General features: G+C 41.3%; 4 protein-coding genes across 4 annotated transcripts; 3 read left to right on the forward strand and 1 right to left on the reverse strand.

The window, feature by feature from the left end:
- The first annotated feature begins 318 nt into the window (after nt 1-318).
- On the forward strand, nt 319-19,664 carry RHAG (Rh associated glycoprotein). Its single transcript, XM_075144886.1, has 10 exons — nt 319-528; nt 7,066-7,249; nt 8,490-8,640; nt 8,837-8,984; nt 9,743-9,909; nt 10,779-10,916; nt 11,714-11,835; nt 12,509-12,594; nt 13,234-13,307; nt 15,057-19,664. The coding sequence occupies exons 1-10, from the start codon at nt 417-419 to the stop codon at nt 15,138-15,140; spliced, it is 1,266 nt and encodes a 421-aa protein (XP_075000987.1). The 5' UTR covers nt 319-416; the 3' UTR covers nt 15,141-19,664.
- Nucleotides 19,665-22,539: 2,875 nt separating this feature from the next.
- LOC142080057 (cytochrome P450 2K4-like) lies at nt 22,540-32,068 on the forward strand. The gene is made up of 9 exons (XM_075144885.1): nt 22,540-23,970; nt 25,271-25,433; nt 26,783-26,932; nt 27,998-28,158; nt 28,716-28,889; nt 29,943-30,084; nt 30,251-30,435; nt 30,664-30,805; nt 31,104-32,068. The coding sequence occupies exons 1-9, from the start codon at nt 23,785-23,787 to the stop codon at nt 31,289-31,291; spliced, it is 1,491 nt and encodes a 496-aa protein (XP_075000986.1). The 5' UTR covers nt 22,540-23,784; the 3' UTR covers nt 31,292-32,068.
- Nucleotides 32,069-33,721: 1,653 nt separating this feature from the next.
- Nucleotides 33,722-41,874, forward strand: LOC142080056 (cytochrome P450 2K1-like). The gene is made up of 10 exons (XM_075144884.1): nt 33,722-34,056; nt 34,167-34,373; nt 36,190-36,352; nt 37,481-37,630; nt 37,923-38,083; nt 38,954-39,127; nt 39,743-39,884; nt 40,593-40,777; nt 40,971-41,112; nt 41,632-41,874. The coding sequence occupies exons 2-10, from the start codon at nt 34,188-34,190 to the stop codon at nt 41,817-41,819; spliced, it is 1,491 nt and encodes a 496-aa protein (XP_075000985.1). The 5' UTR covers nt 33,722-34,056; nt 34,167-34,187; the 3' UTR covers nt 41,820-41,874.
- Nucleotides 41,875-49,722: 7,848 nt separating this feature from the next.
- On the reverse strand, nt 49,723-54,040 carry GLYATL3 (glycine-N-acyltransferase like 3). The gene is made up of 5 exons (XM_075144610.1): nt 53,865-54,040; nt 53,362-53,469; nt 51,989-52,115; nt 51,190-51,241; nt 49,723-50,286 (listed from the first exon to the last, which is right to left on the reverse strand). The coding sequence occupies exons 1-5, from the start codon at nt 53,964-53,966 to the stop codon at nt 49,800-49,802; spliced, it is 876 nt and encodes a 291-aa protein (XP_075000711.1). The 5' UTR covers nt 53,967-54,040; the 3' UTR covers nt 49,723-49,799.
- Nucleotides 54,041-58,455: the final 4,415 nt, after the last annotated feature.

Below are 58,455 nucleotides of genomic sequence, written 5' to 3' on the forward strand. Positions count from 1 at the left end.
ATTGACTACAGGAAACACTATTGAGTGTCGCTGTGTTCCTTACTATGTGCAGCAAACCAGGCTATGTGAGATTTTCTTTTAGGCTTTTTCCTTTTTAAAATATGTATAAAGCAGTGAGAAGCATATCTGTGGCTAAATGAACTGTTTTGCCTTACAAATTGAAAAAATATGTAAGCCAGCATTTCACGGACAGAAATAACCTGGGAAATAGAAATCGCTATATTGACCCATAGTGTTTCCCTCCCACAGTGGGCGTGGCAGTGTGTTCGCCTATCTCTCTGTTTCTTTTTTTTTATTTATTTTTGCTATATCACCTAGATGCACTGAATTAGGCAGCTCTGCTGAAGGCAAGCGTCCTTTATCAGGCTCTCACAGCCTCCTGCTCTCCTGCGAAGCCTTCAGCCCTTGACACCAACATGAGGTTCAAGTTCTCGATCCTGGCAATTCTTCTGCAAGTGATCATCATTATTTTGTTTGGAATATTTGTGGAATATGACAACAGTGATGGCTCCTACAGCTTATACCCATGTAAGTGTTGTTGTCTAAGATTTATAGAAGTTAGAATATCGTTAAACTAATCCTAAGCAAGATTTCTGAATTACTTATGAGACCTACTGATATAGCTAGAAAAGAAAGGCATGCTTTGGGGCAAACAAACTTTTTCTGAGGTGTGAAAGCAGCAGGCTTCAAAGACAAATTCAAGTTGAGCTCATATAAAATTCTGAAAGTAGCTAACCACTGAGAAGTTAACTGTTCAGGGAGGTAAGAGTCCTGAAAATAGTTCTAGCATTTGCATAGCAGGTTAAAACTCAGAGAAATATTAATTGCTTTGAACAATCCTAGCTTTTTCCAGAGATGGATGGTAATGCATTTTGCCGGACCTTCTTTCCTGATTACTGTATCAAATAATGAAAATGAACGGAACATTTCATTACTATCATCCAGGTATCAAAAGGTTTTTTTATAAAAACATGGAAATTGGGCAGCGTGTTCATCATTGATACGAAATAATTTTGCAGAAGCTGGACTCCACAAAGGGCAATAGCTTTTGTCACAAGGTGGATAACCCCCTCCTATCTTTCAAAACAGCGTCTCAGATGTAGACAGTAATGGTTCAGCCTGCAAACGTTGCTGTTGATTTGTTGTTCTGCAAATGCTTGATGAAATTCAGGGAGAAAGCTTTTGGCCTGTGAAACAGTTGCTGCCTTCTCCCACCTTCTTCCTCCTCATGCAAAGATCAGACCGTTGTAAATAAATGGAAAAATAAGTCTGCAGAGGAGCAGCCTGTGTCTTGCTGGCAGTATTGAAGGTTTGTTGTTCTTCTTCTTGGCTCTGATATCTTAACGACTTGTAGCCCTGATTGCAATCCTCTTAACGATGATCATAACGGTACAGAACTCCTTACCTGTATGTAGTACCCCTGTAATTTTGGATGTATCCCTCTTTTTGTCTCATTCCAACTGGCCTTTCAGTGACTGTTAGAGGGGAATGTCATCTCAGGGTCACTTCACTCCCTAATAGTCTTGCGTTGTATATTCTCACACAGAACATTGTCCAGTTGAGTGAACAGTGAATGCACAGCGTTATTCAGCTCCAGATGCAAGTCAGCTGATGAACATCAGGGGTTCTCCACTGAGATGCAGCAGTATCCCCAAGAGATAGTAACTTAGGCTATGCCAGAGCCCGTTCTCTCTCCAAGACACAGCTTGGCCATGTCCGTGATACTGAACTATCCCAGTTCCTAAATTAGGTGGCCTTACCCAGACAGCATATTGGGAATGACCCCTGGTCCACTGTCACCCAGGAGGTGATAGTTGGCTTAGGCAAAAACTATGCCAGAGACCACACTAATACTTTGAGAGCACAGACAATTGTACTGTGATACTGTTATTTTATTAACATAGCTATTGCCTACCACACCTGTCCACCTCCCTCTTCTCTGACTCTACCCCCCAAAAAACCCACAACAACAACAAATACAGCCACAGAACAATAGTGTTTGGGGCATCTTTGTATAATTTGGTAAGATGGCAGGATGTTTTCTAGGACATGGCTCCATCAGACTTAGATTAAGGTCTGTCTCTTTGCCCTACAAGAACACAGAATATTACTTTCTCCAGTCTAAGTATCATACCTGCTGGCTCTGGTACTAAATTGACCTGCATTTTCTCAGAGTCCCCCTTACCAAGGAAAATAAAGAAAGATGCATGGGATCCTCGTGCTTATGCCAGTAGTTTAATAGCCTTCAGTGGTCCCTTACAGTGCTGTGGTGCATTTCTTAGTAAACCTCAAGTCATCTTCCGGATGGAGACTGTCTGTGCCACATGCAGCACTGTGGGTACTGTGTTCCCTGGGGAGCTCCTGGAATAGGTTGTTCTCTCACTAAACAAAACCCTCTCCCAGCCCTTGTGTGGAGCCCTGGTTTTTAATTTAATATCTCCATTTTAAAAAGACGTCAGAGAGAGGGCAAGAACCTCATCAACACCGCAGCGAAAAGGATTCTTCTCACCAGATGCTAACGCTACAATATAGGCCTTTAAATGTAACCTATCCAGGTTAGGTTCACCTACAGCTATTTCCTCCCTAGTACAAGCATCTAAAATATGTGGAAGAAATTGCCTGCTGTCTCCCATGCCTTTCTGCACAGCCAGTGTATGACTGTGTTATACCTGCACACTGTCCCCCAGCTGTCCCCACTATTGAACTGCTAGCAAGCTTCTGGCATGGTTTTGGCTCATGCAAACCAGCACCTTGACCTCCTCCTAGGTATGGCTTTAGGCATGGCATAGATCAGAGACTACTTTCAATAAGTAGTACAGGTGGGAACAGTGTTTTGGGAGGGAAGAGCATGTAGCTGTACAGATGTGGGCCAAGCTATGCCATTTGCTTTTTGGCCAGGCTGTTCAGTTTACCAGTAGAGACATAAACTAAGCAAACACCGCGGATGTAATGTTGTACTTTTAGATGCTGACCTAAGAGTAGATGAATCTCATTCACAATAAACAAGTGGAAGAAAAGCAAGATTTCCCAATACCTGTGTTTTCACTTTTAGGCTCTCTTTCCCTCAAACATCCCTGTCAACAAAGTGCACGCAAGAGCAGAGTTTGCCCAAGGACCTGGCAGAACGTTAATGCCATGATTGTATAGATGTATTAGGATATATCCTGAGCCAGGACTTCCCCTGAGTTCACAAAATGAGGAGTTCAAACTGCTTCCCATGCTATCCCCATCTGTACCTCATAGATTTAGTTGTTTCATTCAGGGGTCAATTTATATTCTCAGAACTGAAGTGCAGGGCTTGTTTTTATATGTCTTAAATACCTCAGCACCATGAATCCAAGCTGCTTCAGTATGTTTGGACTGAAGAAAGATGAAAATAATAATTGAGGATCACCATAGTTTTGCACTCAGGTAAGGGGGCCTGAGATGAGATCATTCCCAAAACATAGCTTTGCATTAGATCTATTTCTGCTGGATGCAAGTATACAGGCATGGCGAATTGGATGGACAACTTCAGGTGTGCTGTGCCACTAGAACAGGAGGACAAGGGTGTGTGACGGTTTTGCAAGTACTTCTAGAGGATTTCTTTAGTGCTGGTATCTGTATGTAATGTCCTGTGATCAATCCATGATTCATGGCTTACAAAAACTTATGTGCCACTCTTGTTCAGGGTTCTACAGCTTACTTGTTTAGGCAGAGCAAAATCACAGTTTTAATATAAACCTAGATGCCAGAAGCATCTTTGCATTGAGACTGACCACCATGAGGAGAACTTGCTGTGGAATTAATATGCTGGTCTTGGGCAGCCTTGCAGAATCATGTGCAGAGGTTTTGTTCAGGTCTGCTGGAGTATTTTTCCCAATCTTTATTTTCCTGTCTCACAGAACAGAAGTACTATGTTTTGTTAAACACAACTAGTTACTGAAACAGTTTATTTCAAATTCTGCTGTTTTCTCCATCATTTCAAATAATTCCAGACCTACTCGTCTTTAAAAGTATGCATAAGAGGTAGTTAAAGTACAAGGTATAGGCTAGATTAGTTGAAGGTCTTCACTCTGTGAGATTTGTCCACAACATCCATGAAATAACCCAGTTATAACTAAGACTTTTCATCGTTTGTGTAAATAAGTCCAGACCGCTTTAAAACATTTATATGAATCCTGGCTAGCCCTCAGGAGGACCCATGGTTACGTGTCAACCAGCTGCTTGTTTCAAACAGAATTGCTTCTTATCTTCAAGGTTGGGGTAAGATTTCTAAAAGCACCTTTCAAAAGAGACCTGAGCGTGCAGAAGCGCTGTTGATGGGCACTGAGAATTAAACTCCTCAGTCATCAAGGTGCTTTTGAAACCTCTTCTTTTGCTTGCCTGTAGAATCAGGTTACTTAAGCGGTAAAGCATCTTTTACTAATCTAGACATGATTTACTGAGATGTTGTACACATGAATGGGATTGTTTTGATGAGAACAATTTACTTGCTTTGTCTGCAATGATTTAACCAGGAGATTGCAAACAAGAGCAAGTAATATGCTGAATGCTAACAAACTGTAAGAAAGACTGGGGAAGCTTTCTTACCTGGAGCTAACTACCCTGAATGGGCAAAACTAAAACTTTATTGGAAAGCCCATGGCATAGGCTGATTAAACAATAAAAAGAGCAGAAGTAGGTCATTTTCAAACGTACCCCTCATTTTGTTCATGAAGCTCAAGTGTGATAGAAACTGAAAACTGTTGAAGATGTATATCACTTTGACTTGTCATGCTAAGAGTTTATTTAATACATGTCCATTTTCTTCTGCTAAAGTCAAGCAAAAAGGCTACTTTTGTAGACGTTGCTGTGCATCTTTTATGGATTTGCCCTCTAGTTCTGTATTTTTTTGGAACATTAACAAGCCTTTAATGAAGTAGTTTTACAAGAGTCAGACAAATAACCCAGGCCACTTCTCAAATGCAAAGGTGCTGATCCCACAGGTTACTGGGTGAATGGTCACTCATGGAAAATTATTTCAAGAAAGGGAGAAAAAGGCTTGTTCAGCATTCAGTTTCCCGTTATCCTCAAAAAAGAGGGGGAGAGATCTAAGGTTACTCCTTCCTTTATTTGAGATCTTTCTCATGTGACCTGCCAACATATTTTTGTCCCACTTAAAAAAAAAATGTGGGTGACCATCTGTACTTGAGGTCATCAGGATGGTGTTTAGAGGAAGGCAGGGAAGGCTATCCACTCTCAGCCCCACCAGCACTAACCACTGCTGCATGTTTTCCAAGACATTTGAAGGAGAGTTGCTCCAGATGTGCAGTCCACTCCCACAGTCAAGTCAGGCATGAAGCCACAGCTCTGTGTTCCCGTGGCAGAACAGATGTACCTATCAAATGACCTTGTACTTTAATATCCTTTTCCTAACCTTTTCCTAACCACCCCCTGCTGACTCCCTCTGACACAGAAATATGGGCAAATTAAGCTGTGTTTGGGGTTCTGCATCACTAAGACACTAAAAACTTCGCTGCTGGTAGGATCAGGAAGGTTGTATTAGCATGGTTTGTATTGTCCCCACCCATATCTTTTTCGTCTCTTGCCAGGTCCTCTGAGGCACGGGAATATGTTGAGCTCTAAGCAAGACAGTTATTTTCACACATTTTTGCAATACAAAATATGCAAGTATATCAAAAGCAGAAGTCCAAATGGGGAAGTTGAAGTTGATTGTGTATCTTTTAAATAAGTAGTAAGCACAACACAGGAGTTTGGATAGTAGTTCTGGAAATTGAGTAACATGGAGGAAAATGGGAAGCTTCCAAAGGACTGCAGGGGCCTCAAAAATCCCATCACTGGCTGTTACTGAAGTCAGGAAATAAATATGAAAATGTCCAGCCCAAAGAGGAAGCAAAAGGGTTGGGGATGTCTGCGAACCACCTGCATTTCTATGCTGTTTCTTAGATGTGTGTGGCCCAATGTAAAGGATCTTACTACATGCATGTGTGTATTTCAGTGCTGGGTCAGGGCTGGAATATGACAGTGCAAATATAATAGTTTGAGTTTATTATGAATCTCCAGTAACTTATTATACTTCTGGGCCCTCTTTTGGCTAAACATGGGAATGCATATAGCAAAACTAGGAATGCTGAAAGTACGTAACTGGGAAATGTAACTTCAAGCCAAATATTATACTAACCAGGTCAACGTCTCAAGTTTTTTGTGCATATTTGCATCTAAAAGGCAATGAAATAGAAATGAAAATAAATAGGTTCTCTATATTGAGGTTCTTACTAACAATAAAATCAGAGAAAAATCTTTAATTACAGGACTCAAACCTGTTTGGTGTAGAGTGCATTAAATCACATAAAACTCTTCAGAGTAACAAAATATTTTAAAATATAAAATATCCATGTTGTGGTGATAAACTCAGTTTGTATTAAAAAGCCTAAAAAAAAGAAAGAAAAAAAAAAACTTAAAGTAGAAAAAGAACTAGCCATATTTTAACAAAATTCATATTTGAAAAAAAAAAAACATATTTGAAGGAGGGCTAAGTATATGCTGATTAGCAATATTAATTTTTTAGTCTAGACATTACCTTAAATGCTTTTTTCTTTTACCCAGGTAAAGAAATCAATCTCTTGTACAGTAATTTTTAGGGATCATAAGCATACCTTTGCACTGGGCCAACTAGCACTCTACCAAACAAACCCCATGTACAATTTTGGAGTTAGCCAGAACACACTGGATGTGACAACCTTTATTTGAGGAAGAAGAGAACTTTTCTCTAAGGACATGAAGCTGTGATGTTCCAGGCAGCTTCACATGCAAAGAATATTTCCAGACACATTAAATTTGCTAATATAGAGATCTAGTGTTCTTTCCATAATGATATAGGAATAAAATCCATAATTGGGTCTTGCATTTTCCAGACACTCAATCTTCAACTAGTAGACTGGTCATGAAGTGGGGAAGGATGGATCACACTGATGACATGAGTTTGGAACTCTTTTCTTTTCTATTAAATCCCCATTTGTCCCTAGCTTTCCTCCCTTCATAGTCACTCTTCATAGTCACTACACAGACATGTTTTCCTTTCAGTCTTTCAGGATGTCCATGTGATGATATTTGTTGGATTTGGTTTCCTGATGACCTTTCTGAAGAAATATGGATTCAGCAGCGTTGGTATCAACATGCTCATTGCTGCCCTTGGTCTCCAGTGGGGAACCCTGATGCAAGGATTTTGGCATAAGAAAGGAGAGAAAATTTATATTAAGATCAATAGGTACATGTGACTTTACCAAAATTGACATTTCTATCCCTTAAGGTATCAGGAGAAGTCATAGACTACAATATCTGTGGGATCACTTAGATCACAGATCTAAGTTCACTGAAATTTGATTGAGCCTTACTGTCCACCTCTCAACATTCATCTGCCCTTGACCTCTAAAGGGGCAACACCTGGTGCACTGAGCCAAGGGAACCAAAGCGAGGGATGAAATTTGAGGTGCTAGGTTACATGTGGGCCATAGGTTATGTAGAGAGACTGGTTTGAATCTCTGGAGCTGTGGAAGCTGGAAGATTTCCAGCAGTAACACAGCACCTTGTGCATCTAGCAGGCATGAAAGGATCTGTCCTTCCATGACACATGGAGTCACAGAAGAAAGGCTGAAACAATGTGTCTATCCACTCATGAGGTTTTCTCCTACTTCCCAGGGAATGATTTGCATGAGCACCACACTGCAGTATGTTTTGGACCCCAATCATAGAATAAGAGACCTCATGTGCGATGTCTCTAGATACTTTTAATCCCCCTCCCATTCATCTGTCCTGCTTCTACCAAGGTTTCAGAGTGTTTTCCACATCTGCAGTTCTGTTTCATGAGACAACTTGTAGACAATTTTGAAAGGAACAGCATCCAAACATTACTGAGGGACAAGCAGATGCCTACAGACAGGCATTTGTAGAGGGACCCATGAGTTAGCACCCCTCTGTGCTGCAAGTTTTTGACCAATTTGTGGTTTTATTTATCTTTGCCATTCCCCATAACCTCTTAACACTGGTCCCTCCTGACAGCTAGTGAAAAGATGATGCACAGTGATAGAAAAGCATGCAAGCCTTTTGAAATGAGATAAACCATCTGACTAAAGGTAAGAGCTCCCTGTCATCTTTGGAGTTCAAGTGACAGTCCCTGAATATTGGAAATGTCCCTGCATATCCACAATATACATCTCATCTGACTTTGCACTACAATTTGAACCAGCTAAGCAGGAGGTAACCTTCCCACACTTTTTCCTCAGCAGCTGGTAAGATCCCTACAAAACCTACCTGGAAAGGTTTGATTTAATTTTCATCCACAAAGACGATCTTGATAATTCTATATCTGAAGAGTTAAAGATCTATCATTTTAATGATATGACAGGTTTGATATTACAGCCTTATTTCAGGTGTCTTTAAACTGATTTTCTTTTTTCCTGTGTTTTTGTTTTGCTTTGTTTTGTTTTTATTCGTTTTCTTAACTTCAGCATGATAAATGCAGACTTCAGTACAGCAACTGCTTTGATTTCATTTGGAGCTGTTCTGGGGAAAACAAGTCCTGTTCAGATGTTGATCTTGACAATCCTGGAGATCACAATCTTTGCGTGCAACGAACATCTAGTTATAGAAATATTTCAGGTACAACTATTTAGCAATAATTTTTTTCTGATTATAACAAATGCTTTCACTTTGTAATACTTCCAGTTTACATATTCTAGATTCTAGTTTCTACCATAGAAAATAAACCATTAAAGTCATCCAGACTTCTCCTTCATCAAATCCTCATCTTTATGCTGTATAAAATGTGTGGCATTATTTTGGGTCCCTATTACAGGCCACAGATGTTGGAGCCTCAATGACTATCCATGCTTTTGGAGCTTATTTTGGTTTGGCCGTAACCCTAGTCTTGTATCGTCCTGGTTTGAAAAACAAACATGAAAATGAAGAATCTACCTATCATTCGGACATATTTGCCATGATTGGTAAGTTAAATAATAGTGAGTGCTGATCAGTTGTTCATCCCTCTTTCATCCCTATGTTTTGATGATTGCATGTTACCACGCTGCATCCATTTTCTTAAGTACGCTCCTAGAGGCATATTCTTTTTTGTCTGATGCATGCATAATGTTTTCAATGACACAAATATTTTCACAGTTTTTCCTTGGTTAAAAAAAAGGAAAGATCACATTAAAGATGCATTTTCACTGTGCGGTAGTGGTGACTCCCTTTTTGTTAAATCTTCTGTTATAAGCAACATTTCCATAGAAATCAGCCATAATTAAAAGTATTGAGCTGTGCCTGTCCCGCTAATGAATGTTAGAAACCATACATCTATCTGTCCATGAGATCTATTCATAGATCAATTTACCAGCTAAAACTATTAGTTATATCAGTAGATGATAAAGGATTTGCATGTGAACTGTCTTGCTGATGCCTCCTGTTCTGGTATGGTTTTCACAGTGGTGGTGAGCTCCGGCAGTGAGTGGGGCATGACAAGGGGTCACAACGTGTTAAAGTCTTCCAGTAAGATTTGACAGCGACCATGTGTCAAAATCCCAGCTGCCAATGTCAAAAGCTTCTGCATAATCTATTATTTCTTCCAGCATTTTGGCGATTTCATGTTTCTCACTGATCATCTTCCTCATTTTTTGTAGCTAGTTCTGTGGTGTTGGATCTTTCACATTGAAATATCCCTTGTGACTGAATAGTCTTTGTTTCTTTTTGACTTATATTCATCCAGGTACCCTGTTCCTTTGGCTTTTTTGGCCCAGTTTTAACGCTGCCATTGCATCTGAACCAGTTTACCAGATTAAAGCAATTGTCAACACTTACTATTCCTTGGCTGCGTGTACTGTCGTAACATTTGCCCTCTCCAGCCTGGTGGATCAGAGAGGCAAGTTCAATATGGTAAGATTCACATTGCAACCTCTGTTAAATCTAGTCACCCCTCTATAATAAGGATGATTAGGCAGATTCCCAGTGTCCGTGAGCTACCTGGAGCCTTTGCTCACACTTCTAAAAGCTATAATGTCAGATTGGGGCCTGAGGCAACCCACCCGGCTTTAGGTATGTAGTGATTCCTGGGTGGGATCACTGCATCTGGAGAATAGAAAGCTCTTAGACATTATAGTGATGGTCCTGCTCCCTTGTTCTCTCTTGACGACAGAACCTGCTGGACCATAGAGACATTAGTCCAACATTCAGGTGGACTTTTGGGTCTTATTCCAAAGAAGATCCTATGTGAGTTACCGTATTGCAATAGCCAGAATAGGGATCTCAAGACAACCTGTTCCCTGGCAATCTCACAGTGCAGCTGCACAACAGGCAAAGCCAAACTAGGTTGGGGCTGCCAGGCTGCCAACCTTTCATCTCCTTGCCCTAAAATCCAGCCACTTCCTTCCAGCAGTTGCAGTGTTTATCTAAGCCCAGCATAAACAGGCACAGTTCGATGAGCTTGCAGAATTTGCTGCTGTTGTAGGAGGCAGTTCTCACTAGCTCAGCCTGGCTTCTTGAGAGGTCAGATGAGTTTTAGTGACTTTGCAAAAGTTGGAATTCATTAAACTGGCCCGAGTTAAACTCCCTTAAAACAGCTTTGAACCAACACCTGAGCATGTAACAGGGGACTCTGTTTTAAATTCCTGTTCACTCTTCATTGGAAAAATTCCAATGGAAGAAGAAGAAAACTTTTATATGCAAGCAAGCCTTACAAGACATTCAGCCCTAAAACAAGCCTGTGTTCCACATATATCATCTCCACCCCTGTCTACCCTTTGCAGGTTCTCATTCAAAATGCCACCCTGGCAGGAGGGGTAGCAGTGGGTACCTGTGCTGACCTGTCAATCCACCCGTTTGCTGCCATGTGCATTGGGAGCATTGCTGGAATCATCTCTGTCCTTGGATTCCACTTCCTGACTGTAAGTATTGAGGACCTGCCTCTGCTCTCGTTTACTTATTGCTTCATTGGCTTTACTGGAGCTCCCTTGGTTTACTAGAAAGGGAGATTAGAAACTGGCTGGTACACTATAGAGAGTAAGCTCTAGATAGCTATTATCTTTAAATCAGTGTGATTTAAATATATGCTTATGAGCTAACTTCAGCCCATCACCTAGCTAAAAAAAGAGAAGGATCACATAAATATTAGAGTTCATTAAAGTTGGGATTTCTGTTCAAGGAGCTGCCAGAATTTTGCTCCAAGCTCATGTTTCAGTGAAATAGGACTAACTGCGTTTCAGACTTTTAAAATTTCTAAATAGATCTCTAATCAAAAAATACTTTTGAAGTATAAAATGGAAGTGGTTCAGGTGCAAAATGTAGAAAGAAAACATTCTGACTAAAACTGTTTAAACTGCCATTTCCTGATGGAGAAATATTCTGGAAGAAAATACCCGACTAGCAGACTCAGAACAGGCTTGTATGTGTTACTTAGCCTTTGCTGCAGTGACTGAAAAGATTAGGAACATCAGTGGACTGTCATGCGTTTCGTACCATTATATTTATGATGGTACCTTGGACATTATGCATAAGTCCTTGGTTTACTCTGCATATAAATAATTTCACAGTGAAGGAAAAGATAACAGGTTGTATAGCTAAATTTTGTGTACATGAAATAAGTTTTTTCTTGTATCTCTGTGCTACTTTCATTTGCATATCATTCTATAGATAATGGAAGACTATAAACTTACTATAAACTTCATATTTCCCCTCATTTCAGCCTTTGTTGGCATCCAAGCTGAACATTCAAGACACTTGTGGAGTTCATAATTTACATGGTTTACCTGGAATACTGGGAGGTATTGCTGGCATCATAGTAACTGCGATAAAAGAGGAAGATAGGTGAGTTATGAAGAGAATAAAGAAATGAGTTTACTGATTTTTGAAAGTCTATCCTAATTTTCCACCTTCCTTGGATCTAATTATGGTTTTTTTTCCAGAAAATGCAACTTTAATTTGATGTCAGGTATCGTGTTCTGGTTTAAATAGGACTCTTTTTTATATCCTGCCTTTAACACACTGTTTATATGCCAAGCTTGTTCCAAATTAAAAGCTCAAGTAAAAATAAATAAACTAAAAAACATTATAAAAACCATCATACAGAACCATTCAAATGTAGAAGAATCTTTATTATGATTCTACAATTACAATTACAATTACAATTCTGGTAATTGTAACATTTCCAAGAAAATTGGCAAAATGGGCTATTTCCACTATTTTAAAAGACTCCAAGACAACTAAATGCTGGTTTTTTTGACAAAGGGGAGCATTCTCTAGAGGCTTACAAGACAACTAATTACCTTTTCAAAGAACTTGTTTTCACCTGTAGTCTAAAGCAAACCCAAGTTAAAATCAATCCCACATGATTTCTGTCCTGTACACAGCAATGGCAGGATTTTTTCCTGTGATCCATCTTGTCCCGCAGACAGCAAGTACAATGTTGTAAGACCAATTATCAGTCTCAAAGTGTAACAATGTTTTGATTGTCAATGGTTTGTTTTTCTGCCCTTTTCAGGGCAGGTGTCCACTTGACTCCTGGCATGCAGGCTGCTGCCCTGGGCAGTACAATTGGAATTGCACTGGTGGGCGGAGCATTGACAGGTCAGTCTGATGCATATAGCAACTGAAATATATATGAATTTAGAGAACACGTGAATGGAGAACTTCAATGTATCAACAATTTCATGTGAATAATACAAAATAGAAAAATAAAAATAATGCATGATGGCACACTGGCGGAAACTTAAATATGAAAAAACGATTTTCCAATAATTTTGTCTTCAAATGAAGCCTAGGTATCTTACTGAATACATGCTTCGAAGATACTCGGTTGTATATATAGGAATAGTAAGATGTTTTTCTGAATGGAATTCCTCTCTAGATTCAGATGCTTAAAATTCTGAACAGAAACTAATTTGACATTAAGACATATTCATTTAGGTTCACGTGTTTCCATGTGATTGTGGATACATTCCAAACAAAAATTCAGACTGAAATAGAAAATTCAGTCTGAAATCTGGGAAAGGTTTGAGCAATTAAAAACAGGCTCTTATTCATGTCAACATGAAGAAACCTGCATCACCTCTCATAATGAGTGACCTGATGTCCCAAGATGGTTGGGCATTTCTGTAGACTAGGAAATGAGTCAGAAAACTTAGATGACTCTCCAGGGCACAAATGAGGAACATTTATTTGGGCATTTTGTCCATTTTTTAACCTCTGATGTTGTTTTTCCTGCAGGTGGTATTCTAAAGTTGCCCTTCTTGGGACAAGCATCTGACCAGAACTGCTTTGATGACTCTGTTTATTGGGAGGTAAGATACAACATCCTTTTATTGTCATTATGTTGGAAGATGTACAACACACTGCAGTCCTGCTCTCCTGGGGTTTGTGGTTTGCACACGAGTCAGCTTTCAAAAATGTTGCTCTGCCTCAGGTTGTGAATTTATCAAGGCCACCTTCAAGATCTTTTTTGGACTTGCTAGCTAGTCATGCCATTTACAGTGGACTAACCTTGAACAAAAAGCAGAAATAGAGCCAACAAATTGAGACCTCAGTGGAGCTCTTTCTTTATCTCTCTTTTAAGTGCTTGCTGTGTCAGGTGTCCTCTTCTTTCTTGTAGTTTAGACACATGATTTTGCATTTTTGGCTAAATGATGCTGCTTTTCTAGTGTCATCTAGAATTTCATACTGCATGAAATTTAGAGCACTTCTTCAGTATTTGTAGAGTGAGTCTCCCTTAGGCTAAGCAGAAGTTTTTCTGCTTCTTGGTTGAACGATCTGACCACTGAGGTTATCAGAAGACGGGCTTCCTGGCACGATTGTTTTACACATGAAGACACGAACAACGGGACTGAGAAACAAGTACATCTGCAATAGCCCTGCTAGGCTCCCTTTATGCTCAATGAAGAGATGGCTCTAGATTGCAGTTCATTTGAATCCTTCCAGATCTATATTAGGTTACATGAATTAAAGCCTTGAAAATCTCTATAATCCCCATTGATAATGAAAGACCTTTCATTGCCTACCTCAAACGTAGAGGTCTATGCTGTAGACACCTAGATTTGATCAGCTGAGTCCCACATACATCTCTGAATTGGATGCCTACAATCAAGTGCAGAGCAGAAACTCAGACATACCTTTCCTCTTGGCTAACCTAAGAAGCTCCCTGTACACTTTGTAGGCTTTCTGCATCTCCCTTTATTAGAGACTGATGACAGATTCTTAATTTAGGCAGTCTGAATTTTATCCTTTATGCCAGGACAAACTCAAAAAGGCAACACAAGAGCAATACATGATATACATTCCTTGTAAATAAAATGTTGTGAACCCAAAAGGAAATTTTATTAGTTTTTTAATGAATTAAACTCCAGTATGAACCACACAATTTGGCTTTTAGTGAGAGAAAGTTTGCAGTCTAAGGGGAAGTTTTGAGCCAAAAGGTCAGCTGTAGCAATGACAATCAGAAAAAACAACTTTTAATGACAGCTCTGCAAGTCATTTGCTGTTTGACCTCGTGAAAGTCAAAGCACTGGTTTTCCGCAAGACCTGAAATAAGCTGTCATATGTCAATGATAAAAAATGTCATGAAAAAGAAAGTTTAACGTGTGGCTGAAGAATTCACAGCCTGTGTTGACCAGTGATAATAATATAACCCTGCTCAACTGAAGGTCCTGTAGTATCAGTAGAACTGCTTAGAAATATTCTATTCTAAACAAGCTTTATCAGGTAATGGGAAGGGACATTGATATTTGGCATACAACATTTTTTATATTTCATTAGAGATGGTCACCTTGTTTCTTTAGAGCTCTTTGAAAATCCCAGGTATTGATTTTGCACTCTCTGATGTAGCTAACATCAGTGTTAAGGAGTTCTTTTATTAAGATAACCCTGAATTCATCCCTCAGAATTCGGAACTGGTGGTTCACATCAGGCTGGGTCAATGTTAATAGACACATAATATTTACAAACAGAACTACATTCTCAGTGCACTTTAGTCTCCTTTTATGGCAAAAGGAAGTCTCTACCTCATTAACTGAACTCTTCTCCGATTTTCATGGCAGGTTCCAGAAGAGAAGCAACCACATGAAATTCACTCCAACAGTGAGCACTATGATGAGCACAGCAGATTTGAAGCCACCATGTAGAAAAATAATTTGTCTGTAGTATTTGTCCTAATTATGCTCTTTTCAGTTTCTAGTGCTAAAAACCAACATCTGAGTATTATCCTAACCACAACAGGTTTTCAAGAAAGGGCCTTAGATAGCTATATCTTTGTAATATAAAACAAGCTTGATTAGACTACATAATCATTATGCCAAGCTCAGGTGAACTAATTAGATCCTTCCAATATATTTGTTCATCAGAAAATCCACCACAAACTGCTCCACAAATTTATCTGTATTTTACCTTTTGTTGTCACTGAATCAATATAGCAATTGAAATAACCTTTGTGATCCAAGCCTATTACAGGATACTATATTTAACTGCAGGATTTCTTTAGTTACAGTCACATCCTTCAACTGCGTAGGGATAATCAAGAAGAAATGGATTGATATTGTTTATTTGGATTCTAACAAGCTTTTCTCCAGAGCATCCCAGATATTATCTTTTTAAGAAAGTGTCCTATTTGTGGATGGGGGAGAAAATGTGTTGTATTTTGAAGATTGGTTGTGACAGGAAACAAAATGTTCATGGCAAAGCACAGAATATAGTGATTGATGAGTGGCAATATGAGTATTAAGATTCTTTGTTAATATGTTTATTGAAAGGGAGAAGAAAGTGAAATGGTGAAAAATTTCATTATTGGCATAGATTTATTTAGACTGTTTCAAGGACACAATAAGGGAATTGAGTAGGAGCTAAGAAAAACAGGTAATTACTTAGTATGTCTTATTACATCCAACAGTAATAAGTGGATAGTAGCACTGTTAATGTCAACAAATATAAACTGAACTAAATGTTAGCTCCAAGAAAAACCATGAGTTGTTAGGAACTGATCGGAAAACAACTATGTTCAACCTACAGAAGACTCAGTGGAGAACTTCTGTGTGGTGAGTCGCTGCCTTGAAGTCACTGCCTCCTAAAACAAGAGAAAGCAGAAAGAAGAAAACTGAAGCTAAATTAAGGTAAATTAACTCCACACAAGAAGTTATGATAACGGCTGCTCAATTAAGAGAGACAAAAATTGAGGTATCTGAAGGAACTCTATGAGATGACAATAGCTGACAGCAGAGTCACACATCTCTGCCTACCTACATGGGGTAATCCATTGAGAGGCAATGGATGGGAGATGAAAATCTAACAGAAGGATCACAGTGCCTCTAGGCATTACTCAGACACAGAAAGCTACCACTGATGTCTCAGGACAAGCTACAGCGGATGAACTTTTAAGACTTTTTTATATTAGCATCTTATTTCAAGTCTTACTTACCAGATTTAAAGGGAAAACTCCTCTCATATAAAATAGCACAGATATTTTCAGTTCTGCTGATGTATTTTTCCTTGAAAAACTTGATAAAGATACTAGGCAGGGCTACCCATATGTTATATCAGCTGTATACTGCTATATATGTCAGATTTCTATCTATGAATGAAAATACATTTGTTGTAACACACTTCAGATATGCTCTTTTGCAGATGTGCAACGACTGACTCTTTTCTACCTTGTTGGCTAGAAGACTCTTTTATCCTTTTAAAGCTTTCACACAGTAATTTTTGTAAAAACTGAGAAGGCATTTAACAATGTAAATATTCCATATGTAAAGATTTTAGAAGTATTTTGTGCATAATTTACAAACACAGAGTATTGAAGTACTTGAAAAAGACTCCATACGTAGACAGACTGTAAAAATCTTATCGTCAATACATGAAGCTCACCCCTCAAAATCCTACTTGGGGATTCAGAGGGTCCTTCTTTCACCTACAGCTATGAGGTTATATCACTGATTGTGAGTGTTGACCACAAAGGAATACCTGAGTGAGAAAGTACTACTCACTGTGAGTAAATCTTTCAGAATGATGTCTTCAATAGTTATCTTTAGTTCTTTAAAACAAAAGGAGGAAAAATAAACTATGCAGTTTTTTTCTCTAGTTCTCCTTATAACCTTTCCATAGTAACCAGATCCTCATCCACCAGGTATTCATTATTGTCCTCTGCCTTTTTTCAGAAGATTACTGCCCCAGAGAAATCACTCCTTCCGGTTCTCTCAAAAAACAGAGTAGGGAGAGGGGTCCCATTACATGGAGATTTATTCCACCTAACCTAGTTATCATTTTCAGGAAATTCTTTGTTTCCTTTTTGACAAAGAAGGACCCTAGAAGTAGGGCCTGTAGCGATAGGAGAAGGGGCCTGTAGTGATAGGACAAGGAGTAATGGTTTTAAACTGAAAGAGGGTAGATTCAGACTAGATATAAGGAAGAAATTTTTTACAATGAGCATGGTGAAACACTGGCACAGGTTGCCCAGAGAGGTGGTAGATGCCCCATCCCTGGAAACATTCAAGGTCAGGTTGGACGGGGCTCTGAGCAACCTGATCTAGTTGAAGATGTCCCTGCCCATGGCAGGGGGGGGTGGACTAGACGACCTTTAAAGGTCCCTTCCAAGCCAAACCATTCTATGGTTCTAAGTCTAGCTTAGCTTGGGAAACTATATTTTATGTGGCTGAGACCATGTGAGGAGTATATGACTTTAAGAACTGGAAGAGAGACTACAAATGCATCTGTGAAAAACACTTTGATAGGCCCATTCTGATGTTCACAATACTTAAAAACTAGCAAATAATACAGAAAAAGCATTAGGACAATTAAAAATTTAAAAAGCATGTGTTGTAAAAACATCACACAAGAAGTAGGACTAGAAGTGACCTCTTGAACAACGTGGTGCAGCCAGACAACTAAACCCTCATAAGTTAAGCTAAATGACCAGGATGTGAGAAACTACAGACCATTGTATGAGAAACATTGCTGGATGTGACAGGAAACAATATAACACTCTGATAAGAATTACAGATAACACCATGAAAAATGAAAAGTGAGTTATAGGAGAAACGGCCTAATAGCACAGATAATTTTAGGGGAGAATTAGGGAAGTTTTGGGGACCATAACCTTGAAAGGCCAGCTATGTAAGCATAACTGAAATACCAACCTCAGATACAGATGTAGCAAATCTGAGACCAAACAAAATCTAATTAGTAGTGGGCAAAGATGGGGAAGGCAAAGAAATAGGAAAAGGGACAATGAGGCATGCAAAAAAACCTGCAATGAGGGCTGTCTGGGGTATCTGTCAGGCAGTCTTGAGATAGATCGCTGCAGCCCAGGGCAAGACAATAAATCAAATCTCTTGTTTTGATCATCCATGTGTATTTGATTTCCTCCTGTGGTCTCCACCCTGCTATGGTGAAGAGCTGCTGATCATGCATAATGTAAAATTCATTCATTCCTTATGGTCAGAAGCCTTAGACAAGTGCCTCAGCTCAAGACCGAAGAATCCACCACCCTATATGCAAAGATTGGGCACAGAATTTTCCCAGCATGTTTTTTTCAGACTTTTTCCAGCATGTTTCACATGGCTCTTCACCTCAAATAGACCCTCTCTATGCAACAGATGGTGCACAAAGATGTCTATGATGGTATCATCAGGAAATGAAATACAGCAGTTGTTGGCTTTCTACACAACCTTTGTTTAAACAGAGCTTTAAACATTACTTTCTTTTCAATGTGACTGTGCCCTTGAAGTGTATGATTTGTTTCTCCTAAGGTTCTTTACCCCAGTCGCTCACCTCCACACTTCAGATGTCAGTGGCATTTGGTTCTCTGTCTCAGGGTATTTTCTTTGGTTGGTTATTTCCAAATTAATCAAAGCTTTGAATAGCCTGAGTCAGTAGATCTTCTTTTGTACATAGTTACAACTTCTGTGTAATGTGTTACTGGAAACTATGGAGAGGTGTCCAGCCTTACAGAAGCTTAAAATGTTTTGCTAAGAACCCTTTTGCTCATCAACCAGGGAGCTATACAGTGGCAGGAAAGGAAAGCAAGGAGTTAAATGAGATACAGGGTGGAGGATGAGCTTTGAGGATGGGACTGAAAAGTAAACCAAAGTTAAAGTACAACTACTCTAAATCTGAGGTTCACGATGACTAGCATTTTTTTTCTTTCTCATAAAAGACTGCCAATGATTTATCCTCTTCAATAACCACTGAATGCTCTTCCTGTCTTGCTTTTGTTCTCACCTCGATTTGTTTTTACATAAAAAAGCTTAAATAAGATTATTTTTTTAAAAAGTGAGTAAAAACTCATTCAGTATCAACATTTATTAAGCTGTGCATAAAAAAATCTGAAAAATATGAGTTAAATGGCAGCAACTGTGTGTAATTTTCAACTTGAAATTGATTCCACCATCAGGATGGTGAAAGCTCTTTCTTAGATTTCTGTCATTCTCAGAAAAAAACTTAAGAGACTGTTCATATTTTTCAAATTAATAGCATTTTGGAGGTTAGATCAGCCATCCTTTAAAAGATATTTTCCATATCCAGTCCTAATCAGAAAACAGATCTCTTTCTCTGTAAGGGTCAAACTGACAGAAGCCACTGGGATTGGTGGTTTTCTAAGTGAAAGCTTCAAATTTAATGTTTCTAATGCAGTGTATCTCTTTTTTTTTTTTTTTTTTAAAGAGATTAAATATGGATAGAATAAATTTTAATGAAATGAAACAAAGGAGTTGGACTTAAAGAAATAAAAAGTCTTATCTTATTATTATTTCTTCTTATTAGCAGTTATTTCTTATTTAAACTAACCAAAGGTCAAGCTTATTGACACTCAGTCCTTTTCCAAAACACCAGTGGATGATCATAACTTTGAAGACTGTCTTACAGATATTCAGTACTACCTCTTTCAGAGCAATATCTTTGTATTTCATTACTGAAAGGCAAATTTATTTTAAAGCCATTTACTGAACATTTGCCTCAAACATTTCTTTTAACATTTGTATTCAGATCTGTTGCTGATTAAATGCATGAATTAAATGATCAGATGATCAATTGTATTTGATATTTCTTGGGGATATACAGTCTTCTTTCCCTCTCACTGGGATCAACCTGTTAACAAAGTATGGATGGTGAGGCTCTTGCCAAAAGAGAGCTCTTCCTCTTCTTCACAACTCTCCTGCAGAAGTTCACCTTTCACCCTCCCATAGGAGTTTCCATCTCAGACCTGGACTTCTTCCCTTCCATTGGGTTTTTCACCCACCCAAAGTCTTATAAGGTCTATAGTGTGTCACCTTCCTATGGCTTTTCTCAGATGTATTTCTGATTCAGAAACAAAAAATGCATACATTCAGACAAAATATAATAACAGTCCACTGCCACATGTGTGTCCCTACACCTATGCATCTTCTCATCAAACAGGCCAGGGATCAGGCTCTGGTACTGCACAGATCACATACCCACACAATGACACTTTCTCCTCCCTGACCTCCAAGGCTGACCTTGGTTCTTTACACATTCCTCCAAATCCAGACACGCACACACAGATGCACACAAATAGTAGTACAACCTACTGCAAGAAAATGATAAATGTTGTCCTGATTCAGAATTACTGTGCAAACGTGTTGAAGAGTACCAGAGGAAATCCTATACTTGGAACTAAGAACTCTTTTACTTCAGAATAGTATGCATATTAAGGAGATCCAACCGAACTCTTAAAAAAAAAACCACCCAACTTTCCCACTTCAGAATTAAACTGTCTCCAGCATTGTCTTCAAAGATGCAAAGATGCTTACTTTATTATGAGTGACATAGCTAATGTGACCAGATCCCCCAATTTTCCAGCAAGTTTGGCCAATGACCCCTATGTTTGCGTCCGTTTTGGGTATTTTTTTCTTGAGTTCTTGTTAGGTGAGGAGAATTGCGACAGCGAAAAGAATGACTCTTGCTCTACCGAGTCTGGCTCACTGAGATGACTAAATACCACAAGAATTTTCTCCTGTTCCTAAAAGAACCTGGCCGAGTTCTCCTCATGCATCATGTAAAACACCATAGAGCAGCAAAGTATTTGAATGTCATAAACTTAACATACACTTTAGAAACAACTCATCTGGTTCAAGACGTATGTCTAGAGACATTGCCTGTCAGACCTTGGAGGAGTCACAAATATTGGCCCAAAGCAGGATCTTGAATCTCCACTTCAAAATAAGGCCAAGGGGAAATGTTCCCAAGGAGGGAAGAAACACTCACAGCCTGTCACTCATGTCCATGACAATCTCACCCTGCTCAGCTCACTCACTACCTGCCAGCACTGCAGGAACCAGAGACCTGCTGGAAGAAATCAGCAGGACTGAGCAGGCAAGGGCAATGGGGTGAGAGGCATTGCCTCCTTCTCCAACTGCATTTCAAGAGACACCTCTAGTTTCCACAGTGTCCTTCCAATAACCCGGAGAGTCTTGTACAGGCAGGTTAATGCTGTGCTTGTTCTGAAGCTCTGCACAGACCTAACCCTGGGCCCATCTCTTGGAAAACTGTCCTGGTTTCAGCTGCGATAGAGTTAAATTTCGTCCTAGTGCTGTGGTTTGGATTTAGTACGAGGAGAATGTTGATAACACACTGATGTTTTTAGTTGTTGCTAAGTGCCCTCCTAGTCAAGGACTCCTCAGAAACTGGGAGGGAGCATAGCCGGGACAGTTAACCCAACTGGCCAACGGAGTATTCCATACCATATGACATCATGCTCAATATATGAATGGTAGGCGTGTTCCAGGAAGTAGCGATCGCTACTTGGTTATCGGTCAGCGCGGATGGTGAGCAATTGCATTGTGCATCACTCATTTTGTATATTCTATCATTATCATTGTTGTTTTGTTGTTATTATTATCATCCCTTCCTTTTTCTGTTCTGTTAAACTGTCTTTATCTCAACCCAGGAGTTCTTCTCACTCTTACACTTCCGATTCTCTCCCTGTCCCACTGCGGGGGGGAGGGGGGGAAGTGAGTGAGCGGCTGCGTGGTGTTTGGCTGCCTGCTGGGTTAAACCACGACAGGAACAACTCAGAATTGCTGCTTCCTTTCATACCTCAAGAGTCAGTATCTGACTCATTCTTTGTTAATAGTTAAATCCCAGATATATGTGGAAAGAATAACATTCTCAGTGCCTTTTTACCTCCTTTGGGGAGGTGGAGCAGAAACAGGCCAAGTGGCACACAGCTGGACATAGGCCCTGGACTTTTTTCCAGGACACCTTCCAGGTAGGTAAAATGCCCTGGTCTTTCCTCCAGAGACCTCAGGGGCAGCAGCACACTTGGGGCAAGCCGGTACAAGAGCAGGCTTGCTCTAGCTCCTCCTCCAGGCTCCCGGCCAGGTGCCTGTGCTCTTTTCCTCCAGGTCTCTGTACCCCCATCCCCTCGGGGGCTGATTCCTCTCTTATGCCTTTGGTCACGTCTCTGCAGGGATCCTGACACTTTAAAGAGTCAAGGACAAGAGGCTCAGCCTGGGCACCTCACCTCACACAGCCCTCCATGTTCTTGAGGCATGTTCTTGCCTCAAGGTCATGTACAATTTAGTTCTCTACAATTCTACTAGAAAGCTTTTCCAAACACTGTTGTGAAGGCTGCAGCTCATCTCCTCTGGTCAGTCTCAATGAAAGCCCTGGATGGTTTCTCCTCCATGGCTTCTTTTAACACCTTCTTCTCTGCTGCTCACTCTCTTAGACTCTAAGACACACAAGTCAGACTGTACCTCAGCCCTCTTTCCTCAACCAACAGAGGCCATTTTTTCTCTATTTTGCTCTCAGCCTTTGGCTCCCCATTCAGAGGTAATCATACAAGCTCTTCTCTCCACCTCTCTTCCTGAAATGGTTACAACTGGATGTCAAAGGCAATTGCCACAGCTGAAGATACAGGCCCTACTGGTCAACTGGCTCTATGTTGCCCTGCTTGAGCAGCAGTGTTGAACCAGATGACCTCTGGAGTTCCCTTCCAGCCTCAACCATTATGTGAAAATCAGGAGCCCGTAAGGCATGGCTTATCTGACCAGCTTCAGCCTCTGGTTTTGGAAGAGAAGGGCTCCTTGCCCTCTACTCACTTTAAAGGAAGCTGAGGCCATCAGATTAATACAGACCTCACCATTTGGCCGGATCAGTCTGACCCTACATTTTACTCTGCTTGAAATCCTGCTAGAACAAAGATGTGTGTGCCACGACACATTATTCAGCTAGCTCAGAGGAGCTTGGCTCTGGGTTCTTCCTCTCTTGAGCACTTCTGATCAATGCAGCTTTCCACTACAGGACCCACAGCACATCAAGACCATAAATCCACATTCAGGTTACTCAAGAGAAATCTTCACAACTGTCTCAGATCCCTAGTCCGCTGAGCTTCTGCTCTTGTCAAGACCTGGCATCCCTGACATAAAGAGAGAAGGGAAAGCCTGAGCAACCAATGGAACCTCTTCCTTCTTCTCCCACCTCCTCCCAGTCTCCCAGTTCAAGGCAGTGTTTGAGTTGCTGTTTCTAAACTGGACTTACGCCCACACACGTCTCTGCCAACGCACAGGACTAGTTTAAACATCACCCATTAAACAGTAACCAGTATAGGGTAAAGTGAGCGCACACGGTGGTGACAGTGCCTAGTAGGGATTCTCCAAGGGTAAAACCCCAGACGGGCATTTCTACCATTTCTTAGAAGTGAAACTTATATCTCTCTATGTGTATAAGTGCCATTAATGCTTGAAACTCTTAACTTCTGACAGGAGATTGCACTCTTTGCCTGAATTTTCCTCTTCTCAGCTAAGTCTTTGCTGAAAGACAATGGATTGGGTCAATGTTGTTCCTGTAGGGTTACTCTTTATACTCATTCTCCTGCTGATTCTGAAAAGACAACATATCTGGAAGAGGCATGCAAGAGAAAACTTCCCGCCAGGACCCAGACCTTTACCCATTATTGGAAACCTGCACATCATGGATCTGAAGAGACCTTACCTGACAATGCTAGAGGTAACTTCTCTTGTTCCTTTTCTTAGAGCTCTCTGTCTAAGGCAGTCAGTGATCCCCCAAAAGGGGTACAAATTTTTCTCTGGACAGGCAGATACAAATGCAGCAGAATTAATTATCTGCAGTAACTGCTCTTCCTATCACATGATCTTGTCTCAGTGCAGGGGAACTGACTTCCAGCCACATCAAGAGAATTGACCTATTTCTGTGGAACACAGGAAATGCTGGGGTTCTCCAGACAAGGGTATCTAGAAGAGATGGGCCCTACAGTTCCTACAGCAACTTCCACCAGGGGCTGATGAAACATTTAGGGAAGAGACCACAACTTTCTGGAGGGTGTTTTGTGGATTCAGCCATCAGGGAACTGGCAGAAAACAGCTTCTTGATCCTCTCCTTTCATCCTCACCATGAAGGAAGAACTTTTCTGGTTTCCCAAAGCAAAGTAGGAAACAAATAAACACTGCTTATTCTTTCATATCTGGTGGCAGTAAACTCTAGGACTTCAGGAAAGATGGCGTGTGACAGTCAGATAGTGTATGATTTGTGGGGTCCTCTCACTGCACCACTCCTTAAAGCCATGAACAGCAAACCTAAGAGTTTCAGACAGTTCCTGTGCCCTGATGTACCACCACCTTGAAAACTGGTCTCCTCCTGGCTTGGGGAACATTTCCAACTTATCCTTTATGAGTTCTTAGTTTCTCAATCAAAAGTTACCTACAGAGACCATGTAGTGGACACAGTTATCGCATAACTCAAAATGAAGCCATTCTTAACTTGCTTTCCTGGATTTCATTCCCATGTGAGCCATGCAGTCTATTCCTGCCTGATTGTGGCTGCAGCTCTTGCACCTTGTCACCAAAGGCAGTAACTCCAGATGCATCTAAAGGTATAATTCCAAACTATTTAAGAGCTGTTACTCATGATTCCAGCTGATTTGTACCTCCTCAGATTTGTATACCAGGAACTGCACAGGGTTTGCCACGATTACTGAGAAATTCACTTTGCGTTTGTCTCTTCAAAGGAACACAGGGCCAAGCCTGTCTGCTCTTCAGCCTTTCCTTTAGCCCCTCTAAAAGTCTGTTACTCAAATACCTAACAGAGGATTCCAGACCCCATTGTGATCCTTTTTCTTTAAAAGAGCTCTGATATTTGTATGACAAATTCTCCACATTTTGGACAGTGAATGAAAAACCAATGCCATGCAGGAAAGAGAACATTAAACCTGCTGAAAAACAAGTATTTTGAGCTTGCTGAAAATCACCTGAAAATCATCTTCTTTTATTGTCCCCTTTCGTCCCACTAGCTATCCAAAAGATATGGCCCAGTCTTCAGCATTCAGATGGGACTAAGGAAAATGGTGGTGCTCTCAGGATACGACACAGTGAAGGAAGCTCTGGTGAACCAGGCGGATGCATTTGCGGGGAGGCCTAAAATACCAGTTGTTGAAGAAACAGGAAAAGGAAAAGGTGAGTGTGCTGTTGTGTTCCCCATACACCTGCCTTCTGCAAAGAAGAATGAGACTTTCTCCATGGAGAGGAGAATGCAGAACGTCTCACTTTGTTTTGCTAAGCATGTGAAGCAACAGAAAGGAGGGGGAAATTGAACAATGTGTGGTGACATTCATCGGGGATAAGGAGAGGTGATACTCTTAATTTACACATAAACATGTAATTTAGAGGTCTGAATCTGCAGCTGAGTTTTCCCTTAGAGGTGACATGTTGAGGAGCTGACATGGGGGCATCTCCTGATCTCTTCTGACAAAGACCACCCCTGCAGCCACCCAGCTACCAAAACCTTGTCACATAAACCCAGTACAAGCTGGCAGAGAAGTGTCTGCTACATCAGCAGCACTATCTCCAAATACTCCTTGTGAGATTGATATTATTGAATGCTTATTTTAAATTTTGCAGTTCAATTTACATTTGAGAATAAATCTCTCTTAAAGAGAGAATAAACAATAACCCAAGCTTTTAGTTTGCTTCTAAGGAAGCTCACTTTTGCTCTGAGTTCTTCTGGTGGAGATTTCACCCTCCACAGGTGCTAGACCCTGAATTTGATCTTTTGATTCCCATGAATATTGATGGGATACATGGAAGTAGGGACACGAGAGATTGTTGTCTTCTGACAGGAAAGCAAGGGTGAGCACATTTATACCTTGTGCCCAGCTCTGAGTAATGTATTGTTAAATGCCAACCTATCTGCAAATGTTTTCTTTCCTCTTTAGGGACAGTTTCTTGAACAAGACTTTAAGCAAGAATAAGAGAACATGATAGGTGCAAGGAGAGTAAATAGCAGCACCAGCTTGACCGAAACTTCTCTGCAGATGCCACTGAGAATTCTCTGCAGCTTTTCTAGCATGTAGGGGGTTGGGATTATCCCCACCAAGTGGGGCAATTTTCCAAACAGATGCCTGTATTTGAGGTTTCATTTACTCTCTACAGTCTGCATAAGAACACAAGCACTCTTGAGAGAGGATACATCTCACCTAAGGGAGACATCTAAGGTTAATGAGCACACTCAGATGATGTTCCAGAGGCACAAATCCAACTCCCTGTTCTAAACAAAGCTGAACAAAAGCCCTCATGTCTCAGGGCACATCAGACACCTCACGAACTCAGAATGGTGGCTGCTTCCCTCAGAGCTTTCTCCTGACATATCTTGCCTGTCTTATTTCATTCTACGTGGGGACACAACATGTCTTGAGGGCTTGACAGGTTTCCTGCCAGCACTCATCTTTATCAGGATTGAGGGTAGATGAGGAATCTCTGCTCTCATGATGAAATTTCTATTTCTGTGTTTTCATTTTCCATTTCAGGAGTTATATTTTCTGATGGAGAAAACTGGAAAGTGATGCGAAGATTTACTCTTACAACCTTACGAGACTTTGGAATGGGCAAGAAGGCCATAGAGGATCGTGTTGTAGAAGAGTATGGATGCCTGGCAGACACCATTGAGGCACAGAAAGGTGGGGGGAATCTTACCTTCATAACACACTGATTTTCCTCAAGCTTCCTACAGAAATGTTAAGGGTCGAGGAAGAAGAGTCTCTGAACACTTTCAGAGATCTACCTTTCTCCAGCATCCATGCTCTGAGGAGTTTATACAAGCCGTCTGTCTCTCTATCTGGCAATTGCCTGACATGCAAATGGAAAGCATTCATTGAGGCACTGGAAGTCAAACATGGAGTCAGACATCAAACAGCACATCTGAGAAGAGTAATTTGTTCCTCCATGTGCAGCCCCTTTGATTGATTTAGTGGCACTGGGAGAGCAGAAGGCCATTGCAAGGACTTGCATACCTATACTAAAATATTGATTGCCCCTAAAGTCACATGTCTGGGAAACCCCTTCCAGAAGGAGGCAGAACATCCAGTTACACATTTCACCAGCGTCATCTAAGATTATTTCTCACTAGGCTCAGTTACCAACTTAGCTCTTCCGACCAAGCAGACTTGGGATAAAAACAGATTTCTACCTCATCATTCTAGTTCAGGCTTCAAGTCCTCACCTTGAGCCCCTGAAAGCGGGAGCTGTATCCAGCCGCAAAGGGGCTGCACCAGAGGGATCTAGAAGCTGTAGAAGTGCAAGCCCCAGCAGGAAAGATTGAGTGACCATGAGCTGCTGAGTTAGGAGATTGGACCTAAAGGGCCTAAAAGGACACAGTCCAACTCTCAAAAAATAGTGGTGATAAGGTACAGCCCGGGACAGCACCAGTGGGGGAAATGGCAATTCCCTTATACCAGGAAACTTTAAGATCATGTATGCCCAAACAAAGCAGCCTGGGGAAGGGCCACAAAGACCCAGGGCCACAATAGTCTTGGACAAAATGGAGGGGAGCACAAAAGACTTGCATTCAGTCTCTGGTCTGTCAAAATGCTGTTAGGGTCATGCGAATCCTGAGATGGGGGAGCCTTTCCTCCTGCCAGCTCTGTGCCTATCATGTCCCAGACTTCACTGAGCCTCTGCATGCTACTTTAATTAATTGGAATAACTATTGACTTTGTTGTTCGCACCACCTTTTCCCATGCTAGGGAAGCCCCTTGAGATGACTCTGATGATGAACGCTGCTGTTGCTAATGTCATTGTATCCATATTGCTTGGAAAGCGATATGACTATGAAGACCCCACATTCAAAAGGCTCCTGTCAATGGTGAACGAAAATATCAGGGTTTTTGGAACTCCATCAGTTTCGGTAATTCATACTGTTTCAATATTGCTCTTCAAAAGCGTGATTATACAGTGGTACACAGAGGTACACCTCTCCAACGCTGATCATTGCAAGAATTTTATCTGTACGTGCCTGAAATGGCAGAAAGTGGACCTCTCATGCTATTTATGGATTTCTCTCTATTCCCCATCTCCCATTACAAACAACAAGGTCAAAGTCAGTGTGGGAATGCCTGTAACTGTCTCTTCAGCTTGAGACTCCCAATTTCAACCAGTTTGGAGAGGGAGGGATGAATTCTCTAGGAGTAGAGAGGTAGGAAATAGTGTCAAAGACATATGCAAAAACATGGGATTTCAAGGCTATCATTAACTAGTGTGATTAATACTTAGTGTAAGAGGGAATAAATTTTAACCATTTTACACAGTTGGCCAGGGAAAAAGGAGGACAAAGGAACGTATTGCATCTTGAGTATAAGACTATACACTATTTTGTGTAAGGGCTTTTCTTAATATATGCTGTTGAACTGTGGTACATCTGCTTAGCATCTGTTTTTGTTTCCTCGCTATCTCTGCATCCTCCAGATGTACAACACGTTCCCAGTCCTTGGATTCCTCCTGAAGAACCACAAAATTTATATTCACAATGTAAAGGAAATCAATGCTTTTATCAAGGTGACTTTCATAGAACATCTCAAAGCCCTGGATAGAAACGACCAGAGGAGCTTCATTGACACTTTCCTTGTGAGACAACAAGAGGTAATTGAATCCTAGCAGCTTCTTCAAATCTCCTTACTCTCCTTTCAAGGCTTGGTAGATAAACAAATGTTCTTCAACAGAGATAGAGCACGTGCAAAAGTCCTACCAAAAACTGTGGTCAGATTAAAAGACTGTGCAGTCATTTCAGCTAGGAGACAAATTGATCACAGGCAAGCATCTTTTTAGGAAAATTTATCAAGAAAATACAAAACACGATTTCAGCAAGCAAAGTATGAGATGTTAGTTTAAAATCTCTTTCTGCACCCCAGCATTTCTGACTCTTAAATTCCCATCCCCCTTCATAGAGACATACCCAGGGAAAGCTCTAGGCCCAGGACTCTTTGGTACATATTTCTCGGTTTCAGTTGCCAGCTCACACAAGATTTCATTTACCTGCTTCAACAAAACTCTAGTTTTACAGTTCTGTAAAAATATGGCAGTGTTTGTACCCAGCCCTCACCTCTACGTGGTATGGACTCATGAGTTTTCAGCCCAAGTCTGCTATGGCAAAAGCATGGGTTGGCTGCTGGATTACAGGGGAACATGAACCACCCTTCTAGGCTCTCTTTTGATGCTAGTGGCAGGTAAAAGCAATATCATCATGGGCCGAGTCCCCAGTATTCCTGAGTTCATGCCAAAACCCAGCTCTGACAGCAAATTTATTCTTCTTCCCAACAAATCTCATCTTGCAAGATGCTCTGCTCTGTGACGCATGGGCAGAAAAAATCTGAAGGAAATGATTGAATCCCATGGGTGGCCCCAGCGACTGCTTGCTCTTTTCCAAAACATTCTTGTCATCACTGACATTATCCAGGCTGAAGACCCTTGTTGACTTGAGTGTGTGTTGTTGTGGGCAGCACAGGCAGTCCAAACACTCTATCTCAAGACTCAGCTTAGAACAGGTTTCTCAAGGCATCCCCTCAAAACCTTCTTATCCTTTACACTTAACTCCTCCCTGAGGGCCGCATATGAATTTTTTTCCCTGTTCTCCAATTAAAAAATGCCTTCTTGAATCTTTAATCAGCTGATATCACTACTGTTTCATATCTCCAGGAGAATGGAAAGGACAATGGATATTTCCATAATGAAAACTTAACTGAGGTTGTGAGAAATCTGTTTGTAGCTGGCATGGAGACCACATCCACCACTTTGCGCTGGGGTCTTCTGCTCATGATGAAATATCCTGAAATTCAGAGTAAGTGGAAACTAGTGGAAATTGCTTCCTTCTCATCAGGTCACCTCAAATGTGACTTCACATAGAGCATTGAACAAAAAGTGACTTCACCACATCCCCCTATTCCTAGCAGGAGTAAGAGACGTTCAAGTGATCTATGTATGTACGATCCCTATTCCTTTCGCAGAAAAAGTCCAAGAAGAGATAGAGCAAGTGATAGGGTCAAACCCTCCACGAATTGAGCATCGAACCCAAATGCCATATACGGATGCTGTTGTCCATGAAATTCAAAGGTTTGCTAGTATCCTGCCATTGAACTTGCCTCATGAGACCACTGCAGACGTGACCCTCAAAGGCTATTTCATTCCCAAGGTGAGACAACTTCTGCGCTACTTTTCTTCCCTCCCACCGCAGTGTAACACATCTCCCTTTCAAGTCCTGCTTGCATCCAAAGATGCTTGCTCACACTGGGGTTCTCACAGCTACTTTGACAGGAGCTCCCCTATTAAAGTGGGTGTTTTGAGCTCCCACACTCGCTATCGCTCTGATAGCGACAGCAACACCATCCTCGGTGCAATAACTGCTCTGCCTTGCTTGCAGGGAACCTACATTGTCCCCTTACTGGCCTCTGTCCTGCGAGACAAATCCCAGTGGGAGAAACCAGACATCTTCTACCCTGAGCATTTCCTCGACTCTGAAGGGAAGTTTGTAAAGAAAGACGCTTTCATGCCTTTTTCAGCAGGTATCTTTCAGTTTGTTTTTAGGGCTCTGAGGGGAATGGGACATCTAAGACTCCTTTCCCGTTGGAGCTGGTCTCTCAAACTCTTCCCAGAGGTCTCCTCTCCTCTCCTCTTCTCTCCTCTCCTCTCCTCTCCTCTCCTCTCCTCTCCTCTCCTCTCCTCTCCTCTCCTCTCCTCTCCTCTCCTCTCCTCTCCTCTCCTCTCCTCTCCTCTCCTCTCCTCTCCTCTCCTCTCCTCTGACAACAGCTCAAGAAGCAGTTCCCACTGACTTTCTTATGGCCATTCTGCATTTTGTACCAGGGCGGAGGACCTGTGCTGGAGAGACTCTTGCCAAAATGGAGCTCTTCCTCTTCTTCACCAGCCTCCTGCAGAGGTTCACCTTCCACCCTCCGCCTGGAGTTTCCATCTCAGACCTGGACCTCTCTCCCTCCGTCGGGATCACTGTCCCCCCAGTGACTCATGAGGTCTGCGCAGTGCCACGTTCCTAGGGCTTTTCTTAGTCATCTCCTTTTCCTGAAACACCCAGATGAAATATCTGTGTCTCTAGTCCAACATGGGAAGTTTGGTACTTCTGAATCCAGTAGGGGATTCAGGAGCCAAGCGCACCTTGGCTCATAGCCGGAGGTGTCTCTCCCACCATTACGGCAGGCGGCAGTCCTGACTTCCAGACACTCCTTGAAAAGGAAGGTGATTGCGAGGATGAATCCCACAAGGCAGATGGCAAAGTCCCTTTCATTCTGTCCTTCCCTACACCTCTGCATGTTCCCCTCCATGAAAGAGGCCGGGGCCAATCTCTGACCCAGACCTCAAGAGGTACTGCACTGATCTACACGCACACACACACAAACCCAAGGGCTTTCACCTTCCACACCTCCAGCACAGCTACATCCCAACTGCCTAGGGAAAACTGTCCATGACACAATTTATCCCCGCACCAATGCCCTAAATGCACACACATGCATACACGCACACACAGAGAAATGAACAGCTCAACCTGAGGCAAGGAAACCTAAGATGTTCACCCGATGCAGAACTGCAATGCGGATGCACAGAGGGCTCTCAGGTGATGCCATGTGGTTGTACACTGTCTGGAAGTTAAAATTAATTTAGTTTACTACAGAATAATGTGCACATTAATGATAAAGATAAAAGCATGGAAAAATAAAAAGTCCTCCATTCCAAATCAAACTGTTGCCAATGTTGTCTTCAAAGCTGGAAAGACCTTCTTTCACACCTGAGATGGCTTCTGGGGATGTACCCTTGCCTGGAACAGACAACCAGTGCTGATAGTGAGGTGGGTTGAACACTTGCTGAAAAGCCAGGCCCAGAGGCTAGTGATCAGTGGTGTAAAGTCCAGTTGGAGGCCAGTAACGAGCAGGGTACCCCAGGGATCAGTACTGGGTCCAGTCCTGTTTAATGTCTTTATGAATGATCTAGATGACAGGGCACAGTGTACCCTCAGCAAGTTTGCTAGTGACACCAAAATGGGAGGGGTGGCTGACACCAGAAGGTTGTGCCACCATCCAGAGGCACCTCAAAAGGCTGGAGAAATGGACTGACAGGAACCTCATGAAGTTCAACAAGAAGAAGTGCAAAGTCCTGCACCTGGGGAGGCACAATCTCAGGCACCAGTACATGGTGGGGACCACCCACCTGGAAAGCAGCTTGACAGAAAAAGACCTGGGGGTCCTGGTAGACACCAAGTTGAACATAAGGCAATAATGTGCCATTGCTGCAAAGAAGGCTATTGGTATCCTGGACTGCATTAGGAGAAGGGTTGTCAGCAGGTCAAGGGAGGTGATCCTTCCCCTCAACTCGGCACTGGTGAGGCCACACCTGGAGTTCTGTGTCCAATTCTGGGATACCCAGTGCAAAAGAGATATAGACATACTGGAGAGAGTCCAGCAAAGGGCCACAAAGATGCTGAAGGGACTGGAGCATCTCTTATATGAGGAAACACTGAAAGAGCTGGGACTCTTTAGCCTAGAGAAGAGAAGGCTCAGGGGGATCTTATCAGTCTGTATAAGCAGCTGGAGGAAGGGTACAAAGAAGACAGAGCCGGGCTCTTTTCGGTGGTGCCCAGTGACAGGGTAAGAGGCAATGGGCACAAATGGAAACACAGGAGGTTCCCTCTGAACATCAGGAAACACTTTTTTACTGTGAGAGTGACCAAGCACTGGCACAGGTTGCCCAGGGAGGTTGGGGAGTCTCCCTCCTTGGAGATACTCAAAAGCTGTCTGGACGTAGTCTAGGGCAACTTGGTGGCCCTGCTTGAGCAGGGGGGTTGGGCCAGATGACTTCCAGATGTCCTTTCCAACCTCAACCATTCTGCAATTCTGTGATTTGAGATTCCCAATGAATTAAATGGAAGCAAAGTTATGGTTCCTAAGCACTTTAAAAAAAAAAAAAATTCTGTGCACTAATCACTTGGGCGTTGGCATTCTGATTTCAGTTCTGTCCTGGTTTTGGCTAGGATAGAGTTAAATTTCTTCCTAGTGCTGTGTTTTGGATTTAGAATGAGAATATTGATAACACACTGATATTTCTAGTTGTTGCTAAGTGCCCTACTTAGCAATGTCAAGGACATTCAGCTTCCCTGCTCTGCCAAGTTCACAAGAGGCTGGGAGGAGGGACCATAGCCTGGGACAGATGGCCCGGCTAGCCAACGGGGTATTCCATACCATGTGACGTCATGCTCAGTATATGAATGGTAGGCGTTCCAGGAAGTAACAATCGCTACTTAGTTATTGGTCAGCACAGGTGGTGAGCAATTGCATTGTGCATACTCATTGTGTATATTATTATTATTTTTGTTATTATAATTATTATTATTATCCCTTCCTTTTCTGTTCTATTAAACTGTCTTTATCTCAACCCACGAGTTTTTCTCACCCTTACCCTTCCGATTCTCTCCCCGTCCCACTGCGGGCGGGGAGTGAGCGAGCGGAAGTGAGCCAGTGTGGTGTTTGGCTGCCTGCCAGGTTAAACCACAACAAGTTCTCAGGGTATCAAGTCTGTGCCTGTACTAACGACGAAAATATAATTAATCAGTAACCTGAAGAGCATGCAGAATTTATGACTTTTATACCAAACACCAGGTTGATGACCTGGTTCTTGGACTTTCCTGCTTGGACAGTGAGCTACCCGCTCACCCCGTCACACACGCTTGGCTAACAAATATTTACCAGCCTCTGTACCATACTGAGGATTCATTAGCAAGCACGGTGGAAGAGAACAACACCAGTCACCAATCGTAAGAAAAACATACCCTTTACTGGGAAAGTGGTTTATGTACTAGTACCAGTATTTCTCACGGGAAATTTTTGCAGGAGGACAGAGATCCACATTTTCTCTTTTCTATAGCAAATACTTGGCTGAACAGAGATGGACTGGAGCAGCTGCACCTCCGTTGGTTTAGTGTTCATCCTGACTTTTCTAGCCATTTTGAAATTGGGAGGTTTCTGGAATAACCACCGGAGAAAGGATTTTCCCCCAGGACCAAGAGCATTACCTATCATTGGAAATCTGCATTTGTTTGATTTGAAGAGACCCTACAGGACTTATCTACAGGTAATTAACTTTTCTATCGGTCCCATAATTGCACATATCACCAAGCCCCATAGTCCAATATGTCAGGGAGTTTCTCCTATCACACCCGACGTATTGCATCCACAGATGACCCTTAGCAAGACACAGGAGACTGTTATTTGGACAGAAAACTTGGAATGTAGCGAGATTTGTTCTTTATTGTAATACTTTCTCTGTGCAACTTCATGCATCTAGGTTTCAGCCTTAAACAACTCTCAAATTAATAACAAGTGCTCACCTTATTTTTGTGGTAATTTTGATAAAAAGGTAACTGAATAAGGAGTGATTTTGATATGTGTTCTAATTCCCTCCACCTTCCACTGATCGATGTGTCTGGGCTTGTGACTGCAGCTTCCTGCCTTCACTGATTTGGCAACCCTTCTCATCTCCCTTTCCTCCTTTCTTCCCCAAAAGCTGAAGATAACTATATACTCTTAATATTCAGGGCCAATAGTTGTCAGAATATACAGCAAAGATCTAAGCAAATCAAAATAATAAATCTTTCTGTTTTCTTCTAGTGCTTTCTCTACCTAGTTTATTGTAGGACTTTCCTGATTTTGAATTAGAAGATTTCTATGAACCTACTCCTTTCTTAGAGTTTTTTCTACTTAAACATTAAATTACTTGCCCTCCTTGTGGATGATTTTAAAAGGGATATTTGCATACATACATATCTGTATGTAAGTTACATCTACAAATCAAAAGACTGCTCAGATGCAATATCTGGAAAATCACTGTAGCTGTCCAATGCAGCCTAACTGTGTTGGCAAAGGCAAGCTCCATCTCTTTCAGGCCAACAGAACCAACAGGTCTCTGCTGTAATTCAGTGAATCCATTCCAATGGAGGAGGTTGGTTCTCTGACTTGAGCTTAGCTCAGGGTTTAATATTCACATATACTTGGTGTGTAAATGCAACTGGAGACCATATGCTGATCCTGAGCATCACCATTGCAAGCATTGGAAAGTCCTTACTGGAGAACTGGAGAACCCTTTGAAAAGACCATATTCTGCCACAGCTACAGCAATCTGGGATAACAGTATCACCATCGAAGAAGCTACTCTTAATTCAGACGCGTGCTGCTATGTTATTTCATATAGTTGGCTGGACTTGCTTGCCAGTTGCTGAACATTTTGCATATTGATGCTAAATAGTTGCCTTCTGTTTCTCTGTGCAAACACGCTAGAAAATAAGCGCAGTCAGGAAACCCCTTCCTATTGTCAGGAGAATCAGGAACATTGAGTTATATGAAAATAAATCTGCCGATACAAGCTAAAAAGGTACCAGCTTAGGCCAAACATTGTCTCTGAGACATTCATGGTGGATGTAGTCATATATAAAAAGTGAGAATTTACCTAATGCTAAATCCTGGCCCAGAAACACACTGGGGTTTTTATACAATAATGGTAGCAAAAGTTTGAACAGATTTAGCCTGTAGACAATAGCCTGTAGACGCAATAACATAGAGATCAGTGTGAAAACATGAGTCAAAAATTCAATTTATAGGGGTTCCTGAGGGAAGACAGAGCTGTCAGCACAATCCTTGACTGACTTAGGGTTTCAGCTGGTAACACTTCTGCTCGGTTTAGCACAATGGGACTCCACTCCATTTAGTCATTAGCCATCATAATGTCTGGCACATTCACAATATTTAAATCAATTCTCTTTCTCTGTACTTCGGAAAACATGTAACATTTTAGTAACTTAGAGGCAGGACAGGAAAATAAGCAGCACTGAAAGAGTGGTGAATTTCTTTGTCAGCTGTAAAATCTGTAAATCACTGTTATCTTCTTCTGACAGCTGTCAAAAGTATATGGTCCAGTCTTCAGTGTTCAGATGGGGCAAAGGAAAATAGTAGTGATTTCTGGCTATGAGACAGTGAAGGAAGCTCTCGTAAACCATGCAGATGCATTTGCAGAGAGACCTAAAATCCCAGTCTTTGAAGATTTGACCAGGGGAAATGGTAAGTTGCTTTTATTTTTCCTTATCAGCTTGACTTATTCAAAAAGCGTTTTCCTACAGACGAAGCAGAAGCTGGGTCATCACTTTGGATCAGAGACCCTATAAGGCATTGGAAATAGGGAGCAATTTCACTGACTTCAGTGCATTTATTCAAATTTGAAACTACTGATAGTGACAACAAAACAACTGTAACTGTGACAATAACCACAGCAACAGATAACGGATAGTGTCACACTTTCAGGATCTAGAACAGGGGCATGCATGCTAGGGAAGGCATTTCTAGCTCTCATGTTATGGTCCTGGACTTCTGTTGTTTTGGGCTTATCATAGAAGCCTCCTTTCCTGAAAGGAGTATTATACTGCTGCTTCTCATTTCAAGTGGTGAGTAGTGCTTTTAAAATCTGAATGTGACAATAGAATGGTACACAATAAATTGGGGATTTATTTTAGTAAGGGAAATACTGTATATGGAGCTGGGTTTCCAAATAAGAATTTCATACCCAAACTTCATTCTAATTTTGCATGAGAGTTTCATATTTACATCTCCAAAGACTCTTGGACAAATTCAGGAATAATTCTGTGAACATTTTAACAGATGCATCTTTTGATCACATTATTGCATGTAAGCTTTCTTTACACCTTATGTTTTTCCTTGATAAAAATATAACTAAATTAATAAATTACATGGTGTGACAATTTCAGCGAAAAGACTGATTGAGGAGGTTTAAGACGCTACCTAAATTTTAAAGACATTTGTGCCTAGTCAGGTTTCTCCTGCAATCACCAGAGACGTGAGATCTCAGTTCAATTCCACTTCCAAAGTATGATAATCAGCAGTTCAAACTTGAATTTCCAATGCCCTCTTTCTTTCAGCCACAAGTGTCTCTGAGAGATAGACATTCTTCTTAAGATTTGATTAAATATCTCTTAAATAGTTTATCCTCCTTTTTTTTTGTGCAATAAGCCTACTGTTGAGGCCTGAAAATACTTATGGGAAAGTTGTTTTTTTCTTCAGCTAGATGTAATTTATCTTGTTTTAAAAGTGACTGCTACTAAATATCTACATTATTTATCTACAAATTAGTTATTTAAAATCTTCTGCCACCTTGAAATGTTCTCTTTGTGCCAGGGATTGTTTTTGCTCATGGTGACAACTGGAAGGTGATGCGAAGATTTACTCTCACAACCTTACGAGACTTTGGAATGGGAAAAAAGGCCATTGAGGACCGCATCATGGAGGAGTACGGGTATCTGGCAGACACCATTGGGTCACAAGAAGGTGGGTAGATGATTCATTCTTCAAACCTCTAAGGTTTTGTTCAAGTACCCAGAGGCTTGCCAGTAACCTTCTCAAATTCAGACCTTTTTAAGAAATGTACTTCAGGCTGAAATGATTTGATGAATTTGGCTCCTCTGGCATTTTTGTGTCTTGGCATGGTATTACAACATTGAATAATAAACAGTAATAGCAATCAATAATAACAAATAAATAGCAATAATTAATATTAAAATTACATCTACAAATTACATCTCTTGCCACAATGTAATATATTCTTTTGTTCATTGTATAGGAAAGCCCTTTGATGCTAGTAAAATAATCAATGCAGCAGTTGCTAACATAATTGTGTCAATATTACTTGGAAAACGATTTGACTACAAGGACTCCAGATTTGTGAGACTTCTACACTTGACCAATGAAAGCATGAGGCTTGCTGGGAAACCTTTGGTTACGGTAATGATAAATATTTTTATGTTTCTGTTCCACTGGATGCCATAGGAACATAGTAATACTGATAGTGAATTGTTTCTATTAAACAGAAAAATCTGAGACTCGGAGAGATAATAGGTTTACAAGCACTTTCTGGGGCAAAACAAAGCTTGAGATACAGTCTGGCAATCTTGAAGCCAACAATCAAACTCCTACTCTCTCAAAAACATACTTAAGCTATAGTTTGAAGAGTGCTAAATCTGGACTGAAATCTTGACTGTTCATAGTGCATGAACAGCAAGCTCAGCATTCCCCAAAAATATGGTTCACATGTGTAAAGTGACCAGGCAAAACAGTACACTCTCAGAAAAGGGGGCAGAGAGAAGCTATAGAGTATGTGGTCTACCTGTACAGGGAGCCCTGATACAAAATCTATTTTTCCACGCTTCTAGTGCACCGAAATGTCTCAATGAGTAATAAATACTCTCTGATACTCACATGTAATGCTGCCGCACACCAGATTCACTTCTGATCCTTTAGGCTTTGAAACAGGAAAAAGAATTTAGTGGAAGAGCTGGCTAAAACAATAAAAAAAGTTGCTGGCCAACATTTCCATCTCCCTGGTGGCAAGTTGCAGGTGTTTGAATCTGACATCTACACTACTCCTGCAAAATAGTAATTTGGGGCTGAGAGTTTTCAATGTATTCAGTGGTCCTTGATGGATTTTCTACTATGAATTCATGCAGTCACTTTTTCACCTTCTACAGAACAAAATATGAATGTTAAGTCTTTGTCTTTGTAGCTGTAAAACAGGGACAATATGATTAATTTGTTTCTGTAGTGTTTTCAGACCTCTGGCCAGTAAATTATCTCTAACATCTTTCACTCTTGTAGATGTACAACATCTTCCCACACCTTGGATTCCTCCTAAGGGCTAACAAGACTCTTCTCCGAAACAGAGATGAATTCCACGCTTATGTACAAGTTACTTTTGTAGAACATCTCAAAACCCTGGACAGAAATGATCAAAGAAGTTTTATTGATGCTTTCCTGGTTAAGCAGCAGGAGGTAACTGAATCTTTTCTCATTTATTCCAATTTTTATGGTTATATGAAGACATTTACAATTTCCTTTCAGTCCTTATAATTATAGCTATATTTCTTTAAGGAATCTATCTTTGACAAAACACATATAATGAACCGGTAGAGTTGAACAGATATTTCACTCTCTTGCAGTTCCAACCCCCTTTAATCAGAACACATTCATCCTTATTTATGCTTTTCTTCAGACGGTATCAATATATTTACAGAAGCTGCACCTTTTTATCTGCTCTCTCTGTTATCCTAGCCCTTCTGGCTCTTTCAAAAACATAATGCATTACAGAACAAAAGTGCTACCTGGGCTTTACTGGATCCTTATTTGGGGTCTCTGATATATCTGGGTTACCTTCTTCATAGAGAAACCAGCTCTCTTTACAGCTGGCCCCAGTAAACACAGAGATCACGCAAATCATAAAACCTATGTCAACACTCTTCTCCAGGTACAAGTCCAAAGCTCTTCTTTATCTCACACACTTTTTTAAACTATAAGGTTTATTTCTTAGTAAATGTTTAGCTACGTAAATTGCATTTTCACATGGAAAGCTTTAAGTTTTCATCCTTTTATCTCAACCACTTCTTTCAGGAGAAATCCACTACCAATGGGTATTTCCATAATGGCAACTTGCTAAGCTTGGTGAGCAATTTGTTTACTGCTGGTGTTGAGACAATTACCACCACACTGAACTGGAGCTTTCTGCTGATGCTAAAGTACCCAGAAATTCAGAGTAAGTGGTTTTATGACAGATACTGCTACACTCAGTGCATTAGGATCTGAACGGGAACCTGGAGGGTCAACATATCTGTTAATACACTAAGTTACAAAAAGCCAAGATTTCCAGTTAATTATTGTCTAGGTATTGCTGTGCCCTGTGGTTCAGACCCAGTGAGGGGCACACTAGTCAGCCTACCAGTGGATTTTAAACAGAGTTCATATGGGCCAGGTCCTTTGCTCAGGAAAATCTCATTAATTAAAAAGAAGAGAGCTGTCCTGTGCTGGCCAATGAAATTGTTCCAGGTTTCCCTCAGAAACAGGCTGTTGATGAACCAAAGGCCTGTGCAGATGTTAAATGGACTGTACCAAGGCTTTAAATACCTGAGAAGATTCAGGGAATTGTTCTTTATCTGACATCTCCATTCCAGTTGATGGTACAGGATTGTTAGGAGTCAAGTGGGGCTTTTGAGACACCTCAGAGCAAGAAACTGTAGGCAGAATAGAGGGCAGAAAAATACAAGTCTTTAGATTTCTTATTGGTAAAGAAATAATGAAACACTGTAGTTCTGTCCACCTCCCATTATTTCTGAAAGGAAAAAAAGATTTTAGGAGAATTTACCGTTTTCACTCAAGGTCTTTTATACTTTACATCAATAAAGCACAGTATGTCTCAGGGATGAATGAGTCCTTGTCTCTTTCTTATAGTTGATTCTTCCCTCAGGAAAGGTCCAAGAAGAGATAGAGCAAGTGATAGGGTCAAACCCCCCACGGATCGAGCATCGAACCCAGATGCCGTATACGGATGCTGTCATCCATGAAATTCAGAGGTTCGCGAATATCCTGCCATTGGATTTGCCTCATGAGACTGCTGCAGATGTCACTCTCAGAGGCTATTTCATTCCCAAGGTGAGATGCCTACAGGATTGTTTCTTTTAGCATTTCTTCTTTCTCAAACCTGGTTAATGTGATAAACATGAACTCTCTGATGAAGTCACATAACAGCAGTCAGAATAATCTCTTTCTCCAGGCTGACAATCTTGAAGTCCTATTGCCATCACAATATTTGTCCATGGATTAATTCCACTGTCTTATTTTGCAGGGAACCTACATCATCCCCTTACTGACCTCTGTCCTGCAAGACAAATCGCAGTGGGAGAAACCAGACATGTTCTATCCTGAGCACTTTCTTGACGCCAACGGAAAATTTGTGAAGAAAGATGCTTTCATGCCTTTTTCAGCAGGTGCCTTCTCTTTTCCATTTACCGCTGTTGCAAGTACAGACCTTAGACAAGAACTACTTGTACCACTGGTTTTTTTGCTACTGAAGCCTGGCCTCCACACTGTCTTTTTCATGAGGCCATTTCACAACCCATATTTCACAGATTTTTCAGGACACACATCTGATAAGAGAGAACACTCACGAACGTCTGCTAATTCCTCCAGTCTCTGGATGTTATTGGCTTCTCAGTTAGTATTCAATGATTATAAATGAGAATTTGTAGTGCATTCTTAAATATGAGGGAGGTTTTCAGCAAATTCCATGAGGGTTTAGATAACAGATTTCTGCATTATAATCTGTAGCCCTCAACTGCTTTATGGCCTGGGTTTCATTGTCTCTGACTCTTACCATACCCAGCCGCATTGTCTATGACCACACACAGAGCAGACAGGAAAGGTGGCTTCTGTGTCTTTCCTGGGGAACCATGCTCAAGAAGCAGCTCCCACTGACTTTCTTATGGCCATTCTGCATTTTATTCCAGGGCGGAGGATCTGCGCCGGTGAGACTCTTGCCAAAATGGAGCTCTTCCTCTTCTTCACCAGCCTCCTGCAGAGGTTCACCTTCCACCCTCCCCCTGGAGTTTCTATCTCAGACCTGGATCTCAGCCCTGCTATTTCATTTAACGTCATCCCCAAACCCTATAAAATGTGTGCTGTACCGCGTTCCTAGAGCTCTAATCAGCATCAATTTGTTTCAAAAATGTTTAAATTACATTTTTGTGATATCTGCCTTCTTAATTCTTTGGCCAAAATAATTCACAACATTACATTTTAATGAAGGTTTACAGTACTTCTAAAACAAAGTGGTGTTCTTTTGTTTTTTATTTACTGGGGAACCAGTCGACCAGAAGTGTGGACAAATTGATGACTCATTGTCGTGGTTTAACCCCAGCCAGCAACTCAGGCCCACACAGCCATTCACTCACTGCCCCCCACTGGGATGGGGGAGACAATCAGAAGGGTAAAAGTGAGAAAACTCGTGGGTTGAGATAAAGACAGTTTAATAGGGAAAGCAAAAGCCGCACACGCAAGCAACGCAAAACAAGGAATTCATTCACTACTTCCCACCAGCAGGCAGGTGTTCAGCCATCTCCAGGAAAGCAGGGCTCCATCACGCGTAACCGTTACTTGGGAAGACAAACGCCATCACGCCGAACGTCCCCCCCTTCCTTCTTCTTCCCCCACCTTTATATGCTGAGCATGATGTCATATGGAATACCCCTTTGGTCAGTTTGGGTCAGCTGTCCTGGCTATGCTCCCTCCCAGCTTCTTGTGCACCCGGCAGAGCATGGGAAGCTGAAAAGTCCTTGACTCTGTGTAAACACTACTTAACAACATTATTCTCATACTAAATCCAAAACATAGCACTATACCAATAACTAGGAAGAAAATTAACTCTATCACAGCCGAAACCAGGACACTCATGGATCAACTTATTAGATCACCTAATCTGGGCTAAATAATACAGACCCTCAGCTTTCACACTCTTTTCACTTGGCAATGTGTGTTTGTTGACAGTATATACCCCAGAAACGCTCCCAAGTCCAGGTTCCTCCAAAGAGACATATGGACCATGAAGCTCTGCCTCACTTGTACTATCCTGCTTAAAGATATTTTTCTCATGAAAGTACTCAAAACAAATCAGATGTTTGTATTTCTTGCTCCTATTAATCTTTAAAAAAACCACATTTATCTCGGTAATATAAGAAATCTGATGTAACAAAAAGTCTTGCATTTATCTTATAAATAAAGATTCTGAAGCCATAGGAAGAATGTGATAACTGAAAGCATGATCGCAGTGCATGAAGAGGTGGGAGGTGATACGATTGCACTGTGTTTTCCTGAGAGAGTGCTTCTGTATGTACAAATCAGCTAATCTTATCTAACCCCCTTTGTACACATTGATTCACATGACCTCCATTAAACTACTATCTGAGGCTTTTCCATGGATTTATCTTCAAAGACAGAACCAGATCAAAGTGGATTTTTTAGTCTTTTTCCAGCTCTAACATGTCAGAAAAAAACCACGCAGTTTAAACCCTGTTTTTTTCACTTGGGGGGTTGGAGACAAAATGATGAAAATAAATTATTTTTTCATGGGCAAAACAGGCCCCTATTCTTTACACTACTTCTTGCCAGGAGTTGCCATCAGCTCTGGAGAGGCTAAACGTCCATTTCTAGGTCTTTACTAATTCAGAAGAAGGTGGACGTCGTCTAAAAGAATGCAATGCCAGATTGTTCATGAGTTACGGCACAGTTGCTTGATATTTGCAAGGTCACCAGGATGAACACCATCATGGAGGCCGCAACTCCTCCAGGTGAGACCCACACTCTTCAGAAGAAGGCAGTTTGTTGTACTGGAAACAGGACAATCATTCACATCTAATGTTCACCAAAAAGGCCCACAGTTATAATTGCAAGAGTACTTAGTCTGCTGGTCTGCCCAAGTGCCTTGGACAGTTTGGGCACACCACTGCCAGATACACCAGCTGACTGACTGCTTCTTACCTTCAGAAGAAATAGAAACTCTCCCTCCACCACGTGACACTTGCATCTGTAAAGCGGCAATTTCCTCTTTAATCATTATTTCTCTCTCATTTCCCTGCTATTTTCTGTGGACCTTCTTCCAATGATGAAAGGCCAACAATGCTACAAGTCAGTCAAACAGCCCTGAAAATTTATTTCACAAATATAGATGTATCTGTAGCCTACCATATGCAAAGAAATAACAGTTGTGTACTGGTTACAGCAGATCACTTCTCAGAAAAAAACCTTAAGCCAAGTTGACCTGAGTCCAGAGGGTCATTAAGATTTTTCCTGAATATTCTGTAAATGGATAACCTCAGTAAATAAAGCATGCACCAGTGGCAAACAGCTGGTGCTTTTGTAATGAACCTTCTGGCTTGCTATTGAACATTGCATAAACACTGTCTGCAAATTCCAACTGTCAGAGGGCTCCCACCTCCTGGCGACAGTAAAAGGAAGTTAAAATTGACTGAGAGCCAAAATAGCCCTGATACTGCTTCAAGCCTCTCCCCGTAGGCAGCGTGGGAGTCGAGTGGTACTTTTGGTTCAGGCCCAGCATCCTCAGGGTGCCACACAGACACATCAGGGCTCGTCGGCTGAGTGCTGGTGCAAAGAACATCACTGTTTACTGAGAGATCACTATGGGGTGCGTAGGGGACCCTTCCCTCACCAAGCATGATGATGGTCACCTCTTTTCTATGGGCTTATTGCTTGTCCTGACTCTTCTAGTGACTACGAAAAATGTAAAGTTTCTGGAATAGACATTGCAGAGAGAATTCCCCCCAAATCAAAGTCTTTAGACATCATTGGAAACCTGCTAATCACAGATCGGAAGAGGTCCTCCTAGATATTGCCTGTGTAAACCTTATTTTTCTTCCTACTGTCCCACCATGCAGCCAATGAGCATTTGTGGTGGTGCTCTCTGTCTAAACTTCAACCCAGGTGCAGAATGACATGTACTAAACCAAACTCCACCTAAAAGTCCAATAGGAGGAAAACTTCAACTACTACATAATTCATTCTCTTTACTGGAGGTGCCCTTTTATCACATCACCATATAATTTCTGATTTTTCTCAAAAATATTTTTGGCAATTAAAAGGGATCACCCCAGTTATGAAGAATTCTTACCATTTTGGGACTAATATACAAAGCATGACCAGAAAAAAAGAGGTTATGGAGAGGCACAAGGTCATGTATGCCTTTGTGAGAATCCATTGCTCAGGACATCAAGATGTCTAGACTGTGGCCACAGCCTGCCTCAGTACTGAGTCTGTAGACCCCAGTATATCACTTTTTCTTTCATGAAGGAAAAGCCATCTCCTCTTCACATAGTAGATGGCTCCTCACGCTCTTCCATTAACTGACAATACCTTTAGGAGTAGATGGAGAAGATAAATCCACTTCCATGAGAATTTCAAGTTCTTCCCATCAACACCTTTCTGAAGGCAGGAAGATAGGAGCAGCAAAACTCATATTAGTGCTTCAGTGAGCTCCCTGCACTGGCTATATATTGAGGGTTTTCAACCAAAAAGTTGACATCTTGTCTGAACTGACCCTGCTCTATCCTCCAGGACCTTTATCTGCCTAGGCAGCCTGAGATTCTGCTTTTCCTACACTGCATGACCACCTCAGGCTCTTTGCTGAGGTATCTCTGTTTATCAAATGGTTATTTTATGTCTTCAAACCAAACAACCACTGGATGTACTTACCTGGAAATTATTCTCCCTCTCAATAAATGTAGGATCTCCACAGCTTCTGTAAAAAGGGTCTAACTGGGCTGAATGAGATAGAATCTAGAGGTAGACATTTGGCCTCATCGAAGGCAATGGCAGAATTTACCTGGACTTGAGAAAGACAAGGATTATAATCTTGATATATTCAGTTATCCTAAAATAGTAGGCTGCCTTAAACACAGACTGGCCTTTGAATCAGGAGTGTATACATCTGTGCACCTGCTCACACACTAAGAAAGCACTATTGTTTCCTGCAATTCTCACTTTTCTATGGTCTTGCAGAAATTCTCTCTTGTATGCCGATAGCTCCCTCCTGCCAGGAATCCCTGGCAGGATATAGTTTAAAAACTATATTCCGTTTTTAAAAATTGATGAAGTAGAATCGTAGCTTGGTTTTCTGAAACCAAATCTGCCAGACCTGTATGAGATACTCAGGTACACACACTGTCTTTCAAATGGCACTCCACATACAAGTCACACTCTTATATTCAGTGTAGTATGAAACTCAGAAAGCTAAAATAATAATGGAATATTTGAATATTAGTGAAATTAAATGTCTCTCCTTTTAGAAAATTTTGTAATTTTTAGTCCAGGACCTGCTGATAATTCAAAATCCTTTGTGCCCTAAAAAGACATGTGCCTCCTACTCTGTTCCAGGCATATATTTAGCAATGGGAGGTGCCTTCCATTAATATCATCCTGTCAGGTACACACTGCCAGTCAAGTTACCCTGGAATTAGCCCATGAAGGTGTTGAGCATCACCTCCTGGCAGACCTGCAGGCATCCAGTCCTTCCGAAGGTCTATGTACATAAACTATTAACCTTTCTCACTCACCTGGGTTGTTGTTAGTCAACCCATCAGAATGCATTGTGTCGTGGTTTAACTCTATCCCAGCCGAAACCAGGACACATTGTTAGTCATGTCAAAGGATGCAAGGAAGAAAACTAGCAAGCCACTCAGTTGGGTGCTGTGTGAAGCTTTGAAACTAGGTGAGGCCAGAGCTCATATGATTTGAATTTTTAGCAGATTGACAGCTGCTGTTCGGAGGCTCCCTGGCAGCTGTTTGGCCAGCAACAGCCACTGCTGTGCTTCTAGTCCATGTTGTCTGAATCAAAGCAGATCGGAGTGACAGTGTTGACATAGGTCAAGCCAGCAGCTTAGAGGACAGGCAAACCTTGGAGGAAGAAACAGTCTCTTGGGTATTAACCAATCTACTTTTTTTGCTTGAATCTGTGTAGAATGCATTTTTTCCTCTCTTGCTGTATGTGCTGTTTGCATTAAACCTTCACAGTAACGGAGCCAACTACTTAGCTTTCATATAGGACTGAGGACACCCTTGCTGACAGTATCAGAAGAAATAGGCAGAAAACACAACACACAGGCCCATGGCTCCTCCCCAGTCCCTTCAGAGCCTTTCTGTAGGCTTGGTTCTCTAAGATCCTTTCCCTGAAGCTCATGGCTCATTCTCTCAAGTAGAGACAGACCCAACCTTGTTTCTCCAGGCTAACCCTTCGAATCTTCTTTCCCATCCCTCTGTTTCCTGGACAAATTCAGGAACGAATCTGCACAGCTTTACAGGGTCCCCTTCCACCACCTGGACTCTTTGTTCTGCCTTTGTTCTCCACCTGTCTGCTCTCCCTCCTTTGCCAGACAGGACTGCCAAAACCGGTTCGCATTCCGGCTTTAGCTAATCTCCTTCTCAAAAGGAAACAGGACTCCTTTTATTCTGGACCTGACTCCTGCCAGGTGCTGCAATCATGGCCCCTTTCAGTTCAGTAGATAAACACAAGCTTAAGGCTAAATCTTAATAGTCCCCATTAAGTATTTAATTCAGGTCTGTGAGGAACCTTGCCAGCAGTGCTGGGTAACATGTTTGCACAGAAATATCCACAAAACAGCAGAGATACATAGCAAATTCGCCAGAAAGCAGCACCTGTAGACACACATCCCCTTCACAGTCACATGCCGCTTCCAGTCACACCCATTCAAATCCAAAAGATGAAATTGTAGTGCAAAACAAGAATGCCAATAGATTCACAGGCTCACGGGACTGCAGGATAATTCAGGTTGGAAGGGACTGCAGAAGGTCAAAGCAGAGTCAGTCGTGAGGTCAGACCAGACTGTGGAGGGCTTTATCCAATCTGATTTTGAATCCATATGGAGCCAAATATAGTTTTGGACATACATAGGTGTAACAGAAAGTACAATACCTCTCCAGGTCAAAGTTAAATGCCAAGACGGTATAATAAGCCTCCCAGTGTTCTATCTTCCGGTGGAGATCTGATTTTGGGACACTTCTCAGGCTGAGATCCAGGCTTTTTGGATAAGCTTGCATGGCATGATGCTTATTGCTCTATTTTGCAGAGCAGAAGGCACTGGTGTGTTGATGTGGAAGTAGTCTCCACAACAGTGACAAATTACTCACAAAGCAAATTATCACTAGAAGACCACCACTGCATTACCACTTTGCTTTTCTCTGGTAAATAGACATGCTGTAACATGGAAAGCTAAGAAATACTGACTAAATAGAAAAGTCTAGTGATTCTTAAAATGTAAAAAAGAAATCGGTGTACTGGACCAGCTGCCCTGTGAAACAAGAATCCTCCCATTTTAAACTGTCTTCTGCCAGGTGCTGGAAGAGGTGGTCCAGACTAGTATATTTTACAATATTTACTGTATATTGTATACAATATACAATTTTTACAATACCAGGAACCAACAGAAATACTAGAAGTTATGAATGTCCTCTGGAATCAACTGCCTTGACTAGCAAAGGATGGTGACCTCCAGCAAGAAAAATTTTCAGAGCTGCTCTTCCCACGCTACTGTGTTGGTAGAACCTCAAGACACATGCCGTTAGTTAAAAGCACATGCAGTTGATAGGATTCAGCTACAAATTCAGACATGTAAATTTAGGTGTCTGACTATAAGTGTCTATATGTACCCTTGTGACTTAATTCAGTTGTCTAGATCTTGAGTGTTGTTTGAGATGCTTTATGACAGCTGATGTCCAATGAGTAGCCCAGAAGAGTGTTGGTCTCCTATTGGGCCTCTGAACATTAGGAAGGTGTCTCAAATATTCTAAGATGCCTGAAGTTGGACTAGGCGCCCATGCCTAGGCAAGTAAATACAGGCTTAGTCTACATCGTCATTATTCAGTGGAGATCTCCTGAATACAGTCAGTGGAGCCTAGACAGTGATTTGACTTAACCTAAACAGACACTTAGGTTTGTTCAGCAGTAATTGAACCCTGCCTTTGGTGTCATTTCAGACACCATGCAGTATTGGAGATACCTGCACAGGATTCACAAATGTGACATATGGGAGATTTGTTGCCTTCTGGATCAGCAGCTGCAGATCAGGAAGGGTACCCTAGGGCATTGCTTGCCTTCAGCCAACCAAATAGAACCTCTGTTGTATTTTATATCATAGGCAACCTGTCTTTGATAGTTGTGCTGCTCAAGGAACAACCTCTTAGTCACGTCATTATCTTCCTAGTAGGCTCCTGTGCAAAAGCTTTATCAGCTTTGGCATATACATGTGTCCTCCCACGGCCTTCAGTGACAGCATCCTCATTGTTGCTCCCAATACACATCTATACTTGGACACTCTTGACTGAGAGACAACGTGGATATCCCACAGCTTCTGTCTGCCAAATTTTAAGTGAGTTTTAGACTGGTGTGAAACCAGTTAGACTTACTTCCACTCCCAGAAGGAGCATTTGCAAAGCATTTGGAATTATTTACTGGTAGAATTAATGGAAATGACTTGTAGCAAGCCCTCCTGACTTGTGATAAAACACCTATGTGCTGAAGTTAAAATCTGCAAGGCTTTTTATCCAGCCTTTGCATGTTTAGCTCTACCATGAGCAGAAGGTAGATGATAGACAGATTTGTCTTGGGCATAAAGGAGGCACACAGTAGAAAGGAAACAGACTTGTTTCTGTATTAGACATTAAAAGACTTCTTTATAAAGTTTTTCTTCAATTCACACTGCTCCTTGCAGGTTTCTCTGCTTCTTCATTTCACATACTAATCTCTGTTAGGGAAAGGAGAGGCTGGAGGACTTATACCAAGACAGATGGGGTTAGAGATGTCCAAGGATTCTGCTGTAGATATACAGAAGGAATAATTCTTCAGTCAGAAACAGTACAATTACAGAGGAATTACAACAAAACTATTAAACTTGCAACCGTTCCTATGTCTTTTGGATTTGCCATGAGCCGTTTTCCTTGAGCAGAGAAGTCATGAGCAGTTAATATCTTCACTTTTAGGCTTACACAGGAAACTTTTGTCTGATTTCTGATCTCACCTAAGCTATTAAATTCCACCAAAGTGCTCCTGCAGTGCACAAAAGTTGATCTGAATGTAGAGGTTTGTGAGGTTTGGCTATAAGTGAGATTTGGCTAAAAAATGAAAAGGTCTATGAATCACTCTGAAAAATGAGCAGGGAAGAAACTGGGCATTCATGCTTTTCAGCAATGTTATTGATGGTATATTCGTCTCCAGGACATTACCCTGTGCTGGAAAGCCACAGCTATGTAATTTCTTAGCTAAAGTGATAGCCACAAGCCTGCTATAACCCTTCCTCTGATGCTCTGGAAGAGTATAACCATGAATCATGGTGGCAAACTGGTCTGTCAGGCTCCAGGAGAGGGGATATCCGTTGTCATCCAAGACACAGACACTGGGGAAGCAGCAAATGAGGTTAGCAAGGTACTTCTGGCACCGGGGGTTGCCTCCCCGTGACCAGGTTTTGCTGAGGAGACTGGCATGGGAGATGTCCAGGTAAGCCAACGTTAATTTAGGGTCCAGCCCAAGAGGCAGTACAGAAAGGGTTTTAGGCAGAAAGCTGTGCCTTGTATTCTGCAAGCAACTGCACTAGATTTAAAGCTGTCTTCTCCAGCCAAATAGATTTCCAGGTCTATATCAGAAAGGAGAATCAAGGGGGGGAATCAAAGAGCTGGAGGTTTGGGAATAATTATAGAGGGCAGCACCTCTCCATTTTAGGTTTTTGTTTAGATATGCTCCTGAGTCCACACAACACGCTCCAGAGGTGCCTCATTCCTCACAGGAAGAGTGGAGAATATGTTAAGGAAGGCAAGGAGCCTCAGTGACATATTAGGTGGCACAGGGGAGTAGAAAGGATTTGATTTCCAGTCTCTCATCCTCCAAGACTGATAGATTGCCTCTGGATTTTGAATCCACTGCTGAGAAATTTATTCCAGGAAAAATGGAGCCTGTGGTTCCACTGCTCTTCTGCTCTGATGTCAGATCGATATCTCGTCAGCAGAGGGATGTTAGAAAACTTGGAAGGCTTCAAGCAGTTGTGTAAAGCCCCCTTGTGAAAAACAAACTTTGCGGGAGTCCCAGACCCATCTATCAAATCTAAGGAGCTTTGACACAGGAAAGCCAAAGGAGATGGAAAGCAGACCTGTGGATCCCATGTATACACGATGAGAGCAGGGGATGGGGACTATTCTGGACCATGAAAATGCAAAAGTGATAGACTGATTAAAGAAAAATCTTGGTAAGTATTTAATGTAATAGTTCCTTCCTTACCAAGTAATTCCTCAGTCAGGTTTTTGACCCAGTCACAGAGAAAGCCTAGCAGTCTTCCTGATACTTTTGATGTAAATGTACTTTCAGGAAATAAATTGCTATAGTAATGACATCTACAAATGACATGGAGTGCTTAGACATACTGAAGTCTGACATCTGGCAGCATGTCCGGGTCTGAATGGATAATCATCTGGGAAGAGGATGTTTTCACATCTACCTCTTAGATAAAGCCACAGTTCTGGATATTTCACATATTCCATCCTGGAGCCCTGTGTATACAAAGATAAATACTCAGGCACTTTAAAAAGAAAGGATTTAAAAATAAAATAAAGTCCAATAGTACACTTTTAAAGGAACTAGCCAGGTATTTGAAATCTTCAAAATTATTAACTAGGTTCCCTCCACACTCTGGCTATAGCTTCACATATGTGAAGGTCAGGAGACACCACACTTTTCATCTAATCCAATCAGCAGAACAATGAGGACACAGAGCCTCTCCAAGTGACCTCCCCATCTAACTCCTACCCTGAGTTTGAGCCACAGTAAATTACCCAGTCCTAATACAAGGATTTCAATCGTGGAGGAATCACCTATTCCATAAGCAAGTTCTTCTACTAATTGGTAACCTTCACCATTAAAAATTATTTCCCATTTAGGTCTTGTCTGGGTTCAGCTTTCAAACACTGGCTTTCACTAAACCTTAAATTACCGCATTAACTACGGCTCAGGTCAGTCTGTATGTTGTCTACAGAATCCTATGGCCAGTAGCAAAATTAAACACAAACAAACATGCCTTCCTGACAAGGAAATAGCTTCATCTAATTGAAAGCAGAACTTGAAATAGTAACAGTGAATATGATACGGATGAAATTCAAAAGCTAGAAAAGCCATATCCTAGGTCTTGTGTTTTACTTAAGTACAAAAAAATCTTTCTATAGAGCAGAATGGCAGGGTCTACACTCCATGAAGACTTTATCTATTCTGTTTCCTCTAAATCAAGTAAGGCTGGACTGTACCTTGTATCTGAAAAATTTGTCCCCAGTTGATGGCATTTGTGTTTTCCAGTAGCTCCTGGTAAGCCTGTAGCTCCTTGTAGAAAACTGCGTGAGCATTGGTATAATGGTCAAGGTCATCCATCTCATTCTGAGAAGAAAAAATATTGAAGAATTAAAAATTCTCCCCGTTCCCATACACATGTTTTTCACATTGGAATCAAAACTCCCTGAAAGCCAACGCCAGAGATCTAAAAAAAGTTTCGAGCTTCAGGGTCACTTCCTTTTAGGACTTTTTCAGTAACGACTCTCAAGCAAGACAGTAGAACTATCTGTTGCTCTCCAGAGTATCACATTAGCAGAAAGCAGCAATGGTAGTAAGTCCTCATGTACCAAAGGCACAGCAACCCAAACCTGGTGGCAGTTTCTTGAAACTGTTGCCTAAATCGTTGTTCAAAGCTCATCTCTACTACTGGTTGTCCCAAAAACCATGCTGTGTTATATGGTTGCCAAGGTCAACGTATTTAGACCAGTTCTCTTCTAGTAAACAAAATAGTACCAATGCTTGTTCTCTGCCCCTGAGTTGAATAGCCTGGCCTCGTCAAGATTATTAAACTCTCTTAGTCTCCAAAACAGGTTGGAAACATCCAAACTGCCAATTGGGGATTGTCTGTGTTCTATACTGACTCCTGCATTGCTGGCCTAGGAGAGCTGGTTGTCCCAGAGACCACGCCAAGGATTTAATTGTACCCCATATGAGCCTACACCAACAAGGGCTTGTCTCCTAGCCTGGAGTTGGGGAAGCACCCACAAATTCATGCAACTCAGAGGTTGCTTTATCATGAGGGACAGAAGGTGTTAAGGTAATGCCCCCTCCCAGCTTCTCTTTAGCACTGCCTTTTATGGACCAAAAGACTGCAGAAGGACCCTTCTTTCACCTGGTAGCCGCATCTGCCCCATCACAAGCTCACTAAGGCTTTTTCTTCTGTCTGTCTGTACAAAAGCTAGAAAGACCAAAGAATCCTTGGAAAGTTTGGTCAAGTGGCATGAGTGCAGGTAAAAAGTGTCCCTGCATAAGCTATGCAAGTTAATCTTCAGTTAATCTTCATGCAATCAGGACAATTACAATCAATTAGAGTGTGTACTTCATAAATAAGTTTGGTTATGCTATAATCGCTAGGCAGAACGTTTTGGGAAAGAGCAGCACTCCCTATAGTGGGCTTTGTGCTGGCACCCACTGGGATGTCCAATTCACTTTATGGTTCCCACCTCCCCCTGGTACACATTCCCAGATAAAGCTGGCCCCCATCCGCAAAGCTCTCAGGAAGCTGAGAGGAAGGCCCCAGTCACGTTGGATCCACCTCTCAGAAACAAAGATAAAAAACATGACAATCCACCTCCCTCTGCGGCCGGGTGATAACAGCTTTGAAGTCTGGCCATGAGTCCACCACCACCTCCTTCCTGAAGGGGTTCCCTCGGTTGATGTTCATCACAGCTCCATACACCTGCAGGATGAAGAGCCAAGAGAAGACAGTTTGAGACCTGCTAACGTGGCACCTGTGTTAAAAACCAGAGACTGAACCCGTGACACAGAGCTGAAAGCACATGTTTAGATTTTCATACCTACACACCCAGCAGTAAGGCATATTACCATGAAGATAAACCATTGTCTAATTATGCCAAGCCTAATTATTTCGAAGAGGAGGTGGACCGGTTTGCTTCTTTCTTTTCTTAAGTATGTGGATTTGGGTTAGTAAGTAAGGCCAAATGGATATCTCAGATGTAGTCATCTAAACAGCAAATATCAGTCAGTCCAGAAGAAGCACAACCCTCTCCCCAACAAACGTCCTGATTCACTGATGGAAATACCACAGAAAACGACAGGTCAGCGCTGTGTTACCTTGAGGGACTCGGGGAAACTCCACCTTAGCATTTTCTCCAGCAGCTGCAGCTTCATGGAGCAGTTGAGCACCAGCATCTTCCTTGCTGAGAACACACACATGGTATAGAGTCACTCAGAAAAGCAATAATGTGGAGGAACTGAGCTCATAATATACAATAAAATACAATAGCTCCCACAAGTGCCCTGTTTCAGCATTTTCCTGTGGAAAGCGTTTTGGGAATATTTTTTTTTTTCCAATAGATGAATGTGCAGAGAACAGCAGATGGGATGGTGTTTGGCAGACCAGGTTGGAGTCAGAAAATCCTGGGCTTAATTTGTTATCCTACACCAAGTTTCTTGTGCAACCTCAGGCAGGTCTCTTACAGATAGGTTCAAAAAAAGGATTTCTCACATCTGCCACAAAAAATCATGCTAGTTTTTGCCGGTAAAAAATGTAAAAATAAAATCTTACCACCAAATTCTTTAAGCCTAGATATGACCCAGCTCTCTTACTGGTTACTAACAAGTAATTTGTACTATGTTAATTCAGCCTTTAACTTTTTAGGCTATGATTTGGGACAGTTCATCCTCCAGAGGAGTTACTGCGAGAATGACAGCCACAAATCTTATTTGTGAAACAGCTGCCTTGCCTTGGTAATCTTTTTTTCTTTCCACCTTTGCTGTAAATCCAAACTAGCCCATCCAAAACAACATAGTTATGGTCTGTCAAAAAAACCAACCAAACAAACAAACCACCAAACCCCAAGAAACAAAAAAACCCCGAGAAGCAATAAAAATGCATCTTCACTTAAAAAGTCCAAGGAAAGAATTCAAATCCTAAGGTTTCTCAGAAGTACCACATCCTTCATCCTCTCTTTTACCTCTTAAATGTGCACCAGTTAATCTTAAAAGCATTTCCCTTTGCTGCAGTTCATTATAAATCTTAACCTTACAAATTATTGCAGCCATCAAGTACCTGCCTTACTACTAACAAACGTCTTACAAGCAGCTACCTCTCAGGCCCACAGATGGAGGAATAAATCCTGTAGCAGGGGGCTAGGTGGTCATCCATCCTCAGCTCCCATGTTCGCTTATTAGAAACTATATGGCTACTACAAAGGTACTGATCCATCAGACGGATCACAAGAACAATCAGGTGTTAATCTGAGTTTCCTATGTTTTTTAAAGGAAATAAAAAGCACCCGCATAGTACAAATGTTGAAGGGTCTTAGCATTGGTGACTTATCTTGTCAGCACTATATATTAACCTTATAGTTGATCTTCTACTGCAAGTTAGTCAAGGAGTCTTTCCAAGATCACTGACTGATCTGTCACCCACAGAAAAAAGCTTCTATTCACTTATTCTTAATACAATCTGGCCATTTTCTTATTTTGTTTAATTCTATAGATTGCACAGCATGTATTCTTTCTAAAGGCTTTTGCATCTCATAACTTGAATCTTCCTTCCAGGCTATATTTAGGTTTCAAACATTTAGTCCAGTTTCCAAGTGGCAAGGCTTTGTTTAACAGAGAAACACCACAACAAATCAGCACTAATTGCCTCTCGTTGTTGTCCTCAGCAGGCAAATTAAGGGTTGAATAAACCATAGCATTAAGCAACACACTTATACAGACAATCTGCTCCCTAGGTCGGGGTAGAGATACATGAACAGAGCAATATAGTGAAGTTCAGGCTGCCCCACTAAGACACCTGTGCCTTCGATAAGAAAATATCTTCCAGCATCCATGTGATCCACCATCAGTCTCAAGCCCTCCCCTTGTTCCTTGTCTTGCTTCACCAAACATAAAAATTTAAAAAAAATAGCCCATTCTATGATCACATGTGCATATTTACCTTTCTTGAAGCTTATACTCCATTTTCTCACTGTTTTCAAGGGGAAAATTGCCTCTGTGTCACAGCGCATCAGTATATGTGCAACTATATCTAAAGGCGGCGTTGACATGTGTTTGAATATACAGCTACTTTTACTTAAGGACAGTTCTTACACCTCTGCGCCTGGAAGTACGTTCGGATTGAAAAAAAATATTGCACCGATAGACTACCTGATCGCTCACCTGATTTCAGTCTTGTAGCTCGTCCTTCCAAAGTGCAAGATGAACTTGAAGTTAGGAGACAAGAAAATGCATCCACTTTGTGGCTGCTTCTGCATGGGGAATGACGAGAGTCCTTGTCCAGAATCGTAAAACTATAATTTTATTGATCCAAATTGTTCTAAACTGGTATACGGTTCCTAAAAGCTTTATTCTTTCTTTCTTTTGGGGAGCATGGAAATAAAAGCCAGAGCCAGCCACACCTTCAGAGGAGGAGGGACTCTGTAGCATAGTTAATAAAGTGTCAAAAGGCTTGTTCAAGAGTATAGGCTCAAGCAAGAACCTTTAATTTTTTCATTAAGACATTTAATCTCTTTGCATTCATACCAGTGAACTTATAATTACCTTTTTTCTTCTCAGTGGTAGTGAAATTAAAGTAGTCAATTCTCATTCTCGGTGCCAAGCTTCATATGATGAGGGAATTAAGAACCTGAGATAAACTGGGACATGTTCTGCCAAAGCGAAAACCAACCCAGCTAAGGAGCCCCAAGCATCGTTTTGAGGTGGCAGCCCTGTTCACCCTTTGCCTGATTTTTCGGTTGTCCTTGTCAGTCCAGTTTGGTGATGCTAACTCATATTGCCCTTTTGATTTGAACTTGATAACCTACAGCACAAGGCAGAGGAGTCAATAGAGAAGGAACATTGAAGTGTTATGGGAGAGCACATGCAGAACAATAATTTGAGCATGACGAAGAGTTGATATGGGGTACGGATTGATATTCCTGCTATATCTTAAGAAATCTGTAGCTTGTAACTTACCTACTTGAAGCCAAGGTTTGTGAAATTGAAAAATTTCAGATGCTCCCAAGTCAAATCGCACAAGTTCACAGCTCCAAGCAAACTGATCAACAGTGAATCTTCTTCTAGAAGAGTCCTCTAAACTCATCAGAAACCAAAACCTGATCATTCTGCAACTCTGCCCAAGGGTATCCACCATCAACTAAGTTGAGCCAAGACCACCTCCTAAAAGTCTGGCTTTATGTTCCTGTTTTATGTTGTCCTGTTCATATGTGCATGACAACCCCAAAGTAACAACATCCTCAGCCAGCCTATCATAATCACCCAATGTCAGGAAAAAAAAAAAAAGAAACTAAAATAATTAAAAATAATTATGGCTTGCTTCTGTAACTATCTAGCCCTGTAAGGCAGGACCTCCACTGCTAGTGACAGCTTTGCACTGCGTTTACAAGACCTCAGGATTGAGGCTCACCAGGTGCTCTTTGAATGTTTTACTTAGCTGTGTAATTTAGCATTTCCTCTAATTGACCAGGGATCTATGAATAATTATTTTATTTTTGTTATCTTTGTATGGTACAACCACAGTTTTATACAGGCAGCAGTAACGAGCAGTTATTCTATGTCAAATGAGATATTTATGACGAACATAATGACATAGTACAGAGAAATCTGATTGTTGGTGAGTTCTTTATAGCTGAGGGGTCTCCCGTGCCAAGCCTCATCTCTTATCATCCTCACCGCTCTCCCGTGCCCCATCGCTCAGCACCCCATACCTGTACTTCTCTGCACCGCATCCCATATCTCCATTTCTCAAGGCCTCTGCTATCATACTCTGCCTGTATTTCTCTATACAGCTGGACAAAACTGGTTTTAGGAGTAACAAAGAAATAGCACCTAACCTACATAAAAGGTATTTGCTCCTCCCCAAGCAGTGCTTCCTCTTTGCATTTAAACACTTTTTTGAGCTTAACACATTGCAATCTAAACAACTAGATTTGGAAGGAAGGGAAGAGACCACAAATTTCAATTCCAGGAGCTGACCACATAGGAATAATTGCAAAAAGTCTCGTAATTACAGCCTTTCTTGGGGAAAAGTAAGAAACGCTGCAAATAGCCAAGCAAGAATTCGTCCCACTTCAGTACCCTGCCTTTCAGGGTGTCAGCATGTCTGATTAAAAGTACATCAACAATGTAACACTACCTTGTCGAAACCATTTAATCGTCTCTGATGGACACACGCTTCATAGATTTGTTTACTTCTTCTTCACATCTATTTGTACACTTTGTCTTACACAAAATCTTCTGGCACAGAGTACCCTACTTGAAGAGCTTGCTATCTAGCCACAAAACTGGCTACTCCCTCATTCCTGTTATAAAAAGCAGTGAGTAACCAATCCCTACTCAATGCTTTCATAAAATGCATTACATCTTTATTATTTCCTTCTTCAGTTACTGCTATTTCAACTTTCCTTGTATGGAAGCTATATCATTCTGACTCCTACTTACTGCCCTTCTCCACGCTTTCTCTTTTTTTTTTAAAAAGAAAAGAAGGTATCTATGTGGTTCATGAAGTTCAAAACCCTCTTGCTCACAAATTGATCACACTTAATGAAAGCAAAGGAGTATATCTTTACTTAAAAATTAAGATAGCTGGCATGCAGGAAAATCATTAACCCATAACCTGGATTAAATTACTTTGGGGTAGTGGTTACGTCAGTAAATGCTCCCCTTGTTGAGTGATCAAAAATTTGAGAAATAT

The sequence above is a fragment of the Calonectris borealis genome, chromosome 3, assembly GCF_964195595.1.
Source record: "Calonectris borealis chromosome 3, bCalBor7.hap1.2, whole genome shotgun sequence".
NCBI classification, from domain to species: domain Eukaryota; kingdom Metazoa; phylum Chordata; class Aves; order Procellariiformes; family Procellariidae; genus Calonectris; species Calonectris borealis.

Excerpts from the sequence above, each read along its gene's own strand:
- RHAG (XM_075144886.1), top strand. The coding sequence starts at position 417 with ATGAGGTTCAAGTTCTCGATCCTGGCAATTCTTCTGCAAGTGATCATC. Across the intron at positions 8,985-9,742 it reads GGACATATTTGCCATGATTG|GTACCCTGTTCCTTTGGCTT; the intron begins GTAAGTTAAATA and ends ATATTCATCCAG. Across the intron at positions 12,595-13,233 it reads GGTGGGCGGAGCATTGACAG|GTGGTATTCTAAAGTTGCCC; the intron begins GTCAGTCTGATG and ends TTTTTCCTGCAG.
- LOC142080057 (XM_075144885.1), top strand. The coding sequence starts at position 23,785 with ATGGATTGGGTCAATGTTGTTCCTGTAGGGTTACTCTTTATACTCATT. Across the intron at positions 26,933-27,997 it reads CACCATTGAGGCACAGAAAG|GGAAGCCCCTTGAGATGACT; the intron begins GTGGGGGGAATC and ends TTCCCATGCTAG. Across the intron at positions 28,890-29,942 it reads TCCTTGTGAGACAACAAGAG|GAGAATGGAAAGGACAATGG; the intron begins GTAATTGAATCC and ends TCATATCTCCAG.
- LOC142080056 (XM_075144884.1), top strand. The coding sequence starts at position 34,188 with ATGGACTGGAGCAGCTGCACCTCCGTTGGTTTAGTGTTCATCCTGACT. Across the intron at positions 34,374-36,189 it reads CCTACAGGACTTATCTACAG|CTGTCAAAAGTATATGGTCC; the intron begins GTAATTAACTTT and ends TTCTTCTGACAG. Across the intron at positions 40,778-40,970 it reads GAGGCTATTTCATTCCCAAG|GGAACCTACATCATCCCCTT; the intron begins GTGAGATGCCTA and ends CTTATTTTGCAG.
- GLYATL3 (XM_075144610.1), bottom strand. The coding sequence starts at position 53,966 with ATGTGTGTGTTCTCAGCAAGGAAGATGCTGGTGCTCAACTGCTCCATG. Across the intron at positions 53,470-53,864 it reads GTTTCCCCGAGTCCCTCAAG|GTGTATGGAGCTGTGATGAA; the intron begins GTAACACAGCGC and ends TTCATCCTGCAG. Across the intron at positions 50,287-51,189 it reads ACTGTGGCTTTATCTAAGAG|TTGCTTGCAGAATACAAGGC; the intron begins GTAGATGTGAAA and ends AATCTAGTGCAG.